Raw genomic sequence first — 65303 nt, forward strand, 5'->3', positions numbered from 1 at the left:
GAATACGACCGCTGCCAAAGCCACGACGCAAAGATCATCATTGGTGACTTAAACGCTCAGGTAGGCCAGGAGGAGGAATTCAGATCGACGATTGGAAAGTTCAGCGCTCACCAGCTGACGAATGAGAACGGCCTTCGACTCATTGATTTCGCCACCTCCAAGAACATGGCCATTCGTAGCACCTTCTTCCAGCACAACCTCCCTTATCGTTATACCTGGAGATCACCGCTACAGACGGAATCGCAAATCGACCACGTCCTGATCGATGGACGGCACTTTTCCAACATTATCGACGCCAGGACCTATCGTGGCGCTAACATCGACTCTGACCACTACCTGGTGATGGTTAAATTGTGCTCAAAACTATCCGTCATTAATCATGTACAGTACCGACGGCCGCCTCGGTACGATCGACGAGCGACTGAAGCACCATATGTCGCTACTGCATCCGCGCAGCACCTTGAGGCAGCGTTGCCGGACGAGGGAGAGCTCGACGTGGCCCCTCTAGAGGACTGCTGGAGAACAGTAAAAGCAGCCATCAACAACGTAGCTGAGGACATTGTCGGGTACGAGGAACGGAGACGACGGAACGATTGGTTCGACGAGGAGTGCAGAGCGGTTTTGGAGGAGAAGAATGCAGCGCGAGCGATCATGCTGCAACATGGAACCCGACAGAATGTGGAACAATACAAACAGAAGCGGAGGCAGCAGACGCGCCGCCTGGAAGAAGCGGAGTGCGAGGAAATGGAACTGCTGTGCCGTTCTCAAGATACACGGGAGTTCTACCAGAAGCTCAACGCATCCCGCAAAGGCTTCGTGCCGCAAGCCGAAATATGTAGGGATAAGGACGGGAGTCCGCTGACGGACAACCGTGAGGTCATCGAAAGGTGGAAGCAGCACTTCGACTAGCACCTGAACGGCGAGGAGAATGTAGGTACAAATGACCAAAGCAACGGAGGTTTTGACTACGTTAGTGCAGTTGAGGACGGGAATGAACCAACTCCCACGTTGAGGGAAGTTAAGGATGCCATCCCACAGCTCAAGAACAATAAAGCAGCTGGCAAAGATGGTATCGCAGCAGAACTCATCAAGTTGGGCCCGGAAATATTGGCCACTTGTCTGCACCGGTTAGTAGTCAAGATCTGAAAAATCGAACAGCTACCGAAGGAGTGGAAAGAAGGGGTGATCTGCCCCATTCACAAGAAAGGCGACCATTTGGAGTGTGAGAACTTCCGAGCGATCACCATTTTAAATGCCGCCTACAAAGAGCTATCCCAGATCATCTTCCGTCAACTATCACCTAAAGTAAATGAGTTCGTGGGAAGTTATCAAGCCGTCTTCATCGATGTCCGGTCGACAAATCCGAAGACGCATCATCAGTGGAAGTCGGGCTTACTATGGGCTCCAGAAGAAACTGCTGTCAAGATAGATTCACCCCCGCACCAAATGCACCATGTACAAAACGCTTATAAGACCGGTGGTTCTCTACGGGCACGAGACTTGGACCATGCTCGAGGAGGACCTGCAAGCGTTAGGAGTTTTCGAGCGACGGGTGCTAAGGACAATCTTCGGTGGTGTGCAGAAGAACGGTGTGTGGCGGCGAAGGATGAACCACGAGCTCGCTGCACTCTATGGCGAACCCAGTATCCAAAAGGTGGCCAAAGCTGGAAGAATACGGTGGGCAGGGCATGTTGCAAGAATGCCGGGCAACAATCCTGCAAAGATGGTGTTCGCTAATGATCCGGTTGATACAAGAAGGCGAGGAGTGCAGAGAGCACGATGGGCGGACCAGGTGGAACGTGATTTGGCGAGTGTTGGGCGTAACCGACGTTGGAGAGCTGCAGCTACAAATCGAGTATTTTAGAGGCAAATTGTTGAAATTGATGTTGAACTAAATAAATGAAAGTACTTTCTCAAATACAATTTTCTGCACCCAGCCGTCAATGAACAACTCGTGCATTATTTTTAGAAACACCTTATAAAATTAATTATGTAAAAAACGGCCCGGGTAATCGAATGATACACCATGCATTTCAACAGCGGTTGGGGTTAAAGACTGACTTGGTTTTGTTTCAAGCGGTAGCTGCATTACTGAAGATCTTTGGATCGTATGCTGACAGCGAAGAGGAACAAACGATGCGTGCGTGGAACTGTTAATATATCCGTCATACAAGGTGAAGCTTTCGGTACAGTTATTGCTTATTTTGGGCCGCTCAAAATTATTTCATATTCTCTTCACAAATGAAATCGAGTTTTCTGTTGCAGATTCGATGAATTTTGTCGAGTCTGTTTCATTATTTTGCTTTGCTAATTTTCCTTATGTAAAAATATTTGAAGAAACATTTCGATTGAGTATGTTTTCTTGCTATTTAATGTGAAGTTCATGCTTAACGAAAACTTACAAAATCGGGGAATGATCATTGAAATGTAAATAAGATGCGGCACTACAGATGGTCGATTGTCTGGAGTTTAAGTTGCTGGCTTAAAATTCTCGGAAATTGCTCGTTAACGACTTTCGTACATATTTCTAAAATCTTGTTGTCTGCTAAGACAAACCTCCTGATATTTTTCCTTTCCTACTAACACAATTCCTTTCCCGCGATACTTGTGGAGATGCAGAGGTAGTCTCGGTCTCTAAAGACAGCTTCGAACTATCATACCATCTCCAGTAGAATAGCATTGGTTATGGCCGACGTCGCTATACACAACTTTATAAAAATGTTGGGTTAGTGAATCATGCTCCTTCCAAGCATCACTTTTTTGGTTCTTTGTGCATATAGCGCAAAATTCGCGTGAGGCTAAAACTATTGATAATGGCAGGATAATAAGGTCAAATAAGGTCAAATAGAGTGACTGTTTCACCACATCCACAAATCGCCTGCCCGATCAAAAATTTAGGGTATAGTTTGACAGAGGACAGAAGAGCTCGAATTTACGTTGGGACGATAAACTTGAACTTGGCACTAAAATATTTCTACACAGGGAGTTAAGTGAAGTCGGCCATGTAGAAGATTTCGTTATCCATGACGATGCAACATGATTTGACAGACAATCGCGAAAAAAGTTTCCTAAGACAGGTTTTTGCTACGACATTTTTCTGCTTATTCTGATAATGTTTTCTATACCCTGTTAACATGTAGCCCAGAATATTTTGCGTTTTCTTGTGCCATCAAGGATTAGCATGTTCGGTTGGCATTTGGATATGTCGAATACATCTTGAATAGAGGGATTCCATAAGAAAGTGGCCGACCACAAAGCATGGCAGTTGGAACATTTTGACACAAGGAAAAATTTTCAAACGGGTGTAAAAGTTTTGAAATTCATTACTTAAAATATTTTGTGCGGTTACCGTACTTTGTACAAGCGAAACTGTCCGAGAATAAGTTAAAGGGAATAAATAAAAACTGAAAAAAGTTGTTACCCTTTTTTATTTTTTTGTCAACGTATGTGTCGAAAGAAAAGAAACATTTTAAGTATCATTGCATAATGAAAAAACTTTCAGTAATTTTTTTTCTAACAATAACATTAAACATTTTTTGAAATTTCAAACTACTGACAGATAAAACCGTAATTTTACAATACAAATAAAATCTGCCAAAATGGGCTAGTTATCGAGATTTTTGAAATTTTCTTTCAACCAAAAATATAATTCGTTAAATTATACCCTTTTGATGCGCAATTCACAGCTCTCCACAATCAACTATCTACAATCAAACATTTATAGTGGACTAGCTCTCGTCTATGACAGGTCGCCTTTTCTTTTCGCTTTCGATTTACTCCCGTACGTTCTAACAGAAAAAGTGCGTTTTCACATACGATAATATTGCTTTGTCACCTAATCGTAAGCTGATCGTCGGTGATCCGTTGTACCTGTAAATTTTAATTTAAGATGTGTGCTCCAAGGAATTGCTGGAACAGTTGCTACCTACCACCTCACAGAAGAGGAAAGGCCAGCACGCTAGAAATTTATTGGGTTGCTTCGATTGATTTTTCAGGCTTTGGTGTTCCCCTGACAATGATTTATCTCAAGGTTATATGGAGTTCGAAATAAAAACAAACCCCTCGGCTCAAGAAATATCCAAGCTCCTCGACCAGGCCTTACGCAATTTTCTTCCGGGCCAAAGCCTAAAAGTTTTTAAATCTCGATTTCTCGGGTTCTTACGGAATGATATTCGGCCGTGACAGAGGTATCCAAAATCCGCTTCGGGTGGTGGTAAATAGTTTGAAGCAAGCTAATGATATTGCTGGCTACGGCCATTTGCGAAGGAGCACAGAGTATACGTACCAGCGAATCGAGTTGAAATCTATGGGGTCGTCTCTGATTCAAGTTAATTTCGAAGATCTGCTGACACATGGGATTGGTTGTTTTAGTGACCCCATGTTACAGCTAGTAAAGATACTGGACTGCAAACGTTTGCATTTAGCATCAGTCGCAGCTGATGGGAGTAGGACATAATTCAAGTCAGATTCTTATCAGGTGACCTTCGCCGGGTCAGCTCTACTCAACTACCTTTTCGGCAAAATTTGTCGTGTATTAATTGAAAACAAGTGGGATACACAGCCTCCCATTGTAGCAAGATGAGTTGTGGGGAATGCGGTGAAAATCATGTGGATGATTCCTGTGAAAGGGATGTTGTATCTCTACTGTGGGGAAAATCCATATGATCTCCCGACATGTCTCGCGCACACTCTTCCCAAGTGAACATCGAACACCATGTTCGCTCTAGTTCTGTACTCATCTCATACCCACATTTCGTGTGCAAACTCGAACACGCTAATGCGTACCAAAGCACGTGCACGTGTTCGTCTTCACATCCGAACCCGATGTACGTACGCGGTGTTCGTACACACGGGATCTTGACACTAGTTTTCTCTTTCTCTCACTCATCATCACTAGCGTTGACGCATTCTGTTTTGTGCATGCCTTTCTTGTATACGCACATGGTGTACGTACATGATGTTTAAACCTAAGTTTGCACATTGTTCGCTTGGGTTCGGTGTTCGATGCAAACCTGTACACAAAGGAAAAGCATGTTTGAGGTTGAACGCGCGCGCGAAATTTTGTACACGGGTGCAAACTTGTCGATGTTCATGGGAAGACTGCTCACGCACAAACAGCTCTAAGATAAACTGAAGCGTTCCCTTCAGGGGCGCTCTAAGCCATCTTTTGCAGAAACGCTAAAGATAGTTAAGCCACCGATCTCTACGAATATCTAAACTAGTCTCTTTAAGGTCCTCCAAAAGTAACAGCTCGAGGAAGTGCTGGTGCAAAACCGAAGCTAGAGTACCTCCTTATCTCAGAAACCTGAGCTCAGAAAAAGAGTTCCCAGCACTTCCAGGGACATCTCAAACCACAAGTGTTCCAGAGAAGAACAGCAGAAAACGATCTTATTTCGCCTCATTACTGGGTCGAAGCAAATGGCCTACTGTCAGATACACAATTTGGCATCCGCAAAAGCAAAGGGACGAACGATTGGCTTGCACTGCTCTTAACTGAAATTCAAATGCTATGCTAGCAAAGAATAGATGGCATCAGTTCTCCTGAATATTAAGGAGGCTTTTGATTCAGTTTCTATCAACATTCTTTCTGAGAAACTGCACAAGCATGGTCTTTCACCGATTTTTTAACAACATTTTGCTGGACTTGTTGTCTGAAATCACAAGCAGGATTCTCAGCTTCAGCTACAATTATTTCTCGAACTATTGGTACCAGGGGATGTCACATTACGTATCTTAAAGTGCTGGCGAGCGTCGTTCCGCAAAAAAACCGTTGTGGGACCTCTCATATCGATTAGATGCGATACCTTGAACCCCTCCCCCCGAATTTCGAGAGTCTTGTTTAGCTCAACTCCCATTCCAAATTTGTGCCCTTGTACTTCGAGATCATTGCACAAAATATCAAATCTTCTTCGTCTTATCCCAACCGTGTCAATCTTTGTCATCGTTCTGATTCAACTGTATTCTTCGACACATCCATGACAGATAAGATTCGTGGAATCTCGGATCACATACGTCCGCAAGTGAGAATACAACCCCATCAAAGCATTGCATTAAAATGTTAACTTTCAATCGTAATCAACAATTTGTGCGTTAAATTGTTTAACAAAAACAACATGTTACTAACGCAAATTTCAAGAAACACTACATAACCTCTGACATTACTGAATATCAACAACTTCCAAGTTTACTTTTGAGTATTAGCTTATGCATACAGAGACAAACAGTGAATCTTGAAATAATTCAAAAATACCATGAATACCCAAGAAGCATGTCACAAAAAACCTGTCTAAATACACAAGTCTATAGTATTCCTTAAAATAGCACCTCTTCGAGATCCCCGGCGTGACAGCAAACAACCGCTGCGTGAGTCGCCTGGAATGCTAGTTTTTCCCCATCCATCACCATCATGACGAAATCGACATGCAGCTTCGGCCATCTCCTCCTCCCGGAACACCGGCCGTTCGTCTGCACAATGCTCTCGCTCGACAACTGAAGGACGAATTATTCGCTCTTTAATTAGTCAATAAATCATCACGCCAAAACCGATTCCCCGTCGGTGGCCGTCCGTGAGTCAAGCGCCATTAAGACCAGCAAAGAAAGACCGTTCCACGCCCCGGCCGGTACGGTACGGCCATCTCGCCAAACACCATCGATTCCACGGAACGGGCCTTCAACAAACGGCTTGAGCTTTATTGCTATCATTGGGTCATTTATCACGGTTGCACCTCGCATCGCACACACAACAATGGCTCCTGATGAGACTGTTCTCGCACTCGTGTGGGCGCGGGAGTCACCTGACTGCTCTAACGGTTGATCTCGTAATCCCTACGTGAGAATGAAATATAGGCGCATTCTTTGGTGAGAACCGTTTAGCACCGGCTTTTTTGTATGCCGGGTGTTACAAGTAATAATTGAAACTTTATCAAGACTAGGCTGGGTGGGGGGAGGATAATTTCATCTGACGATGTTTGTTAGCTTGCCTTGCCGCAATGATTGATTTTGGCTGCAGGTCGTCAATCCAAAAGTGAAGGCTAACATATTGCTTTTTTTTGAAAAAAAAAACTTGTATCTGTTAAAATAGGTGTAAATTTTTAAATTTTAGACGGTGAAGATGCACGCAGCCATCGCTCAAATCTATGACTGGCGTTGCTTGTTTTTCTTTTCAGATGACCTTTTAAATTCGGCGGATATCATCGCTCATTTGGACAATCATTACTTTGGAGCGATTGCCAATTAGCGACATTAACAACGTCAGTATCGGTGGGGCTGATCTTATCAGGCAAATTTATTGTTTTGAAAAACTTTGACAGTAGAGCTACATTGATCATTTTGCAAAATGATTTGCGAGCTATTAAAAGCAAATTAATGAGAGCGTCCTGCGTGTTTTGTATGGGAGACAACTTCATTAATTTTTCGTTTATTTACCCTACTACACGATCAATCAGAGATCGCGGAGGTAGGTTTCAGTTTGAAAGAAGCTTTTTAACCGAATATGAAATTCGATTGCAATGTGTGACAAGAACTTTTAACTCCTTCATGGCCATGTTGTTTAATAATAACAACGTTGTCTGATTTTTTAGATTAATCGGTTAATCAATAATCGAATATTTTTTTCGCGCTTCTCCATTAGTTCGATTAATCGGTCACTATTAATCGATTAGTCGAATATCTTGATTGTTTTCAACAGAAGAACAGATTGATAAATTATTAGTAATAGTAACAGGCACGAGTATTTTGAAAAAAAAATATATTCGAAGGCTTCAAATTAGTTCAGCCATGTATATGATATTCATTTGAACACGATTAGTGAAATTAAATCAGAAAACTTTGTCCAACTTTGGTCCTAACAAACAGTTTTTCGTTTTGACTATTTTTTGATGGGGAGAAAGTTGGATTAGACCATGTTGTGCATGAAGGGCATATCCAACAATATCTAACGGTAAATCAGTGCCAGGTACTGATGAGAGGAAGATGAAACGCTATTTCCTCCATTTACTAAAGTTAAAGTTAAAGTTAAAGTTAAAGTTAAAGTTAAAGTTAAAGTTAAAGTTAAAGTTAAAGTTAAAGTTAAAGTTAAAGTTAAAGTTAAAGTTAAAGTTAAAGTTAAAGTTAAAGTTAAAGTTAAAGTTAAAGTTAAAGTTAAAGTTAAAGTTAAAGTTAAAGTTAAAGTTAAAGTTAAAGTTAAAGTTAAAGTTAAAGTTAAAGTTAAAGTTAAAGTTAAAGTTAAAGTTAAAGTTAAAGTTAAAGTTAAAGTTAAAGTTAAAGTTAAAGTTAAAGTTAAAGTTAGGTATCGTGCTCTTCTTTATATATCCAATTGCATCATAGCAAAGATTCAGTATTTATAACGTTCATCAAACTGGTCCAGTTGAAATGATTCGTTTGTGATTCATTCAAAACGTTTGATAGTCAATTTCAATACTAGTTTATATTTATCATGTAACTGGCAGTAAGAAGGTGCTAGTTACTGATGAGGAGAATTCGAAATGTTAAAAACTAGCTTTAAGTTAGATACTGTGTCTTGTTACCCAAAAAATGGCCCATGCAATTTTTTGCAATTTGATTATTTTAGCATAGTAACCCGAAAAAAGTGATTGTGGGAAAAGATCCTGACTACTTGCATTACGGAATATACTTGGATAAACTATTTCCCAGGTTTTCCCAATAGTGTGCTCTTGGCGAGAATTCATTTGAACTGATCCATTTTTCACATATCAAGGACAAATTAATACATGATATTTTTGTGATCAAACAAAACATATTGCGGAAAACCAGACCCTGACGCCACTAGAGAAAACGCGTCTATGGAAATTAAATCCAGAATTCAATCTGTGATATAGTTAGCTTAATCAGAACGGCTGGCAAAATTTTGGCTGCTGTGCAAACAGGAATGACAATGGCAAAAGCTATCACATAATCAGTCAACACCATCGGCGAGAAAATTAATACCAATCAAGATGGGTTCACAAAAGTGACCCGTTTATTCAAGAAGCAAGGAAAAACAGCTGATCACGAGCATCAAGGTAACACTAACGATGACAACAAGAGCGCGTACGGCAAAAGAAAATTGAATCCCTCCCAAGGCACAGTTGCTGAAGAAGCACACGTTATCCTGGTGCATAAGCATGTCTCAACGCGCAATGGCTAGTCGCACAAACGAGATTCCAATATTTGTTTTTGTTTGTTTTTATATGTTATAAATATGTAAAAGACCATTGGCTCCGTTGAGTTCATATTGAGGTAAATCATATTGAAATAATAAAATAACAATCGTTTTAATTTTTCTGCCACCATTCCCGACAATAATCGAGGTACATGATTAGATTACTTAGAGTGTCTATTGATAAAAAATTATTCGAATTTTATTGGCGTTAATCGATTATTCAATTAATCGAATCGTAATCAGACATCCTTATAAGTAATGCTAATAACTAGGACAACAACATCAGTTGAGCACCAAAAGCTGAAAGTATTATCCGAAAACTGAAGTTATTCCAAATTGTCCGATTGGATTGCGATGGAGCAGCGCTGCCAGCAATAGTTCCATCTAACGGGGAACAATGATTTTTTTATGTAAAGTAATCTTAAAATGCTATTGAAAACTTGTAATTAACAAATCAATCTAGACTCTTTTCCATTAGAGCCCTTAGAGGCAGAACCCGAACAAAAAAAAGCGAGTAAATTGGCAATCAATGCACGCAAAATATTATTTTAGCAACCCTTAGAAATATTAAAACTGTTCAGTGTACACGCATATATGAAAAACTGTCCCTATCCCTATCCCTATCCCTATCCCTATCCCTATCCCTATCCCTATCCCTATCCCTATCCCTATCCCTATCCCTATCCCTATCCCTATCCCTATCCCTATCCCTATCCCTATCCCTATCCCTATCCCTATCCCTATCCCTATCCCTATCCCTATCCCTATCCCTATCCCTATCCCTATCCCTATCCCTATCCCTATCCCTATCCCTATCCCTATCCCTATCCCTATCCCTATCCCTATCCCTATCCCTATCCCTATCCCTATCCCTATCCCTATCCCTATCCCTATCCCTATCCCTATCCCTATCCCTATCCCTATCCCTATCCCTATCCCTATCCCTATCCCTATCCCTATCCCTATCCCTATCCCTATCCCTATCCCTATCCCTATCCCTATCCCTATCCCTATCCCTATCCCTATCCCTATCCCTATCCCTATCCCTATCCCTATCCCTATCCCTATCCCTATCCCTATCCCTATCCCTATCCCTATCCCTATCCCTATCCCTATCCCTATCCCTATCCCTATCCCTATCCCTATCCCTATCCCTATCCCTATCCCTATCCCTATCCCTATCCCTATCCCTATCCCTATCCCTATCCCTATCCCTATCCCTATCCCTATCCCTATCCCTATCCCTATCCCTATCCCTATCCCTATCCCTATCCCTATCCCTATCCCTATCCCTATCCCTATCCCTATCCCTATCCCTATCCCTATCCCTATCCCTATCCCTATCCCTATCCCTATCCCTATCCCTATCCCTATCCCTATCCCTATCCCTATCCCTATCCCTATCCCTATCCCTATCCCTATCCCTATCCCTATCCCTATCCCTATCCCTATCCCTATCCCTATCCCTATCCCTATCCCTATCCCTATCCCTATCCCTATCCCTATCCCTATCCCTATCCCTATCCCTATCCCTATCCCTATCCCTATCCCTATCCCTATCCCTATCCCTATCCCTATCCCTATCCCTATCCCTATCCCTATCCCTATCCCTATCCCTATCCCTATCCCTATCCCTATCCCTATCCCTATCCCTATCCCTATCCCTATCCCTATCCCTATCCCTATCCCTATCCCTATCCCTATCCCTATCCCTATCCCTATCCCTATCCCTATCCCTATCCCTATCCCTATCCCTATCCCTATCCCTATCCCTATCCCTATCCCTATCCCTATCCCTATCCCTATCCCTATCCCTATCCCTATCCCTATCCCTATCCCTATCCCTATCCCTATCCCTATCCCTATCCCTATCCCTATCCCTATCCCTATCCCTATCCCTATCCCTATCCCTATCCCTATCCCTATCCCTATCCCTATCCCTATCCCTATCCCTATCCCTATCCCTATCCCTATCCCTATCCCTATCCCTATCCCTATCCCTATCCCTATCCCTATCCCTATCCCTATCCCTATCCCTATCCCTATCCCTATCCCTATCCCTATCCCTATCCCTATCCCTATCCCTATCCCTATCCCTATCCCTATCCCTATCCCTATCCCTATCCCTATCCCTATCCCTATCCCTATCCCTATCCCTATCCCTATCCCTATCCCTATCCCTATCCCTATCCCTATCCCTATCCCTATCCCTATCCCTATCCCTATCCCTATCCCTATCCCTATCCCTATCCCTATCCCTATCCCTATCCCTATCCCTATCCCTATCCCTATCCCTATCCCTATCCCTATCCCTATCCCTATCCCTATCCCTATCCCTATCCCTATCCCTATCCCTATCCCTATCCCTATCCCTATCCCTATCCCTATCCCTATCCCTATCCCTATCCCTATCCCTATCCCTATCCCTATCCCTATCCCTATCCCTATCCCTATCCCTATCCCTATCCCTATCCCTATCCCTATCCCTATCCCTATCCCTATCCCTATCCCTATCCCTATCCCTATCCCTATCCCTATCCCTATCCCTATCCCTATCCCTATCCCTATCCCTATCCCTATCCCTATCCCTATCCCTATCCCTATCCCTATCCCTATCCCTATCCCTATCCCTATCCCTATCCCTATCCCTATCCCTATCCCTATCCCTATCCCTATCCCTATCCCTATCCCTATCCCTATCCCTATCCCTATCCCTATCCCTATCCCTATCCCTATCCCTATCCCTATCCCTATCCCTATCCCTATCCCTATCCCTATCCCTATCCCTATCCCTATCCCTATCCCTATCCCTATCCCTATCCCTATCCCTATCCCTATCCCTATCCCTATCCCTATCCCTATCCCTATCCCTATCCCTATCCCTATCCCTATCCCTATCCCTATCCCTATCCCTATCCCTATCCCTATCCCTATCCCTATCCCTATCCCTATCCCTATCCCTATCCCTATCCCTATCCCTATCCCTATCCCTATCCCTATCCCTATCCCTATCCCTATCCCTATCCCTATCCCTATCCCTATCCCTATCCCTATCCCTATCCCTATCCCTATCCCTATCCCTATCCCTATCCCTATCCCTATCCCTATCCCTATCCCTATCCCTATCCCTATCCCTATCCCTATCCCTATCCCTATCCCTATCCCTATCCCTATCCCTATCCCTATCCCTATCCCTATCCCTATCCCTATCCCTATCCCTATCCCTATCCCTATCCCTATCCCTATCCCTATCCCTATCCCTATCCCTATCCCTATCCCTATCCCTATCCCTATCCCTATCCCTATCCCTATCCCTATCCCTATCCCTATCCCTATCCCTATCCCTATCCCTATCCCTATCCCTATCCCTATCCCTATCCCTATCCCTATCCCTATCCCTATCCCTATCCCTATCCCTATCCCTATCCCTATCCCTATCCCTATCCCTATCCCTATCCCTATCCCTATCCCTATCCCTATCCCTATCCCTATCCCTATCCCTATCCCTATCCCTATCCCTATCCCTATCCCTATCCCTATCCCTATCCCTATCCCTATCCCTATCCCTATCCCTATCCCTATCCCTATCCCTATCCCTATCCCTATCCCTATCCCTATCCCTATCCCTATCCCTATCCCTATCCCTATCCCTATCCCTATCCCTATCCCTATCCCTATCCCTATCCCTATCCCTATCCCTATCCCTATCCCTATCCCTATCCCTATCCCTATCCCTATCCCTATCCCTATCCCTATCCCTATCCCTATCCCTATCCCTATCCCTATCCCTATCCCTATCCCTATCCCTATCCCTATCCCTATCCCTATCCCTATCCCTATCCCTATCCCTATCCCTATCCCTATCCCTATCCCTATCCCTATCCCTATCCCTATCCCTATCCCTATCCCTATCCCTATCCCTATCCCTATCCCTATCCCTATCCCTATCCCTATCCCTATCCCTATCCCTATCCCTATCCCTATCCCTATCCCTATCCCTATCCCTATCCCTATCCCTATCCCTATCCCTATCCCTATCCCTATCCCTATCCCTATCCCTATCCCTATCCCTATCCCTATCCCTATCCCTATCCCTATCCCTATCCCTATAGGCCTAAACGCAATGGCGACGGAAGCGGAACGGCAACGGAAAGCGGCTGTCAATTATAATTTTGAATATATGCAAGTCAATGCGGTTGTCCGCAATGATGGCGGAACGGTAAACGCGGCGTTGTACTAAAAGAACAAAACCGCGTTTTTTTGAAAAAATTCAAAAAGAGCGGCAATCGAAAACGCGGTAAAAAGATTGTTTTAATTCAAATTCACCGAATTCCATATTCAGTGGAATCTAACGTATTGTATTGCGGATATTTAGGTTGGGCAGAGAGTGAACTTAATAGCAGCTTTTTTGTTTCATTCGATTTTAGAGGTTTTAACCTTAGGGTCATTCGCCTTTTTTGGAGTAGAAAAAGCTTTTTTCTAAAAATCTCCAATCATATGTGCGGCTTTGGGAATCGAACCCAAATAAGCAATTTTCGTGTGCGTACTAATGGACCAGAAGAAATTCAAAGATGGCGGCATGAAAAACATGAACGAAATTCACTGTTGAAACTGTACTCATTGAAAAAGATCTCTGTTACTTTTTGTTCTTTTAACGAACAGTTTTGTGAATTAGTGCATACACAAGATAATAAAAAGCTGGGAAAGATAAGAAACGATTTTTTAACAAGAATAAAAGATAGTTTGTTCGTTCTAGCACATCTGGTACAACGTCAATACACTTTGGATTTTGCGTACTGTTGATTTATCGACGTCCACCAAACGAACCATTATACAGATGCCACTAGTGTAACAAAGTATTTTAATTTAAACAATTAAGGAAACTGGCACGTCGGTGGGCATACTACGGAACCGTGGTTATTTTATCTACTAGACAGCTACGTTTCTTGTTACTCTAGTTTTGTTCACAGTTTACGTTCTGACGAACGCGAAAAATCATTTGGATGCACAGACCAACTTCGTAAGCCACTTTGCAAGCAAGTGTACAAAGCAAGCGTTAGCCAGGATAAACTAATTGACATTTATTGAAAAGGAGAAACCCGCTACCGGATACGATACGTAAACCATTTATCTGCAGTATATCAAAGATACTGGTTCATGGTTGGGTCTTTGGTAGAAAGTTTTGAATATAATCGAACCTGCGATTCTCAAGATTCGGTTACAGGTTTGGTCAAAAGATCTGAAGTCGTTGGATGCTTTCGAATCGATGGTGTTCTTCATTGTTCGTTTTTCTATTGGTGTTCTTCATTATTTCAATCAGTTTAGGTTCGGATTCGGAAGTTGTATGACCAGCTATTTTGACAAATGCGATGTCTATGTCCTTCCATAGCACCCACTTGGTAGAATTGACAACCGTTTTTCTTTAAAAAATATAGATGTCATGCAAATTGTTCTACCGAATTCCGACATGGCTATACTAATTTCTTGCCATGACCTGAATATTTGGCGTTACGCTATCCATAATTTACATCTTTATCCAAATATACATATACCCCGCAGCAGGTGAAGCGATTGTAATCAATCACCAGATATCTAATCTATTCCCCCTTCAGTGAAAGCATCAAGGACAATCTAACAAAAATATTTCACATGATTAAACCAGGTTTATATTATTCGAGCATGCAATGATTAAACCAATTTTTGTATTAGAATCCGTGAACAAGGTTGTCGCATTGTAGTTCGGATGGATAGTATCAGTAGTCCTGTGCCATTATTTACTACATCATTGCTGTATTAATCAAGGAATCGAGTGGACCGACCACGATTGATAAAGCAGACATTCACTGCGATGAGCTTCGTAAAAGGAAAGTCGCTTTGGTTTGGTCCAAATTTGTCAACAAAGGAATGTCAAGCGCTATTCGAGCTCTAACCGCTGATGTTCATTGCGTTTTGAATACGCGGCAATGGTCGCGGTTTTTTTAGTACAAACCGCGACAATTCCGCGTACCGTTGCCGTTCCGCTTCCGTCGCCATTGCGTTTGGGCCTTATCCCTATCCCTATCCCTATCCCTATCCCTATCCCTATCCCTATCCCTATCCCTATCCCTATCCCTATCCCTATCCCTATCCCTATCCCTATCCCTATCCCTATCCCTATCCCTATCCCTATCCCTATCCCTATCCCTATCCCTATCCCTATCCCTATCCCTATCCCTATCCCTATCCCTATCCCTATCCCTATCCCTATCCCTATCCCTATCCCTATCCCTATCCCTATCCCTATCCCTATCCCTATCCCTATCCCTATCCCTATCCCTATCCCTATCCCTATCCCTATCCCTATCCCTATCCCTATCCCTATCCCTATCCCTATCCCTATCCCTATCCCTATCCCTATCCCTATCCCTATCCCTATCCCTATCCCTATCCCTATCCCTATCCCTATCCCTATCCCTATCCCTATCCCTATCCCTATCCCTATCCCTATCCCTATCCCTATCCCTATCCCTATCCCTATCCCTATCCCTATCCCTATCCCTATCCCTATCCCTATCCCTATCCCTATCCCTATCCCTATCCCTATCCCTATCCCTATCCCTATCCCTATCCCTATCCCTATCCCTATCCCTATCCCTATCCCTATCCCTATCCCTATCCCTATCCCTATCCCTATCCCTATCCCTATCCCTATCCCTATCCCTATCCCTATCCCTATCCCTATCCCTATCCCTATCCCTATCCCTATCCCTATCCCTATCCCTATCCCTATCCCTATCCCTATCCCTATCCCTATCCCTATCCCTATCCCTATCCCTATCCCTATCCCTATCCCTATCCCTATCCCTATCCCTATCCCTATCCCTATCCCTATCCCTATCCCTATCCCTATCCCTATCCCTATCCCTATCCCTATCCCTATCCCTATCCCTATCCCTATCCCTATCCCTATCCCTATCCCTATCCCTATCCCTATCCCTATCCCTATCCCTATCCCTATCCCTATCCCTATCCCTATCCCTATCCCTATCCCTATCCCTATCCCTATCCCTATCCCTATCCCTATCCCTATCCCTATCCCTATCCCTATCCCTATCCCTATCCCTATCCCTATCCCTATCCCTATCCCTATCCCTATCCCTATCCCTATCCCTATCCCTATCCCTATCCCTATCCCTATCCCTATCCCTATCCCTATCCCTATCCCTATCCCTATCCCTATCCCTATCCCTATCCCTATCCCTATCCCTATCCCTATCCCTATCCCTATCCCTATCCCTATCCCTATCCCTATCCCTATCCCTATCCCTATCCCTATCCCTATCCCTATCCCTATCCCTATCCCTATCCCTATCCCTATCCCTATCCCTATCCCTATCCCTATCCCTATCCCTATCCCTATCCCTATCCCTATCCCTATCCCTATCCCTATCCCTATCCCTATCCCTATCCCTATCCCTATCCCTATCCCTATCCCTATCCCTATCCCTATCCCTATCCCTATCCCTATCCCTATCCCTATCCCTATCCCTATCCCTATCCCTATCCCTATCCCTATCCCTATCCCTATCCCTATCCCTATCCCTATCCCTATCCCTATCCCTATCCCTATCCCTATCCCTATCCCTATCCCTATCCCTATCCCTATCCCTATCCCTATCCCTATCCCTATCCCTATCCCTATCCCTATCCCTATCCCTATCCCTATCCCTATCCCTATCCCTATCCCTATCCCTATCCCTATCCCTATCCCTATCCCTATCCCTATCCCTATCCCTATCCCTATCCCTATCCCTATCCCTATCCCTATCCCTATCCCTATCCCTATCCCTATCCCTATCCCTATCCCTATCCCTATCCCTATCCCTATCCCTATCCCTATCCCTATCCCTATCCCTATCCCTATCCCTATCCCTATCCCTATCCCTATCCCTATCCCTATCCCTATCCCTATCCCTATCCCTATCCCTATCCCTATCCCTATCCCTATCCCTATCCCTATCCCTATCCCTATCCCTATCCCTATCCCTATCCCTATCCCTATCCCTATCCCTATCCCTATCCCTATCCCTATCCCTATCCCTATCCCTATCCCTATCCCTATCCCTATCCCTATCCCTATCCCTATCCCTATCCCTATCCCTATCCCTATCCCTATCCCTATCCCTATCCCTATCCCTATCCCTATCCCTATCCCTATCCCTATCCCTATCCCTATCCCTATCCCTATCCCTATCCCTATCCCTATCCCTATCCCTATCCCTATCCCTATCCCTATCCCTATCCCTATCCCTATCCCTATCCCTATCCCTATCCCTATCCCTATCCCTATCCCTATCCCTATCCCTATCCCTATCCCTATCCCTATCCCTATCCCTATCCCTATCCCTATCCCTATCCCTATCCCTATCCCTGTCCCTATCCCTATCACTATCCCTATCCCTATCCCTATCCCTATCCCTATCCCTATCCCTATCCCTATCCCTATCCCTATCCCTATCCCTATCCCTATCCCTATCCCTATCCGTATTTAAAAAAAAAAATGTCCCAGCAAAAGTATTATCTGTAAAACTCGAGCGCAACAATTCTACTCCAGTTTCCGTGATCAACCCGCAATCTACTCGAATAGTCCCGGGCGATAAATCCACCCTACTCCGACGGAGAGTGCCTCGGCGGCGGAATTTCTCCCGATACCAATGCCCATTACGTGAGCCTTTTAGCTCCCAGTGTGCTCGCGATCTGTTCGGATAGTCCTCGGCAGTGGACCTATCTTACTCAACGGGGCCAACCAAGAGATTTCTGATGGAGCGTATCTTCCATCCGCCGAATTATCCCATTCATCTTGCCACTTTTTAATTATGTCAATTCGCGTCGGACGCTTCGGATGTCTCTCTATGTTCCTGTTGTACTCCTGATTATCGTCCAGTAGCAATACAATAGGAAAAAATTTGGCAATGACGCAAACTGGCGCTAGTCACCCTCATGCTCAACAATCTGAACTTAGGCCGTTTACAGAGTGGCGGCGCATAGGCTGGTACTGATAGTAGTATGCGAGATGCGAGATACCAGCTTTCAGCGTATCAAATGGAGCCTGTCAGAGTAAAAGCAGGCAGTCGGCGCAGATCCGCTCCGCTTTCACTCTGACATAATTCCCTTGGTTTGCAGCAAGCAGATTTCTAGCATCTCTAATGTCAGCTCCTGTTCACAGTGACGGATCCAGGGGGAGGATACTAGGGGGTCCGCACCCCCTCCGAAAGTTTTCAACTTGTTGAGAAATTTTGAATTAGTTTCAATTTTATATTAGTTCCAAACTTAAAGTTATTTCAAACCAAATTTGACTACCAAAACTGGTTTTCATTTAATCAGGTTTTTACGCATAACGTATTGTACAATGTTCATTCCAAAATCAAAATTTCGGACCTGATCAGCTTCTCGCCGCCACTCTGTAAGCACTCTTGCTGCTCAAACATGACTTGTTGCTTCTCATCTTTCTCGTTGGAAACCAACTGACTCCTGTACCGGAGAATAGGCGTCGGCATGATATCGAGGACTGATTATCGCTGATTTTTTGGACATGATTCTGACCAAAATTGTTGTCGCTCCTGACGAGGCGCATCACAGGTATAATAAACGTGACTATCAAAATACAGTCAGTCGTCAATTATCACGTCCAATTGTTTTACCTCACACTTCGTGTGGATCAAATATTGTCCGACCGTGATTTTCCCCCATTTCACTGCCTTTCGATTGCTAATCAACACCACTTTTCTGTTTATTGTCAACCACCAAAGACGTGAACTAGGACGAGAGAGATATGAACTACCTCCGTTGTACAGTTGGCAACGAAGCGAAAAATTTCTCGCCGCGAAAAAAGATCTCCGCGTACAATAGATCGAACAGACTGTCACTATTAATTGTTTTAAAACTTCATTTTTGACGTCTTGTGAATATACAAAAGACCTACGGCACCGTGAAGCTAACACCTTGAGCCGTGCCAAATAAACGAATCTAAACAAAAAACACTATTTCTGTTTTATGATGGGCTATCGCAAGCATTTTTCGAATTTGCGGGCTTCTCGTTTTTGAACCATTCAACCAATCAACTTCGGGTTTTGTCCGTCAAAAAGAAGACAACCTACAAAATCGCAACATTTTGATCATTACCGATTTTTTACAGCCAGCCAAAGTGGAAAAATCATGCAAAAAATCGATACTTTATTTTCAAGTGGCCGCCATTTTGTTTCTATATCGAATTTTTTCATGTTTTTTGGGTTAGGGCGCCTCTACGGAATGTAATCTTCAAGATCGTTTGGTTTGCGACCTGTATCGTGCCTGCAGATGAGGTCGGTTTTCAAAACACCTTTCGCTGGAGCCGCTATTTTTGACACCTTGCACTCGAAAATTTTTATTTTATAGATGAAACCTTAATAAACATTTTGAAGAATAGCGCTTCTACTTCTTCAAAAAAAAATATCAAAAATTAGATACTTTTTGCACAATTATATAAGAGGACCCCCTTAAGATATCTATTTCGATTTGCATTTGTGATCAGAAATCAAATGTGACCGATTTAAACGAAGTGTCCCTATTCAAACTCGAGTGCCTATTCAGATGAGATTTTATTAAAATAATGTAAATAACAGCAGAGGACTCAATTCTCCTCAAATAAGTTATCTTGTGTGTCAAACAAGGCCAAAAGCGTAAAAACACTAGGTTCAACAAACATTGATCCGAAACGGAAATATAAAATTCGAGTGAAACAATATTCACAACAGAATTCAAAATAAGCACACTGGCTGACCCTAACCCTACCAAGGGTTGCACTTTGAAATCACAGCATAACTGACAGCATCGTCTACCACTGAGCTTCGCAATCACCGTGTCATTGGCTATCAAACTAAACGCATAGGCCTATAGCTAAAATACCGCTGAACATATGAAGAAACGTCGTCGTCGATCGCCAATCGACAATGCACCACCCAAACACAAACGAATCAATAAAGCGAATCTCATAAAACATCGCCAAATCAAGAAAAGCATAGTAAGCATGTGCTGTCTCTTCCACCAGCTCACGCGAATCTCGTCACCTCAATATCGCCAACCGCCCCGCGTCAACGATTCGATGGCCCGAGGGGTTGTATGTAAATTTATTTCTTGAATGAACCGACATGACACGGAGGAAAAGCCCTCGAAGTGAAGCCCATTTTCTTCGATGCTTCTATTCTCTCTGTGCCTTAAGAATCACCACTGCAGGGGAGATTAGGAGATGAAAACAGGGGGCGAGAATGGTCCCTCGAGCACGGCTGGGTGTTCGCGGGGATATCAGCAGCAGAATCATATTCCGTTTGATTGGAAGACGATGATCATTTTCCAAGCGGTTAGTATTCTTCTGCGGGCCGTCGTGGGGAAAAGTAGAAAACACTCTTGCCGTACCGGGGTTTCGTAAGTTCGTTTAGTCGGTGTTCGGTTTGTTCGAACGTTTCGTACTCGCTACCGTTGTTGGTGAAGGTGAAATTTGCGTAGTTTTAAATGAGAAAAACGATGTGATGTCCGGAAATTTTCTGCGATTGTTAATGAAAGTGTTCAAAAAATAAACATACTGTGATATTCATGCATCCTGCTGTGTTGTGGAAATAACGTTGTCGGATGAGATCATACCAACAACATTAAACATGACTGTTTAATAATTTGGCAAAATAGGTTTGCATTCTGGATACTCAATTTTAAACAGGTCATCGTGGAGATTATCATAGAAACATGAGCATTAAAATATTTGTAAGTATTTTTTTTTGCAATTTCAAAGTCTCATTGAATACAGTTATATACAATAACTTAACTGCGCTTTTCAGTTTATACCTACTCTTGACTATGCGTCGCCTTTGAAAAATTTTCGCTACGCAATTCACACTAAGGTATTATTATAATGGTTTGTCGTCTACCTAAGCGGGTTTGTCTCATCCCCAGATAAATCAGAAACTCGATAGCAGCAGCATTATAAATACTGTACATAATTTTCGAATACTGAAAATGAACGTGATTCATTTTTTTCAGTTTTATATTGTTTGGTCCCTGGAAAATTTCATTTTTCGTCTTATTTTATTGATTCTTTGATTTTCGTGTCCATTGTGTTAAGTTCCAGGACCCGCTGTTTTCATAACTATACGAAGACTTAAACATACAATTAATTATTTCTTGGAAGTAGATTGGTCTATTTTTCAACTATGTTCTAACACGTGGTAATACTTATGTAGTTTTTATTTTCGAAACCCAAATAACCGATGCTTTACATATACAAAACCCATTCAAGTTTCAATTTCCTTAAAAACGTGTAAGGCAGCTATGTACATATTTCATACCGGTACTCTGCAAAAAGGTGCATTTAAATTCAAATATGCTCAGTAAAAAGTCTAATGAAACACGCAGGATAGAATTTAAATACACTTTAGTATATTTAAATTCCATCCATCCATCCATCCACCAGTAAAAGTGCATTCAAATTCCATTTAAAGGATATCTTATAGTTTTGTTAAAAGAAAAGTAGTGTGGCATATGTGGGTCTTCTATACATTTACTACAATTATATAAAAACCACGTATGTAATGTGTTAACATTGAATTCTGCGTTGTTGGAAAGCTAAAGGTCATTACCGAAGTTATTTTCTGCGTAGAACCCGAATCCGGAGTTAGAATTGGTCCATCACGTGAGGCTTTTGAGATATTTTGGGTTATAAAAACAGGGTTTTAAATTCTACATTTGAGGTTATGTGCCGAATGCATACAATTTTACTGGTCTGTCTCTCCAGTTACATAATTTACCAATCCTACCCTTTAATTTAAGAGCTCAAGATTACAAAATATGTCCCTTCGGGCAGTGGTTCGTCACTAGTCCGACGTTGGACCGACATTGGTGCGAAGTCGGTCCGACATTGATTAGCACTGGTGGCTCCTCTTTTCAACCGAACAGTGATTCAGTTAAAAGCGTGTGTATTTAGTGTATTTAGTACAATGTAAGTGATTGAATCAGTATCATCGATGAATGAAACAGACACGAGTAGTCCTTAGTGGGTGCGCGACGTTAGGCATAAGTACGTTAGGCATACATACGTTAGGCATAAAAACGATAGGCATAATGGACGCTAGGCATAATGGATGTTAGGCATAATGGACGTTAGGCATAATGGACGATTGGCATAATATACGTTGGGCATAATGGACGATTGACATAATGTACGTTAGGCATAATGGACGACAGGCATAATTCACAAAAATATAAAAATAATCGCAAGGCTTTCGTTTTTATAGAGATTTCTCTTGTTTTTTTCAGATTAGCAAAAAAGGACGCTTTGCTATACCGTACCTTCGCATAACTTTAGCGAGAGACTCCAAAATGAAAAATACCATGTTAAATAACCCTTGCAAGTGTAATTTTTTTCTATTTTTTCTGTAGAGGAGATGAAGAAAATTTATTTAAGTGAACACCCAAGTAGCACGCTTTGTTACTGTATAGTATTTGCACCTCTCTTGGTAACAACTATGTTATGAAAAAAGCGCACTTTGTTTGTATGTTGTGCAACATGTTCCTAATTGCAGCAAAATGATGAAAACAATAGCTGTGCCATTTGTCGAGCACTAGGTGGTTGGACAGTTCTGTTTTTAGGATGGAATGGCAAACAAAGAGGCATTTGCAACTTGTTAGACTGTTTGTGCAAGTTAGCAAAGTTTCTGAATAGTTTCACACCTGTTATTGATGTTTGCATACTTAACACTATTGGCCAGCTCTATAGTTACATAGTTGCCCAATCAGTTTAAAAACCCGTGCAAATTATTTTCAAATATATCCAACAATAAAAAATATTGTGTAGCAGTTGTGCAACATTTAAAACTTTCAACGAGTTGCAATTGCTACTTGGGCAGTTTTGGTACTAGCTCATTTCAAGCGTCTTAGATTTATTACTAATACAGTTGCATACAAATATTTAAAAAAATGAACAGACATTAACTTTTGGATCCTATGGAAACTGGCAATGTGATGTACAGGATCAACATTAGGCTACGGATTCTACGTTTATGATGATACCTTTTTCGTTTCGGTAACTCGTCACAGTACAGGATTAAATTTTCTCTCATATCAAAGAGATTCCGTAGTTCTATTTGTGATGGTCTCGAGAATACAATCAGTGTGCTTAAGAATATGGGAAACAATCAATATAGAACCAGCAATATTCGTCTATTTATTGAATGAATAATAAAATGCATCATTCTTTCTTTCATAAGCTATTCTTCAAGGTTATGTATTTTTTCTTGGGGAATTTCATCTTGCATGCATGAAAAACTAATCTAAGTTAACATGCCCAACTTTTTGTAGTGTTCATAGAGTTCAAGAAACACGAAAAATTCGCTTTGAAAGATGCTTCTTTCGCAGTGCTGGAAGCTGCTCAATATTCACCTTCCGGTGCTCAACACAATTCTCCTAGAAAATTTTCAATATTCTATATGCTAGGAAAAGATAGTCGAAGCCGGTCCAAATTCATGCGTGTTATCAGTTTTCAACAATAATGGAAAATAATGAAGATATATCAAAATTTTATTTATCAACACTAACTGTAAATATCTCTGGTAGTACGGCTCCAGCAGAGTTATATCGGACTAATAGAAATAACTTCAGTTCTAAGTTCTAATAGTACCAGTTACTGGTCTTACTTGTTTTTTGAGTAAATTCTGCCTAAATCAAAAGTTTTAGCAGTTTAAAAATGTTGTTTACAAAAATAATGGGCATGAAGGGGTTGATGTGCGTTATTCATACGTTAACACAAAATAGATCGATTTTAAACAAGAGTATTAGCCTATTTTAGAGATGTGTAATTTTTGTATTCGTTCATTCGATATGCATTCGTTCTACATCTTTTATTTGAGTTAAGCTTTTTTAAGGTATTTACAATATAATAAAATGTTGATCGAGCTCTATCAGCTTCCAGAGTAATTCTACAACATCAAAAAATTTCAAACATTTGCGCTCTTACAACCCGATGCTGTCACCAACAAAAAGTTATTTTCGTAAAGGATACTTAAACATGATAATTTATGCCTAACGTCCATTATGCCAATCGTCTCTTATGCCAAACGTCTATTATGCCTAACGTATATTATGGCTAACGTCCATTATGCCAAACGTCTTTATGCCTAACGTCCATTATGCCTAACGTACGTATGCCAAACGTGCGTATGCCTAACGTATTTATGCCTAATGGGGTACACCCGTCCTTAGTGGCTTCCTTGAGGAATATAATTTACGTTTATGATCTTCACGCATGTCAAAAATTTTCCAAAGCGTGCATCAGATACATGTTGTCAAGAAGGAGCCCCTCTCCCCACCCCTTTACCATCAGGCCGGAGCCTCCTATGTTCATTTGATATTGAATCAAAATCGGTCAGAATTGATTCAAAGTAAACCCTTCATTCTCGCTGACTTCCACTCGAAATGTATATCCCCGAATTATTTTCTTTATTTTTTTGCCAGGTAGCGTATTCCTTTTCTTGTAATAAAGATTATTATATTGAATACAAGAAGGTTTTTTACACATTGCACAGCGGTTCAGAATGCAGATTTAGCAGGAATGTTGAGATTTTACACTTAGCCTTATTATATATTTGGAAAAATTTTCACAGTTTGTGAGCCCCATCTTCTGTCTAAAACAGCAGTTAGGGTGGTTCCAATTTTTTACTTTTTAATCATTCTAGAAGGAGTCATGGCTTTAGAAATACTTTCAGATATTTGGACGGAGAAAAGTTTGCCTTAATATACCGAACCTCTAGCTTCTGTCGTAGTAAAGTTATCTATACTTCTTACTAAAAATGAACTATTTCTTGAGTAAATTTTGGAAGATGTACAAAAATATGGTATTTGCCATTTTTCGGTGATCTATACTACAAAGCATGATATTTTATATGACAGCAACGGTATTTAATCATAAGTGCCCTAATCTAAGAACATGCTATTTGAAAAAGTTGTATTTTTATGTAAAAGTTCGCATAACTTTAAAACATAAAAAGTTTAGTAGTTGGGGAATAAGAACAAAATATGCAACCTAAAATAATCTTTAAGTTATCCACAGGATACTCTGCTGCAAAATAAAAACTACAAACCGTTTCTAAAGGAACACACTAAAGCTTACATTTAGATTTGTCGTACAACGGAAAGTAAGAAAGAAAGAGCTTGTGTGTCTTCAGCAAATTTTTCTAAAATGTGCTGTTCTACAACTTCATCGAAGACAGTCAAACTCTATCTCGAACCGTTAAATGGTTCAATTTTAAGTTTTGCTAAAAGTAGAAGCACCCTAGCTTCCGTTGAAACGAAAAGAAGGGCACTGCACAACAACTTTTCTAAACATATTGTAAGGCTAAGCTATTTAATTAAGCAAAAAATAAAAATTCCTGCTAAATTTACATTCTGGACCCTTGTGCATGGGCCACCTGTTACGGTTATTGATACCACGGGGAACTCGCTAAGTTCCTAAGCTAATATTACCTCTATTTTCCAGCGAACTCTTAACGGATCTTTGCAAATGAAATATATAATACTCCTGGTAACAATTGTGGTTTTATGATAGTTTTATAGCCACTGATAAAACTTAGATTGCACTTGTAGCGTGTTATAAAACTTCAACTGTTACTTGAGACATCCATTGACTGCTATTGAATTTCATTCCGTACTGACTTTTGGTTCCGGAGTTACAGCTTGGTTATTTCGGTCACATAGGAATTTCTCATATAAACCGGTACAATCGTGTTAATATCTCATAGGTTAAAAATCTATTGAAATTAACAACAAATTACTTCGATTCGCTGGCCTAGATCACTGATGGTCAATCAAATATTCATGAAATATTGTCTACTGTCCACTAACGATAATTCCGGAAGTCCGGGCATATTCCAGATTTAAAGCCAGCCAGGCGATGACTGAACCAATTCTCACTAAACTAGTCTCAAATATAAGGTATAATATGAAGTTGTCTGTTGCATCCCCCATCCATCCTTTCCCTCCTTCCTCTCACACCCCTCTCCAAATCTCACACCCCCTTTCTTAGACCAATTCCCGTCACCCACCCGTATAACCTTTATACAAAATATGTTAGGTTGTTTCCAACGCATCCTCTCCCTCCCAGTAATTATTCACCAACCCTCCCCCACAGAATTAGCTAATTGCCCAAATATTATATTTTTGTTTGTTTCAAGTGTGTCAGCGTGGATATGTTGCTCATCAGGTTCGTGGCAGTCGTGCACTCATATATACTTACCAAGTGTAATAAGAATGTAATTAGGGTGACCATATTGGGCGAGTAAAAACCCAGGACAGCCGAAACGAGAGTTCCTTCCCCCTGCCCCATTAGAGTATTTATGGTTTTGTTTCTCGTACTCTGCTTGAGAGTCAGTTTACCTTGGAGGCTACGTTGCAGTTATGGTTACGGTCACCCGCAACTGTGACTTGGAACATAATGAATAAACCACTAGGAGGATACAAACAGATTTTCAAATAGTCTATTGGCTCGACACACGAGCTTAACCTTCCGGCATTCACGTGAATGGCCGCTCATGCTCAAACGTAATTTTGCTGCCGCTTCGAAAGGTGTTGTACTACTGTAATACGGGAACATTGATCATTCTTTCTACAGTTTTTCGAATAACTTTCTTCAATTCAGGTAGATGCAACTGTTTGCATTTTTAAAACAAATACTGCTACCCATAGATTGAAAATGTATAAACTGTTTGATAATTTATTTCGTTTTACTATAAAAATAAAACAAATTTGTTATAAATTCTCAGTCGTTGTTTTCGGTATACTTTGATCAGCAAAATATGTGTATCGAAATAAGAAATACCGCTCCAAATGTTGTGTAAATTGCATATCTGCAGGCGATGTAATGGCCCGATATTGTGACAACGAGAGAGAACAAAATTGCCTAGAAGGATGCAGCTTACTTTTGTAGAACTTTTTCAGGAAATAATCTAAATTAAATAGTTAACAATAAAAATCTTGGATTTTGAAGTAGACTACTTCTTCGGTTTCTATATGGGGGTCCCTTTTTTAAAAATTTCCAATGAGATATTTTCCCAGACTCAAATGTGAATAACTTCCGTTATACTGATCGAAATCACTATATTTTTGCACTATCTGATCGGAAATATGTGCACGTATATTGATTCCGTAAAGTGTACGTCTACTACAGATACCGAAAATAATGTATTTTGTGAAAGTGGTAATTATCTGCGCTGATTGGTCCGTACAATTCAACCAAGCAGCAAGCGTTGGAAGGACTACCCCTTTGTTATCCAATGAACTTCGCCACGTATAAAAACGGCATATAAGAACAAATTCGTCAGTTTTCTTTCTGACCTCGTAGTAGCTGTTATGTATTGTGTCAGCTCAAGCTATTCGATTGGAATATATTTAATAAGTGCCGCCAGGCATCATTCCATCCAAAGATGCACAGGCGTGCCAGTTTCTTGCATACAATGATCAGCACACATCACAAAAAAAGCAGAACGCTCTTTTTTCGGATTTCAAGTGTGCGTGTGCGAAGGGATGGTTGGGTGCGAGAGACCCGTTTCCTTGCTCATTAATGATGTGTGGCGGGCTCAGATAAATTCGTCACTAAAGTGTGTTCTTTGGATAATTTTGCAAGCGGTACACAGTGGGACCAATCTAAAAAAGGTGGGACAAAACCTATTTGAGGCCTTAGATGTCATTTTAGAACCAGCATTTCTTCATATGATATGTTCACAATATTATTCTGCAACTTTTTAAATAGAATATTTTGTTGTTGGACTAAAGTAGAGTACCCGAGCAAAAAAATTTCAAATTTTTTTTTTAGAGGGTCGATGTCTTGGACAAAGTTGTAGAATATTATGTTTTGAATAACTTCTTCTAAGATACCACAGACATCAGACCTCAAATTTCAGGCAAAATTGTTGTTTTTTGAAAATATGATCAAAAAATCAGTTTTTCGATATTTCCATGCTAAAAACCTTAATTGATTAATTTAATATGTTCTACAAACTTGCAGAAAACACTAAAATACAACTTTTTGTTGAAGGAACTAATAACCTAAAATCAATATTTTGGCTTCTAAAACTATTTTTCACATAAATTTACTCTATTTTCATCAAAGATTTCTGTTTTTAGGTGCACTTTTGTGCAGCCAAACTTTGGCTATTCCGATACTCTATTATTCATAGAATAAAATTAATACTACATAGAAACAGGATATAGTTGGACGCGTTGTTTGGGTGACCATTCATGTACAACGGTTTATAACATAAAATGTGCTTATATTATTTTTAATTTATATACATTATTAGCTATTAACAATGTTTTATATTTTGTACGCACTTATAAGCATGTAGAACATATTGAGTTGATCAATTAAGATTTCAATATGGAAATGTGAAAAAATAATATAAAATTTAAATTTAAACTGCCAAAGAACAACGATTTCGGATTAAAGAAATAAATCTACAGTATGTATAAGGTAGTTTCAACAAAAATGTTCGAAATTGAATAATATACAACTTTGCTGAAGTCCTCAACCATCTTAAAAAATAGAAATCAATTATATTGTGAATATTTTTCCACACACTTAGGTTCTATATATCTAAGGATAATAATAGATATTATTCTACTTTTATGAATTTGTAGAACTAATATTATTGGTTAAACTAAAGTAGAAATCCCGAACTAAATAAATCAAATTTTGTTTAAATGGTTGAGGTCTTCAGCAAAATTGTTAAATATTGTATTTGGAACAATTCTGTTGAAAATACCATTTATTTATTTTTTGAGCCGAAATCGTTGTTCTTTGCCAGTTTAAATTCAAAATTTATATCATTTTTTTCACTTTTTCATATTGTAACCGTAATTGATCAACTCAATATGTTCTATATGCTTGTAAATGCATACAAAATGTAAGATTTTGTTAATAGCAAATAATGTATATACATTAAAAATAATATAGACACATTTTATGTTATAAACCGTCGTACATGAATGGTCACCCAAACAATGCGTCCAACTATATCCTGTTTCTATGTAGTATGAGTTTTATTCTACGAATAATAGGGTATCGGAATAGCCAAAGTTTGGCTGCACAAAAGTGCACCTAAAAACAGAAATCTTTGATGAAAATAGAGTAAATTTATATGAAAAATAGTTTTAGAAGCCAAAATATTGATTTTAGGTTATTAGTTCCTTCAACAAAAAGTTGTATTTTAGTGTTTTCTGCAAGTTTATAGAACATATTAAATTAATCAATTAAGGTTTTTAACATGGAAATATCGAAAAACTGATTTTTTGATCATATTTTCAAAAAACAACAATTTTGCCTGAAATTTGAGGTCTGATGTCTGTGGTATCTTAGAAGAAGTTATTCAAAACATAATATTCTACAACTTTGTCGAAGACATCGACCCTCTAAAAAAAAAATTTGAAATTTTTTTGCTCGGGTACTCTACTTTAGTCCAACAACAAAATATTCTATTTAAAAAGTTGCAGAATAATGATTTGAACATATCATACGAAGAAATGCCGGTTCTAAAATGACATCTAAGGCCTCAAATAGGTTTTGTCCCACCTTTTTTGGATTGGTCCCACTGTGCGGTAGTGCGATTGACGATTTGATTAGCATTGGTTGTTGTGTTGTGTGAAAGAGATGATATGATATTGGATACTGATATAATATGTTTCTGCTGATGATTTGATACTTGGGGCAAACTGGGGCAACTTTTTACATATCATCTTATATGCTGCTAAAAACATAGTTTTATAGCGATCCGTAGAACCAGATTAATTGTATAACTGCTGCATTTATGATGGGATTTGTACATCCACATTAAGACCGGTCTATTTTATGTTCGGCTAAATGATTTTATTTGATTTTTTTAGTGTCCTGGCACTACTTTCGTTGTCGGTTATTATCATACGTGGCAATTGCAGGGTTATTGCGAAAACTCCACGCTAATAAACCTGCTTGGTGAAGGTTTGAACATATTATGTATAGGGCATTCGCCTTAACTCTCTAATACTGACATTCCACGCGCAAATACCCTTCTGCTGGCTCTTAACTGTAGAGTGAGTTCAATTTACAGTAAGTCCAAAAACTATTTGTTATCCGATTTGATCCGATTAAACCTAACATTTGAATTTTGCCACACATGTGTCTCGGGTGCACGTTTGAAATTTTCGAGGTGTGACCAAGATTCCATTTGCATAAACGCATCGCAAGTGATTTATGTGAATGTAATGCAAGCGTATGTAGTGGTAGATGGGGTAAAATACACCCTTAGAAAATATAATCATAACTTATCTATAAACCATCAATTCGGAGAATTTAATTAATGATATAATTTAGGCAACATTTTACTCTGAAATCACAATCGTTTTGCAAAATATTCAGAAACATGCAAATTATTTAATTTTTAAAAATCATTCTAAATTGCTCTGAGGCTCTGAAAAATAGGCTGGACAAAACGCACCTGTGAGGGAGTAAAATGCACCACAACAACCGGGCTTATTGCATCACAACAAATATCAAAAAAGCTGATTTTAAGGCAACCATGCAGAAGATAATAAAAATTGCAGCACTCGAATTAACAGCCAGTGTATTCTACTTCACTTCGATTATATCTCTGACATTACCTACCCATCTTTTTTTTTGCTTTATACTGGAAACGTCAGCCTGATCTGGACGAAAAGCTGAAATTTCAGTCATGGCCGGATATAGTGCTATCAGGTTCTTCGAAATCTAAAGAATACTTAAAGCCAGAAAAGGTCACAAAAGGAACAAATTCAACTGGTAGAACTTCAAACAGGGAATCAGAATATTCGATGCTAAATCTCGTTGGATACCCATTTCGTGGGTTTTTATGCGCAATTTATGCGCACGCCCGGCACAAAGTAGAAACGCAAGGAATACGAATTTGAAGTCAGGAATTATGGGAAATATGAAAACATGAATGACGAAGCTTCCCTAATAAAAGATTTCACAAATATCAACAGGGATTGAAAAACGGCTAAAATCACGCTAGTACGTACTTTTGAGATATATCAGTGCTCCAATAATGGCCTTGTAAATAATTTCATTTTTGGTGAAGAATAGATCGATCATGACGCCATGATTGTCGCCAGAGAGACTAGGACAACAGCGAAATAATTAGGGTTCTCCCAGATATAAAGAGACAATCGAATTCATTTTTGCATTTAGTAGTCTCGTCTACAATTGCATTATCATCTCGTCACGCCGTCTAAACACCACAGAAAAACTTACAAAAACGTTCTCGTCATTCCAATGCTCATAAATCGCCATGTTCAGTAAGCATTTATCATCTCACCAATCTGGTAGGTACAGTGGCATTAAACGACTATAGCTTCCAAACCATAGTACATAAAATGTCACCAACTTTGGCGCGATATGTGGCTATTTGGTTGACTTGTACGGACGTTAGGAACAAAGTGGCCGATGTGCCGCAATCGTGATCATTTGAAGATGTGCAGCGGAGACCGAGCTCGTGATAAGGCGCGGGCCTAACAAGCGCTGCTACATCCCGAGCAGAGCGTTAATTGATATTGTAAGTTGCAGCTGTAAAGATTCTTCACATGTGCTTCCCAAGGACTTTGAGAAGCTAACCAGCCTGTGAAATAGGAACTATATTCGATTGCAGGTTGTTGATCAAATCCTGCATATTGAAAAAGCACATTTAAAAAAAAAAAAACGTTGTACACCTCTCTTACACAACTTCGTAGGTAATTTTTGTTTATATAACTGCTTGCATATGGTTTATTTAAGTTATTTAAAATAGATCATAAGGGAATATTTCCTATACTAAAAGTGATGCTTATTAGTACAACATACACATTCGTGACATCGAAATTAAATTAAAGTATCACTTTGAACACGATTAATTCACTCATAAACACTCGCATAAACGAAGTGAACATAAAAACTATAATTCATCAGGCTTCAAACTTTGTAGTTAAATGAAGACATAATAGTGATGAAATATTTTTCGCAGTCGGTGTCCCATTCAATCGATTCCAATGTACTTTATTTCGCACTTCATCGCTAGTTAGCTATCGTAAATCATGTATGACCGCCATCATCGAACTTGTTGCTCGTGTGAATAATGATCCAGCGGGTAAATCTTTGAATAGCTAACGATTGATTATCATGAATTCACAATGTTTTCAATGAATCTAATATTGTTGTCATAGTACTGTGAGTGGATAATTGAATTGCCTTATTAATTCAGTATAGCATCTTTTTTACGCGACTTTCTAATTGAAATCATTAATCATTAAGGTCATACCGCTTTGGTGCCTTATCTACGTAAGGATGCGTATTGAGTTGTCTTCAGAAAAGTTGTTGATTATATTAATCGTACGATCAATCAGGTTTGAAAAAGTGTTTATTCTACAACCTGATCAATGCCTATGAAGATTGCCAGTAGAAATGATTCATAACTGTATCATCAATATTTGTCATTCCAATTTGGCCTATGTTTAAACACGTCTTAGTTTAAAAGCTTATAAATCAACAAACATAAAAATCAACAACCTCGTGTGCTTGTGGCGTCACCGCAATTCGATGCCATTTCGCGTCCATAAATATCAGCAGGCAAAAAAAACCAAACTGATGTAGGTGCCTTATCAAATTTATTAGCAAGCCGCGAATTACTTCATAGATCTCGGTTCCTGTACAGTAGAACCGTTTATTTGACAATATGCTAATGTCACGACTGTACATGTTTGTCCAAACACTTGAGGGCATTATTCACCATGATGCAGTGCGCTTCTGTACAGCGTCCTACAGCGATCGTCTACGATCGTCTTCAGGCAAACAAGCTCAAATGGACCGTGCTACTGCTAAGAGTGATGTAGATAGACTACACAATGGGACCAATTTGTGTTAAAACGGTCAAAATTTCTATGGTGGTCACACATGTCACACTACGTTTCTTGCTTCTATTTCCTGGTGGTTCCCAACGGGTTTCGTAATATAAAATTAGTAAGTTAGACAAAAATAAATTAACTGCCTTGAATATATATATATATATATATATATATATATATATATATATATATATATATATATATATATATATATATATATATATATATATATATATATATATATATATATATATATATATATATATATATATATATATATATATATATATATATATATATAGACATTTTTTTTTCAAGCCGCAAAAATCTACGAAGCTTTGCATAATTAGGTTTCAATTAGATGTGGCATTGATGCACTACAAATTATTCATTTGACCCGGCATATTACTACGTTGCGATTCGTGACAAAGCAAATGTGTGTTTGTTTCTGGTCAATGCAAAGCACTTTGTTTGGTAATTGCACACTATATAAGTGTCACAAAAACATGCTAGGTCAGTTGAAAATAAATGGATTTTTTCTTCTTATTCAAGTGAATTCAAATTAATTAATTCGTCACATTAACTGAAAATGCTTACAGTCAAAACCATTTATAATTCAACCATCTAGTTATAAATTCTAAATATTGCTAAAAAAAATAGGGAACAATAGAAACCGCAGATAATATTATGCCCGTAGGTTACAGGTATGTAAGTAAAAACAGAAGTCGAGATTGAAGTTCAACTTTCAAATAACACTTTCACTCAATGTGAAATGGTTAACGCACTCAACTCGAGACTGGTATAACGCAGACTCGATTCCTGCTCAAGGTCAAATCGTTTGTTAGTGTGTTCAACAATATATTTGCATTTTCGCTATATTCCTTTCTCACCGTTCCGAACATTTTGTTTTAGTTTATATTTCTGTAGTTAAACAATTTTCAAAAAAACCTGGTTTAATCTACCTAGTGGTACAATTATGCCTTTCTCATTTGTCCAAATCACGATTCCATGGCTGGTTATGTTCAATATAATGATGGTGATATTTGTATTACATATTCAGCACGATTTGCACATACATACAATGGATCGACAGCCACGAACTTGAGATGCTATGTGTCGACGCTGAAACGCTTGAAACTAGCGGTGGATCCAGGAGGAACGTCCGGCATTAGCTGTATGTTTTCTTTCGGCTAACTTATTTTATCATGCGGAGGTGTGTTCGTGTGAAGGGGATGAATAACCCACAACCGAACCACCCCTCCCCCAGCCTATCTTGGTATACCCACTGGGTGAAGGTGATTGGGTTGAGAGAGAAGTGAGTCTGAATAAGGTGGATGAGGTGGTCGTTAGAGGGGGTTTTGTTGGGAGACTTCATGTGGGGGACTTGATGAGGGTGGTTTGATGGGGGTGACTTGATGAGGTGGGCTTGATGGGGAAAATTGAAGGGGGTTTGATGGTGGGAACTTGTTGAGGGAAAGGTAAAGGGTTTTGTGTAACGTGGGGAGCAACCCCTCACCACATACCCCTAGCTATGCCTCTGTTAAAATACAGATAACCTATTTTAGTAAAAAAAAATAGGTTATCTGTATCTGTATGATCAGCCTAACCCCTCCGCCGGGATTAGGCTGACCATTTTCAGAGTGATTGCATAACCTTTCTTTATGAGAAAGGCAAAAATGTGCCAAAGTCCAAAAAGTCAAGTTTCGTCAAAAATAATGTTTTTGACATTATTTCAAATCTCGACGTTTCATGCATTTTGAAGACATTTGGCCTCAAAAATTCAAATTTCATTTTGAAATTTTCCTTGTTCCTCCCCCCTTTAAGCATTTTTCAGTAGTGGGATTAAACGACTTCAGTCGAAGGAACTTTGGTTAGTCATTATAGAGCTAGACTGGCAAATCCAAGTAATCTTGCACCCAATTTAATAAGTTTTGCATCATTTTGATATCATGGTGCTATAAGTTTTTATGGGAATTTGCTGTGTGGTAGGTGTTCAACAAATTTTGACCATCTTGTTTTAAATTGCTCCCACTGTGGACCGGTTCCTACACGCTATTCTCACCCGGATGTCATGCAATCGGGAACCCGTAACTCTTGTTCAGTTAGCGTATGCATGTTTGGGTTTATTCTTTTACGTATTCAATTGCTAACTAACAGGAGCAAAAAATGTAGGAATTTCACACCTCACGCCTTCCCGAAAAAGTGAAGTTCCATAACGCAAAGGTGAACATCCTACACGAGAAATTTTAGTCAATTGTTGTTTACTGTAGTTTGTTTGTTTGCAGATGAATAACTAGAATGCAGAACTTTGAGGTAACCAAGTTCCGAAACTAAAAATTAAGCTTATACTCCGAGTATTAAGGTTTTCTTTTGTATTCCAACGTACGAAAGAATTTTATTGTCGTGAAATGTTATTCGAATCTCGCTTCACATTGGCTGAATAATAATGGAAGATTATATCAGGGTACCACTTACAGTGTCAGTTAATTTGAATTTTGTGAACTTCTTCATTCTCTTTATGCTTATCTCGATCCATTTCAATTTTCCATTTTCGTCAAGAGCTTCTGAAGTGAGCAGGGCATCTATGTATTTAAAAGAAAAGTTTTCGACGCCGATCCTTTTCCCATGATGAAAAGTCTGGGCATTCAGCTCGTCTTCACTATTTCGATCTTTAGGTCATCAGCAGGCGTACAGTGAACAGAGCACACAGTTCCAACAAAACTGACACATTGTCGGATTGAAAACGTCTTCTACGCTGCCATAATTGTCAATGTCTTGTCGGAATCTAGTTTATCCAAAACATATATGAAAGCCTGCTTGAAGTGATATTTTTAAAATACAGATATTATTCCTTGATCTTAGAGTTGGATAATACATGTCGTGTTTGGTATCCGTTTTCAAAACAATGCATTTTAATTAGCATTAAACATTTGATTTTCTGAATAAGCACCCATTTAAACGATAGAGTAGAGTGGAATCAAGTAGGTCAGTTTTTTTTTGCGAGCTCGTGCGATGGTATTTTTGCACTGATTTTGACAAACAATCACTTGCTGGAATGGTTATACATCTGGCAATGTTTTGGCAATAATAATTTTAAGCATGGCTAAATATTTTTCAAGCTAAATCCAATAAGGCGAAAATACTTTGTTCGATGTTTTTAAAATCTGTGGGTGCGATAGGTACGATACACACCTAGAAAATCAGCGGTTCGACTTTCATTTGAAGAGTATGAATACTGCAGATTAATTAATAACACAAATAATAAATGCGATCCATTGAAGTTATTCAGGCAAGAAAATGAGGAAGTGGTAACTGATGTGAAAAATCATTAAACCGCGAAAGAAAATGTTGAAAACATGTTTTTTCAGCAACTGCATCTGGTTTTGTACTTGCAAATGACTTCTTTGGTGTCCTCGACGTCGCCAGAGTGTGTAATTGAAGTTGTGCATTCCGGTTCACCAGCGCGTCAGATATTTTGCGCGAGTTAACAATATAATAATTTAATATCTTGTTGAAGTAGATAATCAAAAAAAATTGATCGAGAAAGAGCAGGAAATGGAATCCAAAAAAATTCTCTGAAGCGAAAACCTGATCGTCGAATAGCTAAGCCTATTCGACGATCAGGTTTTCGCTTCAGAGAATTTTTTTGGATTCCATTTCCTGCTCTTTCTCGATCAATTTTTTTTGATTATCTACTTCAACAAGATATTAAATTATTATATTGTTAACTCGCGCAAAATATCTGACGCGCTTTCAATGACGACGAGTTCTCTCCTTCCACACGAGCACGTTCGAACGGAGCCTTGAATTATTTAGAGGCTGATCAAATCTTGTCGCCATCTTGATCAGATGTAATTCTTTATCTCCTCTTCACTTCGTTTTCGTGTTTTTCACACAAAATATAAAATAATATGCTTGTCAAAATAATTCAAATTTACATTATAGTAGTGACGGATGACCTAGTGCCCCCAAGTTTCATTTTGAAATCCGTATATTTTTTTAAGCAAGAATATCGAATAACCAACATAATATTCGTGTTCAGTACGAAATTTTACGTAAGAAAAACTCACTTAATATTTTTGTATATTGATTAAATGTGCTGCGCTGAGGGCGAATGACAATGCGTTTCCGAAGAACAACACGATCCACGGTAACAGCCGAAATGACAGTCGTCAACGATGTTCTCCACCGTGTATCAAATCCACGTAACAAGAGTGACCTCTAACATAGCAAACATAATGCCCTATACCTATTGTACCCCCATACCTATTTGATTCCATTCTACTCTATATACAAATTCTACAAGAAACAATACCGCAACTTCTGCGTGAGCTGATGCACATTTTCCCTTTATTTTACATTTGAAAACTTTTGCGCAGCCGAAAGTCGCCATCTTGGATTTCAAAATGATGTCACTCATCGATTTCCGCAATCTACCTGTCACGCCCGTTCCAAAAATACCCATAATTTGAGATTTTAAAAAGCTTTGCTCAACCGGAAGTCGCCATCTTGGAATTCGAAATGAAGTCACTCATCGATTTTCGCAATCTACTTGTCAAGCCCGTTCCAAAAATATCCAATATCCGTCATGTACTCGTTAAGCCAGTTACAAGAATATCTTGAGTATAGCTTCTATTTCCAATATACACTACACAGCTTCCCGGGACTCTGGGAAAAAATAAACTAATTTCCCGAAAAATCCCGGGATCCCGGGAAATAAAAAGAATGACTTATCTGCTTGAAAATTAAAGAATGAATTTAAAAGTTTTCAAGCATATTTGATTATATGTATATCTGTCCTAAAACAGTTGTTAGAATATGTCGATTTGACGGACTACATAGCATTGAATCAATTGATAACTAGTAACTCAGTTTATACAATATCAACTTCTTTTGAATGATTTTGCTTGGATCAACCTTCGATAACCTAAATTCTAGTAATCACGATTACGATTCCGACGATATCCTGAACGCATACACTGGAATTACTGTCCAAAATTGGAATTCGTCTACCATAGATTTGCTGTTACGAGTGAGTATCCGAATTACTTGGTTTTAAAAAATGCTGCATCCTTGATAGCGACATTAAAAGAGTTTAGATGTGCAGGATAGTGGTTCTGTACTGCTTGCACATCAAACGAAATATGCACTCGATGAACGGACCAAATAGCGTTTGCATTGAGCACGATATCTTTACAAAACATCCCAATTTTCGAAACTAAAACTAATCGATTTTTTAAAGAAATCAGCCCAACTTCCGTAACTAATATCTATTTTAAAACACTTTCATTGAAGATCTAGTTATCAACAAAAGAAACAACTATTTTGATATCCACAAATTGTTTCGTCGGTTGCAGAGATATCATGCGAACCACTAACGGTATTGTAAATAATTACTTCGCGGTAATAGTCCGCGAATTTGACGAAATTTGGCATGAAAACATGAACATTCTTTAGCAAAGACTTGTGCAAGGTTTGGACACTATACCTTAAAAAATCACAAAAAATGTCTTCATATTACCGAGTTCAAAGATATATCGCCCATTGATCTGCGAATCAGTTGAAAACGTATAATTTACAATTACTGCCCACTCCAAGTGTTTGCCGGTCGAGATATTGCCTGCAGAATTTTTTGGAGAAGGTACGTTTTATGGAATAAATTAAAAGATCCTTTTCATGGGATTCCCGAATCCAGAAAATGGCAAAAATCCCGGGAATTTAATTCCCGTGATGGAATCTCTAATTGTATGTCAGGTAATTATAAGTGTATCTTCTGATCATACTAACTTTGTAGGTCCTACAAATTTTGATATATGGCGCATTTTTGAAAACATAATCTGTAAGTTAAATTTTTAACTAAAACATGCTATATCTCGAAACACATAGGACCTACAAAGTTTGCATCTTCAGAAGATTTATTTAAAACGATAGGACCTACAACTTTTTCGAAGACACAACATTTCTCTCTAGCTTTATTAAAAAGTTGATAACATCACCGACTTAGCGACTGAATGCCGAACTAGTATGAATCAACCAAATAAAGTGCTAAGTGACATACATCAACTTTTCAGAAAACAGCATAACTCTATAAAGAAAGATAATAATTGATTTAACGTTTCTAATTTTTTGACCACAATGTACCGTTTTTTCTTGATCCCAAATTGCTCGGTCAACTTTCAATGTAGAAACATGACACTTTTACTAGAAATTTCTAAAAAAATATGCTCAACAATATACATTCGGCAAAGTAATATATTAGATAGAAAATATCCGTACATAGTAAGTATGTAGGCGGCACTGACCTTCAGGAACATTTATTTGAGCCGAAACGTCAAAGTACAACGCAATCCAACCAAAACCAATATTATATTCGTTTTACCGATATGTTAGCAACAACATAACATTTACAAATGGCGAATCGATACACTACTTTTCCCTAAAACGTCGGAAAACGAACGAGAAAAGTCGGATTTCCACATGACACAATGTGGGGCTAGCCCCTTTTGATCGCCAGATATTCAATTGGTATAGTACATTATCGGTGAAACGATAAACGATTCTTATTGGCTCTCAAACGTGAAACTTATCCGCTCGACGCGCCAACTGAATTTCATTATTGGTACCAGTCAAATTATGACGAAAGTATTTTCTTGCATTGATGATATATTGGTTGTTCTATTTTAATTGTTTTAAGATAAATATTACATAGTTTCACAAAATTTAAATTATTCGTGATAAAAACACACTCGTTCTGTCGTTTGACACCAAAACATTCAGTCGAATTTGATATTTTATTGCAAATTGTTGAGATCCGGAATTATTTTTTTATTGTTGAGGTTAGGTTTGTTGTTTTAGATACGGAAATATTTTACCTAGAAATTGGATTTATCAGTGGATAACCTCGACTCTGAACACCTGCACTCTTTAATCCAGTGATTTTCGCCCACTATCGTGTTTTCAATCGAGATTTCCATTTCTGGATTTTACCTTATTATAAACTGAAATCGGAAGAACGAATTCTTAGTGATGTAACTAGAAAATTACCATCTAGATATTTTTCAGAGGTAGAAATAATATTTTCTTCATCAATATTACTTTTCATTAGAAAAAATCACATTTGATTATAATATTAATTAATTTTATAAAACTAAAAACTTACTTTTCAATGTGTTTTGACAGATGAAAATAAAAACATCATCATTGCACGCTTGTGCTATCTAGCGGTCTACATCCAGCTTCAGATGGCGAATAGCGTTCTCGTTTTTACTTTTGTGCTGTCCCTGTGTAATGCAAAAAAGAAATTGACCATACCCAAGTTTGCATGACTGTGTCGGTGTACTGCACAGTCAAAAACGATAATGCCATAAAATATCTTTACAGTTACAGCCAGTTTACTAACAGATTTTCCATTACGTGACGATAGAGAACCGCCGACCTCAAGGATAACACCGATTTACCCCAGCATACCGCGACTGAGCACAATTACTGCTAATTCGCTACCCCTTGTCACATTAGTTTCCTTTATGCACATCAACCATGCTTCTCGCACTGTCAAGGGTTAAGTTAGCTTAACATCCTTAATCACTTGGTGTAACGTTCGGAGGGGAAAACAACAGCAGCAGCACTTTGTATTTGACTACACCGAGCTATTGGTTGCGAATAGTTTATTGACAAAACGGGTTATATCTTTATGCTATGATTGAATGTAGGTTTATCTGTTGAGGGACGGGGTGGCTTCCGACGGTTCAGGGAAAAATAAAACATTCATCTACGTCTACCGGAATCATCACTTCATTTGTAAAGCTTTGTCTTTGATTGGAGCGGTGGAACCGCAAAGAAATTAATGATCGCTTAAGCTGCGTATTACTTGATAATGATAGTAGTTTACACATTTAAATATAGAACTTATCAGATTTACAACACAGCTTCCGAACAGCTTCATTAGTGTTCAACAATCATAAATTAGATCAAACGATTATGCTAATATCTTTACGGTCGATTAAGAGCGCGAATTAGATTAGTGTTAATTTGGAATAGCTTTGTTAGAATCAGGCCCGTAGCCAGGATTTTGTTTCGGGAGGGGCTTAAAAATTATTGCATAAATGTATTAATTTTGATGACTTGAGATAGTCCCTGGAAACTGAACGTAATTATGAAAAGTGAAAACTATTCCAAAACTAAGGCAATAGACACTAAAAAACACTAAAAGTATGTTGTCTGTTACAAGAACGGCTATAGTGCATCGACGAATTTGATTATTATTAATTTAGAAATTTCTCTAGTTACAAAAATGAATATTCAAGAGTTCAAAGTATTTAGGGCTGCTTGAAAATGCTACGCATTCTAGATTACACGTTTACAAGGTGTAGAAAAATATCCAAAAACCCGTCTCACGAAATTTTACACGCATTTGCTAATCACGAGAACGAAACCAACGTCAAGGTTATCTCAATGGATAGGAATATATCAATGTGAAATCCAAGTTTACGGTTGTAAAGGATGTCCGCACAAAGTAAATGTCGGAATTTGCTTCAAACCTTCTGATAAGGCAGGCGATTTGTAGATGCGGAAAATAGGTTTAACTCCTATTTTCATGATCAGGCGTTTTGCTACTATTACTAGTTCTGTGACTTCATACGAAGTTTGCGTTAACTCAACTTTATGAAATTTTTAATTTAAATGATACTGATTATGTCGAGATCGGAAAATGTCTGTGTGTATGTAAGTGTGAGTGTATGTGTGTATGTGGAAAAAATGTCACCTCTGTTTCTCAGAGATGGCTGGACTGATTTGCACAAACTTAGTCTTAGTTCCCATCGGCCGCTATTGAATTTTTTATTGATTGGGCTTCCGGTTCCGGAGTTACGGGTTGAAGAGTGCGACCACAAAGCAAATCCCCATATAAACTGAAATGAAAAATTCTCAAAGTAAGAGGAAAATTTCAAAACCGAATTTGCCTTTTAGATGCCAAATGACTTTAAAATGCATGAAACGTTGAGATTTGATGAAATCTCGAAACAAAAATATTGACAAAAATTGACTTTTTGGACTGGCATATTTTTGCCTTTTTCATATAGAAAAGTTATGCAATCACTCTAACAATTGTCAGCCTAATTTTCTTGACATATAAAGGCTTTGGTAGGAGTATGCAATGAGGGGCTTTAAAATTAAAACTATTTTAAATTTCTTAACACGTTGAAACTTTTCGGCAGGGTCCGGACCCCCCGGATATTCCTCCTTGATCCGCCATGCCATGGAATCGTAGTTTGGACAAATGAGAAAGACACAATTGCACCACTAGGTGGATTAAATCAGATTTTTTTTTCATTTTACTCTCGTGGAGAATGGGTTAAAGACTGTCTTCGACAATATTATCAGGCAAGTAAGAATAACTATCTATTTATTTATCTATTTAAGTATATTCTTTTCAGATACTTTTTATATCATTGGACTTACGAATTAAAAATATCGTAGACTGATATTCCTAGGTCACTGAAACTATAGTAAAAGTCAAAATGTAAAGTGAGTGCAAAAAGCTACTGATTTCACTACCAAGCAAGAATAAGAACCTTAGCTTTATTGACTTTCAGCGATCTTGCAAAACCGTTGGAACTTGAGAAGATTACCTAAATTAATAATATTATTAAACATTTGAAGGTTTTATTTCGGAATTCATGGGTTTCTGGACAATGTAAAATATATATATTTCAATGATTTAATCTACTAATGGAAACTACCCAGAATTTAATCTACTGAGCGAAACTGCTCAGAACTTGTTCACTAATCGAAAAAAAATAGTTAGCACCGATTAACGAATGCTTCTAATTTACGTAAAATTTGGTAAATATAACATTGATGACACCACCAAAATAACTAGAAACTTTAAACTTATAAGCTTAATAAACATCACTTGCTTCCGACACATGGAAGAGAACACATCGCACTTACATCTAATTTGCCGAAGAGGCTTTCTTTGAGAGTTGTCTGATTTTAAATTACAGCAAATTATCCGTTTCCTGTGAAACTTTAGCAAAGCTTTTTGTCAATTCGTTAAACATATATGTGGACACTCATCTGCTCAGTAATTGGTTTGTTTTTGAATAAAAATAAATAGCTCTTGATTTTTTTACAATCATCATCAAAATTGGAAGAGATGTATAACTTCTTGAAGAAAGTTGTAATGTTTGTCTGATTACAGGTTTGTTTTACCACTATTTGGGAAAAAGTTTCAATTAAAGTTGTTGCACCTAACGCATAAAAGTTGTACGGATAACGAAGACGAAATGAGAATATCGGAGCGAAATTCCGAAAGCACTCGTGGTGAGTGTATAAAAGATAAAAGATAGAAGAGTGATCTTGAATCGATTTCGATTGGTTGATTTTTTTTCCTCTCTTTTCTCTCTTATTTAAGATTATCTCTCTCATTTTATTTCATGACGAGCAAAAACAGAACAAAAGACTGTCACATACTGAAGGCATGAAATCGAAACACTTATCCAAACTTATTGGCTTATAGATTCAATCAGTCCCAACCTTTTAGCCGCCCTTCGTGATTGCCTCTTGTTTTACCACTTTTTGACCCGTCCACTTTTAAAAGAATTTTCTTTTACACGTTTTTTGCAGATATCACGGATTTATGGATTAACAGTGTATTAGTACGGAACGAATTACTCGAAAAATGAAATGAAACGTCAATAAAAATGGTATTGCGTTAAAATGACGCGAAAAAAACTGTCTTCTCGGCTGAATCGTTCTCAGCCAAATGAAATACTTATTGTGTAGCACAGTACAAAGTACAGAGTGCACTCCGCTAGCGAATGACGGATCTCAATAGTGGCATGTCTGTAATAATATACGTACATGGAACTATTGAGAGCCAGAGCTACAGGTCCAAAGCCCTGGTAAAGGAGGATGGTTGTGATGATCTGGGCCGAGGTCACCACGTAAAGCAAGGTAGGTCATAACCCCAATTTCAAGGCGTGAAGCGACCCGTGCCGAGGGATGAGTGATCGAGGGGGTGAAAAAGATGCTCGATCGTTAACGGAGCCTGTGGGGTACCTGGGCAACCCCCACAGTAAGCGTCCCTTACCACGTTAATGCGGAGCTCTGGCGTGGCGGACATCTATTCTCGCGCTACTCGTGGGATTAAACATGGAGTCAACAAAAAACAAAAATAAACAGTCGGAGGTGCCAAACCCCTTCGCTAGAGGTGGTTTGGCGATGTCTCCCCCCCGTGGGGAGAGTAGTGGAGCGATGAGTGCTGCATCTGAAAGCACCAGTGACCCCCCAGCAGCGGTAGGAAATAGCCCTACCAACGCACCGGACGGGCCACTATCTGCGATGCGCAAAGTGGTGGAGCAGCTCGATTCAATAATCGAGTACACTAGCGCAAAGCAAAACATAAGCAAGGAGTTAAAACAGAGTCTCCTGGAACTCCGAAAAACTGTTCGTGTCGCAAGACAGAAACAGCAGGCTTATGCCAAGAGGGTGGAATGTCGGGAGAAGTCCGACAGAGAAACCCAGACAGTGGCCTCCAAGAGGGAGGGAAAAGAGAAGGTCGATACGGGAGCAGCCACGTCGCTCGAAGCGGCGGCCGAGTTCCTCTCGAAGGGAAAAGGCAAGAGTAAGGGCAATCGCAAGACGTCGTCGAACGCCAAGCGCCCTAGGAAGTCGCCAGGCGAGGGTGCAAAAACCGACACCACACGGCGTGCAACCGTTAAGGCCAAACGCCGTCTGGCTGAGGTAAGCGAGGGCGAGAGTGACCTCGCTGAGCAGAGCGTTGGTACCAGCAACCCGGCGCGACCGGGGCAGGGAAACCCAAACCACTGGACGCTGGTCACCAAGAAGAAGCCGGCACCGACACCGGAGGTACCGCGGCCCGCGAAGAAGGCCAAGGACAGAGACGAGGCCTTGTGGTTGAAAACCGACAAGGACAAATACGCCGATGTCCTAAAGTCGATGAAGGCGGCCGAAAGCCTTTCGGCCCTTGGGCAAGATGTGCGTAGCGTGAGACGCACCAACACGGGAGAAATGCTTCTGGTGCTGAAGCGAGGCGCACAATCTAGTGCGGTATACAAGGCCTTCGCCCAAGAGGTCCTTGGTGAAGGTGCCCAAGTCAGGTCGCTAGGGGCGGAAATGACTCTCCAGTGCAAGCATCTGGACGAGTTCACGACCGCAGAAGATGTCGTCGCAGCCGTTAAGGAACAATGCGACGTCACAATCGAGCGGGCCTTTGTGCGATTTAGAGATGGACCCTCTGGCACCCAAGTAGCCTACCTCAGGCTACTGAAGGCGGATGCCAAAAAGGTAACCGAGAAAGGGAAGCTGAAGATTGGCTGGTCGGTATGCCCTATTAGCATACCCCAGCCGCCTTCAGTGGATAGGTGCTATCGGTGCCTTGAGTCCGGCCACAAAGCCTACGAGTGCAAGGGCATAAACAGGAGCAAACTATGTCGTCGCTGCGGCGAGGAGGGGCATAAGGAGCGGGGCTGCACTAAGGCGTACAAGTGCCTTATCTGCACCGCTAAGAAGCAAGCCCATAAACATGCTATGGGCGGACCTTCGTGTCCCTTCGGTGAGGCAAATAAGAAGAAGCAGTGAACGTCACACAGCTAAATCTTAACCATTGTGCAGCAGCCCAACAGCTGCTGTGGCAGTCGGTCTCGGAGTCGAGGACAGATGTTGCCCTCTTATCAGACCAGTACCGCATCCCGGCCGGCAACGGCAATTGGGTTTCGGACGGGTCTGGAATGGTGGCAATCTGTACAACGGGACGGTTCCCGGTTCAAGAGGTAATACACTCCTCCGCCGAGGGTGTGGCGATTGCCAAGATCAATGGTGTGTTCTATTGCAGCTGCTACGCCCCACCAAGGTGGCCAATAGAACAGTTCAACCAGATGATCGACAGGCTCTCGTCGGACCTAGTGGGCCGGAAACCAGTAGTCATAGCGGGAGACTTTAACGCTTGGGCAGTGGAGTGGGGCAGCCGCTGTACAAATAGCAGAGGTCAAGCGCTAATGGAGGCGCTTGCGAAACTCGATACTGTGCTAGCTAATAATGGCTCAGCTAGTACATTCCGTAGAAACGGAGTGGAGGCGTGGGTCTATTATATATTTCCTTATGTAAACAACAAAATTAATTTAACGAGTTTAAATATTTGTCTGGCAGATCTCGCGCAAGCGCTTAGTCATTGCACGTGGACACCTGTTTACGAGGCGAGGAAATATTTTTTTCCTCACCAACTATGTCTTGGGGGGGAGTTGTTCATTTCTATCTCGCTATTGTAAATTTCCGTGTCATCATCGTAGTTACTGTCTTTCTGTTCGCGAATATCTGATTTCTTCCTTGCTTCTCGCCCTCAATAATTGCCCTTCCGAATGGATTCCATTTCTCCCAAATGTGACATTAATCTGCGAGTAAGCGGTATCCGATCTTGTAGCGGAACATTGATTTTCTTATCGTCCATATATAGGAGGATTTTAATTATAGCATTCTCATACACAACCATGTGTTTTAAGTTGATTGAAATGAATGGTTTCGTCTGTGCTAATTTGTTGAGCGCTAAATGCCTGACATGGTAGAACTCGATAAAGGCGGCTTCCGAAAGTCTAACCTCCATTTACACCTTCAGGAAATGTTCCACATTATGAATGCTCGGTACTATGCGAATCATCAATAATTTTATAATCACCGTATTTGGCTGGAGCAACACTTCTTGCTTCTGCTACTCACTGATCTCGATAGATTACTACAGCAACAATTATAGTAACAATTTATTTTATTCTTCAGACAAGGCACACAATATAAAAGTTACTATTTTTGTCGTCCGCTTCGCACTAGCTCGAGCAAAAGCATAAAGTACACTGAATTTCGTGACCATTGCCTTTGGTGGTTATTAATAGCCCTCTTCAACTTTTTTTCAATAATTTGTTCAAACCAAATCAGCAACAAATTTTGTTAAAAGTAGCCGGTTTTATAAATTTATTTTTGAAAAATTTCGGGAGGGGCTTTAGCCCCCTAGCCCCCCCTCTGGCTACGTGCCTGGTTAGAATCGTTTTTTACGAGTATCAAATGGAACCGAACTTGTTTTTCCCAAACAAATCAAATCACGTTCGACTCACTGTGCTAGGATATCTTCTATGGAGCAACGACACTGAAATAGAATTGATTTGCATAAAAAAACCGACTATGGGCATTAGAATCAGGATTTGGTTGTAAGTTGGTTGTAGAGAATTCATTGGCGGGCAAACTGAAGCTTTGATGTAAGGTGCGATCATCAACTCTCTCTTCGCCAGTTTTTTTTAGGGGTTGATGGCAGTTTTATTTTTCGTCTAAACGCGTCAGCAACATATTAGCAGCAGTGAGTCATCAGCTTGAACAGGCTTCTGATGGCAATAAATTCAACCAGTTTTTGTTTGTTTATATCAGACACCAGCTCGATTATTTTTGAAGGATTTTGAAGAGTGGATGGTCAATTTATTGAAATTTGAGGTTGTCGTGTCATACATAGCCAGTTTGACCCATCCCATCCTAGACGCGAGGTTGCATGTCAAATGAGTAGGCTTGCTTGATCTCATGTATTCGTGGCTTTATTCGATGCATATTGGAAATAAACAGGCAGATGACACTGCCGTCGTTGTAACTCGTTCTGTTTTTTCTTTGTCTTATGATATTTCATAGAGCATATTTGAAGAACGACTCAGTTTAAAGTCATGACCTGAATTACTGGCCTGGATAAAAGAGGCCAGTGTACTTTCAGATTTTGCTAGTGACTCTTGCATTAATCTGCATGATCCTTGTCTTTGGGTATATTGAACATGTAGAGTACATTTCTTGAAAATTTAATTTTTAGATGTTCAGCAATATTATCTGAAAGGAGTAGTAATGTGAATACTTTTTGTGAAAACTACATACACTAAAGTAAGTTGAGACGATTTTGTTTTGAGTGTAGAAGTTGATTTATTTTAGTGCAAAATTTTTATCGATTACACCCTTTATATTCAGCAAACACATTTTGTTTTAATATTTTTATTCACGAGTTTCAAAGATCATTAATATTCCTGAAGCATAGAAAACCACAACCAATTTGACTGGATTATCCTATTTGTTTTACCTATACCAAACACAAATACAACTAAACAATCAAATGCACTGTTCTACACAGCTATCGTTATATGAACAAACGATTTGCATTGGAAGTATTTCCAAGCGGATTTATGCAGCCATAAAATCTCTAAAAGTGCAGCTTTTAAAACATTTTGATTGGTATTTTATGGTTTAAACTTCTTTATATTCTAAACGCCAGGTCAACAAAAATCAACTAAACATTTCGGTATATTCGATACCCAAAGTATAAATAATCAACCTATCCCATAGATTAGTAAAAAAAGACGCTGCGCATATCAATAACCACCAAATTTATTCTACATAAATCTTAGCACTGACCCCTTCAAAGCCCCTAATTTCGATGAAAATAATTGTTGGTTTTGTTTCCTCAAATTCGTGAGTAGAATTAATTTAAAAAAATGCCCTACAGTATGTTATCAGGATAGGCTGTCAATTGAGTTGATCCGATTTCGACATCTCATTTCAATCCTTCATGTTGTTTCTTGTTGTTCTCTTCCCATAAGTTTGGTATCACTGGATTCAGTCCCCAAAGGGTTAAAATCAACAACGCCTCCTTAGATCTCCCATTCCGCGCCTTACATGCTACACCATTGAAATCAACCATCTGCTAAACGTCTATTAAATGCTGTTTTCTTTTCCCCCCAGATTGTTGTCCTACTGCTATCCCTGGTCAAGGCAGCATCCAAGTATTACGACGGCCCGGTACGACCGTACGAGTTTGGCTACAGCATCGAAGGTAACCAGCATCGGAAAGAATCAAAAGGTAGGTAGGCCAATCCCAACGAGTTATCCCAAATGGTTAAAAGTTAGCATGATGAACCCGTAGACCGGTCATTCGATGGGAGAATAGTTGGCGCGACAATGATGTCATTCGAAATCGTTTAGCGCAGCGTTTTTATTTTTTTTTTGTATTCAGGAAACTTGTTATCAGGTTTCCACTCTCTTTTTTTCTGGAATCGGCTGAGAAAGGCAGACGGTAAGATAGGAAAGACAAGAAGCCACGATGGTGGGAAAGATAAATTGAGTGATTTGAATCCGGCTAATGATATTTGCAACCAGTATCAGCAAAAATATTTATAGATCTGTGAGCCGGAACTAATACAATATTCGGGCTGTGCTGTAAGAGTAAATCGAACGAGGTGATTTCAGTTGACCAGTTGTCTGTGATATCGTACTACTAGAGCCATTTTATGGCGAAGGCCTATTCTGACATTTCTTACTAAATGTTAGTAGAAATAAAGATGCTGAATCCCTCTGGATAAAGACTTGCCATCTATCTTATTCAGGTTATTTATCTGTAAGTAAGAAGGACGAAATCGAGGGCACTCAGTTCGAAGTTTACTATACATCAACACAACAAGTAGGCTGGAAAAGCCAACTTACTTCTACTTAACGACGCTGAATCCCTCTGGATAAAGACTCCACACGTCGATCGTTTTTTTACCATTTATCTGTCAGTGTCATTCCAATCGAGCACGAGACCTGTGAAAAGCCCGCAATCCGAAGAAAATCGCTTCGAATCCTTCGAGAACGAGGGCCATTGACATTTAATGCCAAAATATCCTTACCCCTGCGTTGCAGAAGACAAATGGTAAAATCGCCGGAAAACTCTATGCTTGCTCATATGACCCTATTTCACGCTTTTCTAAACATTCTTCCTTCAACTCCCTGCTCTTCCTTGAGTACTATAGCTCTTAATATTGAAAAATATTTCACACCTTCCAGTCCCTTGCTAATTAGCTAACACGTATCCCACGACTACCACGAAAGTTGATGCCGAATCACTTTAAACAAAAGTATAATATTTAATTGATTTTATCAGCCTAAATTCAATGTTATATTCTTGTGATCAGATTTTAAAACGTTGGGGAAATGGGTTTGGAAGTGGAGGGGGTGCAGTTTAGTGGCTTGAGAATGGAGGATGCCTCAGAAACTCTTCATCTCATTTCGTTATACAGGGTGGATGAAGGGGATGCAGGTGTGCGGGTGATACAGGGGGGGGGGGGTGATGAAGGGGGAAAGTGTAAGGGTAAGAGGGAGGGGGCGATGCTACATACAACTTCATAAATATATAATATAATATTATATCTTCCATTTAAGGCTTGATTTGAGAAAATCGGTTCAGCCATCATTTAAGAATCGATGTGACTTTAATTGTGGAATACGCCCGGAATCTGGAACTTCCGGAATTGTCGATAGTGGACAATATATTTAAAAAATATTTGTCTGGCAATCAGTGATCTAGACCTAAGAGTCGAAGTAAATTGGTGACCATTTCAGTAAGTAGATTTTTAGCCTATGAGGTATTACGATTGTAACGGTTTATATGGAAAATTCCACTGTGACCTTACTGTAACTCTGGAACCAAGAGTCAGAACCAAATAAAATTCAGCAGTAGTCAAGGGTATTACTTTATCTTTCATTTGAAATCAAGTTGGTAAAAATCGGTAGAGAATTCGCTAGGAAATAGGCGTGATATTAGCTTAGGAACTTGGTAAGTTCCCCGGGGCTTCACTACTGTCATAGGTGGCCAATGAGGTCAAAGCTACTTTGATTGGTCATAAGAGAGCTAAACTTACAAAACGAAGTAATGTTGCAGTTATTTTAATATGTATTACATCATTTAGACATCATGGTGTTACCAGTTTGTATGGAAATTTGCTGTCTGATCACACTCTTCAACCCGTAACTCCGGAACCGGACGTCGGATCAAGTTTGTGTAAGTCGGTTCGGATACACACATACATACACACGGACATTTTCCGATCTCGACAAACTGAGTCGAATGGTCGATTTTTACAATGATTGCATAACCTTTCTTTATATGAGAAAGGCAAAAAGCTCAACACGCTTGTTTCAGTTTAATCTCGTTTGTATTTAGGTATGAATAACACACATGCATATTGAAATTGCCCAAGAAAATATTTACTTTGAAGAACAGCTCATGAAATAAAGAATGTTTTTTTAGTGTTCATTCAACGAGTATGTAAATACTGTTGCTTTTAAAATGATTTATTTCCATTTAGATTTATTAGAACAATTTAGAACAATGCTTATATTCTTGGTGTCATCAAAGTTTTAACGCAAGATTTTCCGTACACTGTAACGAGTTACTGAAGCAAATAAGGCACTGCAAGTATTCCAAAAAATAGTGCCCGTCATTATTGTGCAATATTCCTCAGAATTGTTTCGATTATACGAATTGCCGCGTTTGACAATAATATAGGCTTGATATATTTGCAGGAAAACTGTTCACTTCAATAAAGAAAGCATCCAGCCTTCCCTTTGCAATAACACAGAAAAATAGAAATTAATTCTATGGTTACACGGAAAAAAATATTTCCAAACTCCTGAATGAAGTTCCATGAATTCTAAAACAATCACGTTCATGAGTACAAATCACACTACTTGTGACTAAAATATCACGATAACATGAATATGAATTACGGAAATCGTGACAAAGATGAATATGAACATAGGTCATTCTACCCTGCCAAAAAAAACCAACAAGAAACTCGTGAATAAGATATCACGAAAACGTGTATATAAATTAAGTATATCTTCACTAAGACCCTGAAATCATGAGCATAAATCATGCTACTCTGCCAGAAAACTCCGATAGTGAACTCATGAATAAAATATCACGGTTACGTGATGATAAGTTCTAAACGACATGTCCTATTGGACTCAGTTCTGCGAGATCGCAAAAAGTCTGCATGTGTGTATGTATGTGTGTATATGTCAAAAATATCACTTATTTTTTCTTGGAGATGGCTCGGACCGATTTGCACAAACTTAGTCTCAAATGAAAGGAACAACCTTCCCATCGGCTGCTATTGTATTTTGTGTCGATCGGAATTTCGGTTCCGGAGTTTCGAGTTTAAGAGATCGGCCACACAATAATTTGCCATATAAACTGGCTCGACTGTATAAAAATGATACAAAACTTTTTAAAATGGGTGCAAAAATACTTTGATTTGCCAGTCTAGATCACTAATGACAAACCAAAGTCGCTTTGACCACATTGGACAGCATGATCCATAGAAGTAGGAACTTAATAATGCTCAAAGGGTAGAGCAAAATTTCAAAATTGAATTTGTATTTTTGATGCCAAATGTCATTAAAATACATGAAACGTCGAGATTTGATGTAACATCGAAATTTTTTTTGACGAATTTGTCTTTGGCAATTTTTGCCTCATACAGAAAGATTATGCAATCGCTCTGAAAATCGTCAACCTAGTCCCGACTTAATTTTGTTTTTGAGTGACATACACCGAAGAAATGCACCTGAGAATTTCATAAATTAGGCGTATGAACCAGCTTTAAAGGAGTCCATTGGACACTTAACCCTACAACGCACAGTGGTTTTCTTCGCCTAAAACGTGCGAAAAATTATTGAATCGAAAACAGTAAAGCGTGCAGCAATGTCTTCTGGGATATTTAATGATGATTCAAGACCTGTATTTTGACGATATAGTTATATTGGTTAATCCCCCTTGAAGTGAGATATTTGCTACATTTTTTTTTCAAAGTATAAAAAACAAGATAAAGTATTCAGAAATGTCAAAGAACTTGTTTTTTGCGAATAACTTCACTAAAGACCCAAAATCTCTATTTATAGTACACTCGAAGTTATTGATCGTTGTTTGTGAATGACCCCTTAACAGCTTTTATTCAACATAACTTCTTTAATAATCGTAGAAAAAGCTTCAGCATGTTCAAGAAAGTTGAAAGAAGAAAGAAAGATATTAAGATACATATCTTTTCAGAAAAGATCATCGGTCAATCTCTTTTTTTTAAATCTAAAGTTTTATTTGGAACGGCTCAATGCGTTAGCACAACTGAGCCATGGGTCTTAATTTTTTTACAATAAGTAAAAATAAAAAAAAAAATAAATTCTAAGAATGTCGGTCTGCCAGATCTTGTTGACGCAGTCTGCTGCTGCGTGTTGAGATCCTTTTCCTTGGCGGTGAAGCCGCTTGGGGGTCATTCAGTCTGCCTTCTCTCGCTTTATCGTTCCCGTCCATGTCGTCATCGGTACTGCTTTATTGCTGTTCACGATCAGAGGTTCTTATTTGTTTCTTGTTCTTACGGGTCGCTATTGTATATCCGTCTTCATCGGTATTTGCTTCTTTAATGGCGATGCTATTTGTTGGTTTAGGTGCGGCTGTTGTGCTCGTTGTACCTGCATTATTGGTTGATTGGAGTTTTGACTAGTTGCTTCGGCGCATGTTTTTCCGTAGTGGTCTGTATGGTTACAGAATCAGCATGTTGGGGTCTGCCCGGGATATGTGATTAGCGTTGTTTGCTTATAAGTCACGCCATCCTTCGATGATTTGCATTCGATAGTCATGTAAGAAGGTATTGGTTTGATCACTCGCATCCTCACAATACGAACGCCGTTGGGAAAGCCGGCTCAAAAAATTCTCCAGGTGTCATTCGTAATAGATTCTACTTCTCCATATTGCGACATAAATCGTTTGATGTAATCTTCCTTCGTGCGCGGGGCCAAATCATGGATACGCACGTCTACCATGTCGTTTTCCATATGCACGGGAATCTTGATTCTGGCGTTATTAAATTCGACCTCGTGTTGCATATTGTTCTTTGTAATGAAGTTTTCGGCCTGTGCTAAGATTCTAAACGTGATCAAAGCACAGTTTTTTACGTGATGTAGCTGAATGTACGTAACTTCAGCGAGATTAAGCTCCATTTTAACTTTAACTAATTGTTCCACTTTCAATTAGAACACGAGTTTTATTAAACTTGATCGAAATCGTGTTATCCTGTAGCACGTACATTTTTTTTTTTCATTTGGCATACTCATTTCACTCCGCAGCCGGGGGCAACGATACAATTTGTATGTGCACTGATATAGAACAATAGCTACCTTGATTCACTGGTGCCTATGGCCTGTTATAGCGTAGCGATTTTTTTTTTGCTTCTGCTTTGTGCGAGGTCAGAAATTAAACTGATCGGTCAATCTCTTGCGACTTAGAAGTTATTGGGTAATTTTCGGTAAAATTAGCAAAAATTTTAAAAGCAATATTTTTGAACGGGCAAAAACGGGCTGCCACCTCTATTTGCAATTAGAAATGCTACAACAATACTATAACATTCAATATAGATCACTTGTCTCTTGTTGTCTTCAGTAGAGTTATAGATGATTTGAAAAAAGCTATTGTTTTTTTTAAAAATGTTAAATATCTTCGAAAATACTCGAGATAAGAAAAATTGTACGTTAATAAAAATTGGGTATTTTGACGATTGAAATAACTTTGTAGAATATATGAAACCCTTAGAAAAGTAGTAGAAATTTTTTTTTAACAAAATATTAAGCATTTAAAAAAGAGGCTTCTTCCATTCAGTAATGATATTCTTAAAAGCAATCTTCACAACTTTTCCAACAAAGTTAGATAATTTCTTTCACCAAAAAAATTGTTGAAGAATCTCACTTATAGGAGGATTAATCATGAAAATCATAGCACCAAATGATAAATCTTGCTATTTTTATGAGCAGTCCGAAAACACTATTGACGTAATCTGAGCCGTTTTTCCGTTAACAACCAATCACTATTTGAAACTCTTTATTTTTTCAAAATATGCCAAATTACTTTTAAAATACATGAGATCAGTCATTGTTGTAATATAGAAAATATTTCATTTTAAAGGGATCATCCACGAACAAACAGAAATAATGTCGAAGATTTTAATGATAACGACTTTGTGTCTTCAGCAAAAGTGTTGGCAAAGGCTTGCTCTACAACTTTGCCGAAGACATGTTTTTTTATTAAATGCACTTGCAAGAAGGAGCATGCACTTTTAAGGAGATTTATCATTTTAATAACAACACCATATGAAGAGGTTTATAGTGTCAACAAATTCCTCCGAATACGTCATTAATGCAAATTTAACGATTCAGGCGTAATTAATATATTGCACTATTTTGGCAAAAAAACACTTGGCGACCGTTTTCTTGACCTATACGAAAACGGTTTTGTGGGGTATATACGTACCACAGAACTAAAATCGCTCTAATTTGGAAAAACGACATTTCGAGAAAATAGTGTTTAAAATTTTAAGTTGGTAGACGAAGCGCGCTTTGAAGCGCTACAACTTTAGATCTATTTCTTGAATCTCTAAAAAATTTGGGAAAATATTCTCAAGGAGTTGTACTTTCAGATAAAGTAATAAAAACTACTCGGTTCTCACGGTGAAGATGGACAAGTCTGTCTATGCAAGAGACATGCTGGTGAACTCGAGTTATTCGTAGTTATGCAGAATTGGTAACAATATGAATCAGATTTCTCCCACTAAACGGAAGAAAAAATCAGCTAAAATAAGAAACAAATAGGACACCGTACTTTCAGAGGCTTTCAATGTTCTAGAGACTGTTGCCCTCTGTCCTTTGACAAATTCTAAATTAATCCAGATATAGCTTAAAGCAAAGGCTTTGTTTACTTATGTAAAGGCTCGCACAGAATAAAGCCAAATCTACCAATCGAACATGTCACCGGCTACCTATCGTGCAAAGTAAACAAACATACTTATTTAGCTATGTCCTCATGCGTGCGTGTTATTGGCAGGAAAAATATTACAATAATAGGATTAAACAACTATTTGTTTATATATTTATATTTCCTCATTTTTTATATTGCTTACTTACTTAAAAGTCAGCAAGTTAACAAGAACATGATGAGTGCATATTTCAATTTATTCGCCGAACCCCTACAGTGCCATTGAACGACTCTCAGCCTTATTTTCCTTTTTTCGTATTGTTGATAAATTCACAAACGGAACGTTACAAAGCGCTCGATTATCTTATTGCGAATATTATGACATTCTTCTTCAAAGATATTTATGGTAAGTGATTTCATGAGTGTTTAAAAACAAATAAACGACTTCTGTTACATACAATAGTGCTTCCCCACTAAAATCTTTAAGGATAATATACTTTGTAAATTGTTTTAAAAATGGGGTCGTACTAATACATGGTGTAAAGCATGCCTCACAAACAGTATAATGTTTCGGGACACTCTTAAGAATGTATCCTGCAATATGGCACACTAGATTACGTTCTGAGTTATCGAACACGCTATCATCAAAAATCTTTAGAATACTTCAACTCCACAAGATCCACCTGAAAAAAGGAAGACATTTTAGACCCAGACTATATTTGGTATCATCAACCTGGTTTACTTTTTCTTCCACCTATTCATTATACTCTTTTTGATCTGATTTGATTTGATTTGCGAATGCCTTCGGTTAAGTTCATTAACCATTTTATATCGTCCGACTTATAAGATGACGAAGGAATTTCAGACATGAACTGTGATAAAATAAGCAAGTGTTCTTGCAATTAATTTACACTAAAATTTCAAGTAACTATTAATTTCAGTTTCCAACAAACAATAATACAGTAAATTAGCATTAAATGTTAAATGCTTGGAACAAAATGATTTGTTAAATAACATTTAAAACATAAAAATCAATACATAACCAACCCTAGTTACTGTAAAAGTTTTGCAATGTTATTATAGCATATCATTGTACTTCACTGCAAATGGTTATTATTTTTCTGTCACAGTGACATGGTTTTGTTACTGTTCTATTCGAGTGTCAGGTTCATCGAAGAAAAATCCGCTTAAAATAACCAGAATCCTACGTTGGCTCGAATTCTTTGCATAAATTTAAACACGTTATTCATTTATTAAATAGCATTGAATAAATCATACGAAATAATGTTTGAAATGGTTTTCGCTGGGATGCTCCGTTTGCCACGATAAAATTGCTTAAGTTTTCATTCAGTATGAATTTGTTTTATAATTTGATCAAAGTCACACAAAGTTACAGCAAATATTTCGGTTGCCAGAAAAAAATAAAAAGTCTGTATTCTACGCAGTGTTGCGCATTCCTCTGTACGGGACTGTATATTGTATACAGACTCTAGCTTAAAGTTCAGAACAAATCCGTGCAAAAACACCCTCCCATTATTTGCACTATACATATTAACAGAGCGCTATTCCTTCCAAATGGATATCGAGATTAAACTTTTTACTGTGCGCAACATCAATAGTGGTTAAGGGATTTTATGTTTGACCACCCGGGCCCGTATTTTCTCTCTACGACCCAGGATATACATAGATAATCGATCACTACACTAGTAGGAGCTATAGGAAGGATAGGTAGGGTAATTTCGGGAAAGATGCCGCGTCGGGTGAGATGTCGCACTTTCTATATCTCACTTTTATACGGTAATATGATATTATGAGATTGCCTTTCGTAGAATTACAACACTGGAGATGTAAAATAATCCTTATATTAACTTACGACAATTTTATTAACGTTTGTGTGCGTCCAGTTGCATCACGGAGTGCCGAAAGTTTTTCAGTACCGTATTAAAATTTCGTTTTTTTTAAATTGTTCGATTTTTTTTGGTAAATCATGTATCGGTTGACTTGTTTTTTTTTCTTTGAGACCTTTTAGAAGGCATTCCGATCATGAGCACGGTCATCCATAATTTAAGAGGAAAATATCGTCATGCGGCATCTCTCCCATACAATTGGGAGAGATGCCGCATCATAATTGCGGGTGAGATGCCGCACTCGATGGCGGAGAATACGTAGCTAAAATGTATTTTTTTCACCTCGGAATGTCATTAAATGATCATTTGCGTCAGGTATAGGTTATTAATAAGGTATATCCACAAAATAACGGACCAAACCCAGTGACATATAGGAATATGAGTCTATTTATCTATATATTTAAACGGGCGAAATATATCAAAGTATTAGTTACTTCGGTTTATTCTTTAAAATTTCAGGCACTAATTTTAGTGAACGCATTGATTTCTAGTTATGTCAGTCTTGGCATAAAAATAAAAATTTCAACGAATTGATGCTTTTTCAAAATGAATCTTTCAAGAACAAACCTAAGTTGTATATATTCATTGTTGGGAGAAACAACCAAAAACAGCTTTTAAGGAACCCCTACCAACACATAGATGTATATCGCTTGTACAAACATATAAATAAATAATACCCTTAATAAACTTAACCGTTACACAAGATTGCAAAAGAAAAATATTTTTTAAATGTTGAATAAAAAAATGTTTCTAGAAATGGTATTACCCCCTTAAGAAAAATGAAGGTGCTGGCCGATTTATAAATAGCTAAAAAATACTTTTGTTCGCCATTTCTCAATTTGTGACCATGTTGCGCATAATGGTTGATGTTTCTTCTGGAAAAGTTGTGGTAGTATTTTTTCAGCTTTCAATATATGCAAAGTGTCTGTATGTAGATTAGAGTGGGACATGGTTATATGAAAAAAATAAAATTTGGCTCCGAGTAACTTTTTGGGTCCCATTTAGCTCCCAGAACAACTCTGCTCGATGGGTGATACTATATTTTTGCGCCCACGGTTTAAAGTTTACATGGGATTTCGTATGGGAAAATTGTCTTTTGCAAATTAATTCTTCCAAGAGTCGCCCGTTATCTCCTAAAAATAAACAGACATCTGATTTTTATAGGAAATTTGTCAAGGAAACAAAGTTTAGAAGACTGCAAAACGATCTGATGCTTGTGGAAAAAGTTATTAAGCAAAAACCGATTGATGCCCTGACGATTGATGAAAATTTCACTTTTCATAGCATCACTGCTTCTGACGGTTTTATTATATACAATTTTTTTAACTTTTTCTTATTATGTACAAAAGAAGCCTCAATTTATCCCTTAAAACCTTGCGAAGTTGCCAAATAGTACAGATAAACGATTTAGATACGTTAAGAGAGGATTAAAACAAAATTGCGTATAATTGGACAACCAACAGCAGTGGTGCTAGAAAAAATGAATAATTTATCAATCGTGAGAGGATCAATCGGTTTCTGCTTAATAACTTTTTTCTCAATCATCAGATCGTTTCGTGGTTTTCGAGACTTTTTTTCTTTGTTAAATTTCCTATACAAGCCACATAACGATTTATTTTAAGGAAGTAATGGGCGACTCCTGGAGGAATTATTTTGTTAAAGTTAACTTTCCTATACAAAATCCCATGTAAACTTTAAACAGTGGGCGCAAAAATATAGTTTCACCGAACGAGCTAAAAATTTGCACAGTTGTTCTAGGACCCAAATGGTACCTAAAAAGTTACTCGGAGCTGGAATCTATTTTTGTCCCACCCTAATGTAGATACTTTGCATATATTGAAAACTGAAATAATAGAAGATTTCCCAACTACAAACAATATTCAAAATTCATAACAATTGATGTTTTCCATCTACTTCTAGACGAAAATGGCATCGTTATGGGCGAGTTTGGCTTCATCACCGCCGACAATGTTTACCACGTGACAGTTTATGCTACAGATGAAAATGGAAATTTTAAAATTATCAGCATGAAAAACTACAAACTGGGCCCAACGGTTCCACCGCAGCCACAAGGTTTCGCGAGGACGGCGATAACCACCAGCACCACAACGACAACCTCGACAACTCCACAACCATTCAGAATAATCACCACTGCCCGGACACTTACCACTCCTAAACCGTCCGACATTGCTGCCTGTGGAGGATGTAAAATACCGGAACCACCGACTACAACCTCAAAAACCATTACGGAAGCTACACTGCCTGAAACTAGCACCCAATTTGTACCTCCATTCAAAATTGTAAACAAGAATGATATCGAGAGTATTACAACGACCAACTCTCCGAAGTCACTTCCAACTACCACCAGTGCCGTTAGTGCGCCGAAATCCGACCCCGAAGAAACTCCGCAAAAGCTCGTCGAGAAGCAATCAAATGATAGAAATTATAGTTCGAAAGAGTCGACAAACCCGCCGAAAGCTCCTAACGATATGCAAACAATCAGCAATACACCTACCACCCAATCACGATCGCAACCCCAATCGTCGTCACCCAACGCTATCAGCAACAGTGATGGTGCAAAACAGTCTCAATCTAAATCGTCACAGTCATCCAAATCAGCGCCGACTACGCCACCAGCATCACCGAAAAGCTTCTCAACGATGGAAAAGCTCGACCGCTACAACACCGCCAACATGATGATCCAGCACATACTGAACGGGCTGCTGTACCGGTTCAACTACACCGTCGGCTTTCATGGACACCACGAGCAGGGCGACCGACAGGGCAACAAGGAAGGTGGCTACTACGCGATCGGTCGGGACGGCATTCGGCGCGGTGTGACGTATACGGCGAATGAGTTTGGCTTCCAGCCGCACATCAAGTTCGAGAAGGTCAGCCCGGAGGAGACGCCCCGGGAGGAAACGGAAAAGAAGGCCGGACTTAAAGGGTTCGACTTCCAGTGGTTCTGGGGGAAGTCGTGAAAGCTGGTTGCCTGCCGGGCCGATCGACGGTTGCGGGGCAAGTGTGATCTGAATGTTTTAGACGCATAGTGAAAATGGTTTTATGTAGTTGCATATATTTTAAGCTGTACATTTAAAGGAAGAATACTCAACACGTTTCGACTTGTAAATAAGTATTTATAGAGCGCCTACGATATTAGTCGAAATTCAATTGAATAAACATTCGAATTTACGCGTTTTAATGTTTTCCATCATCAGCGATTTCTCTTTTCCCATATAAATATGTTTCTGCAGTTTTTTTGTTTTGTAGTCTGTATTTTGCCTAGTTATTAATTAATAGTTACGTATTCTTATGACACTGAGTAGTTGTTTACTCATTGCCAATAAGAATGCATGAGGTTTACAGGAATTTGTTTAGCTCAGTTTGGCGAATGAAATTAAAAAAGAAGGACTTTGTAAAACCTAATTAATGTCACTTTGAATTTTTCTCGTGAATGTTTTTGTCGATTTTAACACATTTACGAAAATTTTACGAAATATAATCTACCCTTCCGATTTGAGTTTCAGTCGTTCAAACGAGAATAAACCACCGCCTTTTAAATTAACCCATTGATGTCCATTTTTTTATAGGCATCAACCATTTTAAACATCAATCATTTTTAAATTAGACCAGTATTTTTCACAAAAACAAGTAAGACTAATAACTGTGACTATTATCTTTCGTTTTAGTTTCGTTTAGTTGATAAGTATTATCCATATAGCAAAAGTTATTGCAAATGATGTGATTGGATTCCGATGGAGCAGTACTACCAAAGACAGATTTATATTAAAAACCGATAAAACCTATAGATTTTAACTGTTTTCGACTACCTTTTCAAAGCAATTGGGCTGTTGTAAAAATTCTAGGAGAATTGTATGTAGCAACGGGAAGTAAAAATTGAACAGCTTCTAGCATTGCAAGAATAGTACCTATCTTGATCAAAGCAAATTTTTCGTGTTTCCCTAACCGTTTAAGGAAAAATAGTTTTGGAATCCTATATATGCCAGAAAAAAATTAGGTATGAAAAGGTTAAATAGTAAAGGCTTTTCAGTCACAATCAACGTTTGAAATTTACGATCAATTTATCAACGATTTTGGAAATTTCGACAAATCGGCAGTAGTAAATTAACAACCTGCTCTGCTGCGGATGCATTTCATGCATCGGGAATCAACTGGCCACCAGCATTTAAATCACAAACACAAAGTTACCCATCGGGCATGACGATGACATTCGGAAACTAACGCCCATTCGAAGTGTGCAATGTCACGGCTTCTGCTGGAACGCAATCTCATTCTTCTTGCCAAGACCTTGATTCCTTCAACACGAGCAACGACGAATGAAGTGCACTCCAAATATGGATCGTGGACGCATCGCCCACACCCTAACCGATTCAACAATATTTTCTTCCCCTTAATTTTAAATAAGACCAGTGGTGCTCAGTCCTACATACAGATCACTGTCAGTTTGCAGGAATTGAGGTTACATTGAACTTGAACCGTTCTTCGAAGAAATAGTCTTTGTCTCTTTCACTGACGACTTGTTAAAAATTAATTAGGGCTGATCTTTGTTCCAAAATCAAACCACATCAACCCACACTGTGCTAATAAACGGTTCCACCGATGTACGAATCTCGCAAATTGATATTGCGTTTCGAGCGTCCGACTGACGCCAGCAGCGCGCCAATCCATGCCATTCCGTAGCAAGCGTTGCAAATTCCGCGTGGTTGATCGCTGTAAATTTATTGGTGTAAAGCATTCGCCAATATTGTAGTTGTGACTACAGAATCCTGGTGCTAACTAGATCAAAGAATGAGCAATTTATATCAGGTTGGTTTATGCGTTGTGTAGGTTGCCGCTTTTTTCAATCAATCAAAAACAGGAGGCGTTGGAAACCAGAAATGTTTTTGCTATACATCATACCCAACGAACCCACCAGTTTCAGTAGTATAGTTGTCAAAGAATCTAATATTCAATCCAGGGGGGAATTTTCTTTGGTGAACAACTGCCTCAACCTTTACCCCTTAAAACTTTGTATTATAAGCTAGTTAACACGGCCGTCATTCGGTTTGATATTACTGAAAACTTTAATAGTGATGCCGTAATTTTCGAAAGAAAAAGTAAACAAATTAAACTATTTTAATATTGTGTTGGTATCTAAATAGTTTCAAATTTCTAAGTGCTAGGCTGAATCCCATTTTATTGTATTTGTTCGCAGCATTACGTGTGTGTATCTTCTCATTTGTCCCAGAGCAGAAACCAAAAACCGAACGGCTACAGTTATCAGCAAAGTAAGCAACCAATATTGTATCTACCGCTTTGTTGTTTATCCATTGCACAAACGGTATAGTATCTTGTGAAATATAGTCGCAGAAGCTAAAATCGCTCTTACAGCTATTAGACTAACAGTGCGCGTGGTGGAACTATTGCCAAAGGTAAACAGGAAGCTTAACCTCGCGGAAGTGGACCATATACAGCTACATCACGTGCGTAATATGATACTGACAACGTTTCCTTATGAAGAACAACATGCAACACAATATTGAATACAAACAATATTGAATACAGAAACGCTGGCACCAAATTCACTGAAACCTTGGTATCGAAGTACAAAATCTTTTTGGGATGACACTTAGAGAAACTTCTTTCCAGGTATTTTAATGGTGTTCGTATTATGATAAGAATGTGGGTGACAACCTATTCCTTGTTATTTCTCCATAAACTTTAAACAAACAACACTGCTCACATACCTGTAGGGTTCGTCGCGGTTCCGGTAATTACCGCAACCGCGCGGTAATTACAGCATTCGCACTGTAAATTATGCGGAACGGTAAGACAATTTTTACCGTAGCTGCGGTGCTGGAAATAGGCATTAACCGCGCGGTATTACTTTGATAAAATCGATGAAAGGATATGGAGGATATGAAGAAGAAAACCATAAACCTACACATACAAAATGATATTGATACTTTGGCTCAACTATTAATCCTGGATTCTACACGAGAATCATCCGGAAGTTTCGGAACATCCATATAACTGGTCAATTCATGAATCTAGTCCTAAAACTCTGAAGTTTTTTTTTTCGAAAATTTGTGATGCATTGGCAAACAATTCTGACTGGGAAATGGACCCTACTGACCACATAATGACTTTCCGAAAGATCTGGAACATCCATGCAGCTGGTCAATTCATGAAATTCACATAAATTCATACATGTGACTGGGGACCCATAGACCTGCCGGATGATCCATAGTAGAATTGGCCAGTTCACAAATTTGGTCTCCAAACTTGGTAGCATTTTCAAAGGACTTTTTAAGTTTTTGTGGAATTATTTCATTTTGATATATGGGACATGAACCCGGCGCACAGTGATCACCTTCCACAAAAAAGTCGGACAAAATCTCAAAAGTTGCCCCAATTTGATGAAAACATCACTTTTTAATTTTTTATTACCTGAAAATTTTGGCACTTTGGGTGGTTCTAAAATTCAACATATACGAATATAAAATGCATTACATCCGAAAATTCATTTTCAAAAAGTTAGGTGTGGTGAATTTTTTAGCAGAATACACATTTTTTCTACGGTTGATAATGTTGAGAGACATTTATAAATTATATTACGAATCCTGGGTAATCAAAGGCCACCATGCGTCTCCTTCAAACATATCATGAAAAATCACCTTTTTTCATAACTCGGGACAAAACAAGATATTCATTTTCGGAAAGTACACTAATTTTGAAGTATCATTGATAATTTGTTCTTTATGTCTGAGCGAGAAGAAAGGCTTGTATCGACTAAATCGAATGGCAACTATAAGTCCAGCGAATAACCTTTTAAATGAAACCAGTTCGACCTCAATCGAAATTTTAACTAAAAAGATATATTCATTTGAATAACTGAACAGTTTTTCTCAGAATAATCTTTTTTACCTTTAAAGTTCTGTAAAAAATCGAACTTTCGTTCACAATTCTTAATATTTTGAGAAGACTCTACTCAACCTGTTTACAAACAGAGAAAAATGTTATATTATGGGGGCATCATTCGTGCAACACAGGTAACGTAGCACCTGCGTGCAATCAAGAGTAACTTATCTATCTATTATTGTACACCAAGAATCAACTATCAATTCAAGGAAACTAATATCACTTCCAGGTAGACTAACGCAACCATCAAGAAGAGAAACGATTCGTCGTCAAGATGGTGAAACTGCTCGGAAGTGGCATATGTCGAAATGTTTACATATTTTCCAGTTCATTTTTTGGCAAGTTCCACGGTTTTTCCAGAGCTTCCAGAAGATCATTTTGTAGCCAAGAAACATGTGTAGCTCTAAAAAATCTCCTGGTCTTAAGACCAACCTTATAAATTGATCAGTTCAGCGGGTCTTCCGGATTTTCCGAATGGTCATTATGTGACCAATAGGGTCAATTTTGCACTCAGAACTACGAATTTATGCCAATGCAATGCAACGTGAACAAAACTTCAGAATTCTAGACTCAGATTAATGAAACAGTTTTACGGATTGTCCGGATGATTTTCAAGTAGAATCCAGAGTCAGTATTTGAATCAGAGTATTAATATCATTTTAAAAGGGGTTTTATATAAGCTTTAAAGAATATTATAAAACTTGGGGTCAGTTTCATTGATTGACCAAATTATCGCTTGTCCAGTATTACGAGAAATACTATTGTACCGCCGGAATCGGAATCGTTATGTGGAACC

At 38.9% G+C, this 65303-nt stretch overlaps 1 protein-coding gene across 1 annotated transcript; it reads left to right on the forward strand.

The window, feature by feature from the left end:
• Positions 1-20568: 20568 nt before the first annotated feature.
• On the forward strand, positions 20569-60742 carry LOC131692513 (protein lethal(3)malignant blood neoplasm 1). Its single transcript, XM_058979601.1, has 3 exons — positions 20569-20932; positions 48866-48983; positions 59507-60742. Exons 1-3 carry the CDS (start codon positions 20915-20917, stop codon positions 60565-60567), a joined length of 1197 nt encoding a protein of 398 aa, XP_058835584.1. The 5' UTR covers positions 20569-20914; the 3' UTR covers positions 60568-60742.
• The last annotated feature ends 4561 nt before the right edge of the window (positions 60743-65303 follow it).

Source organism: Topomyia yanbarensis, chromosome 3, assembly GCF_030247195.1.
Source record: "Topomyia yanbarensis strain Yona2022 chromosome 3, ASM3024719v1, whole genome shotgun sequence".
Lineage (NCBI taxonomy): Eukaryota > Metazoa > Arthropoda > Insecta > Diptera > Culicidae > Topomyia > Topomyia yanbarensis.

Excerpts from the sequence above, each read along its gene's own strand:
- LOC131692513 (XM_058979601.1), top strand. Across the intron at positions 48,984-59,506 it reads GCATCGGAAAGAATCAAAAG|ACGAAAATGGCATCGTTATG; the intron begins GTAGGTAGGCCA and ends ATCTACTTCTAG.